The following is a 72,089-nucleotide window of genomic DNA, read 5'->3' as shown; positions in this document are numbered from 1 at the left end:
TATAAATTTATGAGAATGCATTAGTATTTTGACAATGATTTTGTGCCTTATTTCTGATTGTAATGTTAATTTGGATAGTGGTTTTAAGATTGGGTGGAGTTATATTTTTGGAATTCTTGTTGGGGCGAACTTGGGCATCAAAAGGTGGAAGCAAATCTCTGCTACAGATTGAATTTTAGATGACAATGAATTGCATTTGCCTTGTTAATTATTTTTATTGTTTGACTGGCACAATGGAGATGCTCGTTGGAAATTTTTGACGGTTGAGGCTTGCCTTTGTTGACTTTTGTGATTAGGCAATAAAATTACAATTGTAGTGATGCACAATCCTCACTTTAGGAATTTAAATTGTTCTTCATAATTATATAGCCTTTATTAGGTTTGTGTTCTATTTATAGCCTCCACTAGGCCTGAGTCTTGTTTGTTTAGTTGCATAGCACAGCTCATATTTGAAGTTAAGGGCAAGTTTTGTGTTGAACTCATATGTTCTTATGCTTTTGATTTATGGGTTATTTTTATTTTTGGTGTCTGTGGTCTCAGTTTGCTATGTTTTGGGCATTTTATGCAGGCAATGGGTAAGAAAAGTATCCCACTTTCTAAAAAAGCCAAGGTTACTAAGGTTGGTGAAAGTTCCAAGGGATCGGGATGGGATAAAACCCGATTTGCCATTGCTGCAATTCAAAATTATTTTAAGCAGAATTTGAAGGAGAGAAAAATAATCCAAGAAAGACCCTTCCCTTTAAGATGGTTTGAACAATTTTATAATGATTTACATGATGTCTATCATGCTACTAGCCTTATCCATGAACGAAGCCATACCTCTCAGTTGCTTGTTAAAGCTTACTATGCCTATGCTACTTATAAGGATACATTGTGATGCAAAATAAGGTGAACATAGGTAGAGATCAATAAGGACACATTTCAAAAGGGATACAACCTTTCTATAATAGAAGAGTGCCAATATACCATTTACAAGAATGACAGAAATCAATTGCCATTTAATGATGTAGTCCAAGTGTTATGCCTCCCCAACAAAAATATTTAGCAACTTGATACTCATGGCAATCCTAAGAGCATTCTGTGCTATAATCTAAATAGGACAACTCGTATATGATGGTACTTCTTGGTATCTAATGTCATCCTAGTAACGCATATGAGTGATGTGACCGTTGATCAAGCTGCCCTCTTGTATACTTTGATGATGAGGCAACCTATCAACTTTCCAAAGATCATGTTTGAGTACATGCAAAAGTTGCCTAGAAGCTAATATTGCAAGCAGGCATTTAGATCCCACACTTGATTACTCAAGTATGCTTAGAAAAGAAGGTTCCCACTTACCCAAAAGATCTTATGCTCCCTCCTTTGCCAAAGTTCAATTACAAAGAAATTCGATGTGCTGAGGGACCAAGAGATGTGCCAAAACAATCTGCGGATGGCATAAGGCATATTGATCCACCTCATGTTGAGCCTAAATTGAGCAACCTCATAGCACTCATCTAGAACATGCATGAGGGCCTTCAGAGCTAGCTGGATCAAATTAACTGCAGGCTCCACCACATTGAGTTATTCTTGCATCAAAGATTCCAGATTGACTTGCCAGAGGAAGATGAGGCCAATCACAATGTTGACCAAGACTCAGATGCTCACATTGACTAACCTCATCCTTCTTTATTTTACTGCCTTTTATTTCTATTTTTAATTCTAACTAGTTGTTAATGATCTCTTTTTGGATAAATATGGTTAGCCGTTATCTTCTAATGTCTTTTATGCAGGGCTAACTTTGATCTTTTTGTAGTTAATTTATGATACTTTGACTGATCTCTTGCAACTAATTATTCTATGATAACTTGTGTACATGCTAGCATAGTCATATTTTTGGGCTGCTTATAGATATATCTCAATTATATTGTCACAATTTTCTAATTTTTTGTACTTCTCATGCAACTTCTTTTTTGTTGTTATGTTGCATGAGAGAGGGCCCCCATTTTTTCTTTTTAACAGTGTAGACACTATTCAATTTAAGTTTAGTGGTGAGAGTATTATTTTAGTTGATTTGACATGAACTTCAATTTTGAAAATTAGCTATTTACTGTTCCTTTTTTCTAAAATTTGAGCTAGATTTGTTGAACTGAATGCGTGATCTAATGATAGAATGTTGCTTAAACTATATGTTTTATAGGAAGTTGTGATCAATATTTTGGCGTGCTTGATTTGTAGGTTTAAGGCTTGCTTTCTGGTAATTTCTGAAATCTTCTTTTACACTTTTAATCAAACAATGATTTGAATGCCTCTGTTATGAAATTGTGTGGCAAGTTGATGTGCATTTTCTTTCTCAATTGAGAAACTCTAGAACCTATCTCAGAATCTCTTAAGGCATTTTAATCACTTCGTATGATATTAAAATATAATTTGGGCATTCTTTCAAATGCGTTTGAGCCTTTCAAGCCTACCTATTTCATTATTCCCACTTGAAACCCTTTTGAGCCTTGAATTGAAAACCATATGAATTTTCTTTTTGAAACCCACACTAGATCCTAACCTCTACAACTTGAAAAAAAAATCATGAACCACCTTACTTACTCTTGAGATAGGTGATAAATTATTATTAGTGGTGAAGATTGGTTTAGTGGTTAAAGGAGGTATTGTTATTGTAAATTTAGGTGAGGAATGGAAATGAAGTTTGAAATTTTACTAATTGCGCTCATAAAAAAATATGTAGAAGTATACATGAAAAAAATGCAATGACATAAAAAAGAGAGTTTCAATGTCAATAAATTTGGAGTACAAGAAATGATTTTGTAGATAAGTTTAGGGGAAAGTATTTGGCTAATAAGGATGGAATGGTTGGTTTCTCATTGTCATTTATCTCAAGTTCTTTGAATTCCATTTATCCTTTCCTTTTAATTAGCCTAAAACCTTTAGCCATGCTACAAGCTTACAAAGTCTCATTGATTTTAGATTATGTGAAGTGATCTTTTAGTGGAGAGAGAAGAAGAGTTTATGCATATGAAGTCTTGATAGTAAGCTTGTTTCATGCATATTGAGTTGTTACATCTTGACTTTATAGTTGCAGGAAAATCATTCTCTGGTCTCACACACACATTTCTAAATTGTTGAAAAGCATGATCTTAATTTTTGAATCGAGCATTCCTTTATATTTCATTACTGTCCTCTTTATATATATATTTAGAGCAACTATTGAGGATATTTTCATGCATGCTTAGTAGATGAATAATTAGTCAATCTAGTTGTTTTATTGCTTGTTTTACTCGAGGACGAGTAAAAATCTAAGTTCGAAGGTGTGTTAACTCTAGAATTTCATATTATTTGATTACATTTTCCTTAAATTCTAATCCATTTTGGCTCAATAGTATATGTTTTTATTGCCTACATTAGGAAAATGTGGATTTTGCTTTGGGTTTGTATTCTTAGCTTTGATTTGATATTTTTAACCTAATTTCATATTATTTTGGTTAAAGTTTTGATTAAAAGCATTTGTGGATCTTTAAGGATGCTTTTGGAAGACTTTTTGATGAAGAAATCAAGCACAAAATGAATAATTTTTGTTAGCTGTAAAAACAGTGCAAAACTGCCAAAGTCATCCCAAGGTCGTGACTTTCGCTCGTGACTTTCTCTGCTGTTAGAAAAATGCTACATTGCATTTATTAAAAATTGGTTGGCTAGGACATATATATACTGAGAGCTCAACTCAGAACACATTCTACAAACTTGAAGACTGTAATGTCCACCTTGACATTACCAAAATTTACCACACAATCACAACAAACAATCATAATTAGGAGTAAAGATTTGCTCCTAATCCCACATTATTTATGTAAGGGTTAAAACTAATAATCTTTTAAAATAACTGAGAAATTTTTGGGATCCCATAAAAACTCTTTAAATTAATATTTTGAGCTCAAACTTAATGATTTATATAGGTATAGGAAGCATGGAAAAGTTTTGGGAAGAAACCACTTCAAAACAGGGCCAAAAATGTCATTTTTGAGTATCTTGATCCATGCGCTATGATAGAACACATTTGTTACCCACTTTTATTTGTCAATTAGGACCATTTTATTAATGATTTATCACCTTCAAGTGCACACATTGCATTATATTTGGAACTTTGCCTAAGTTTCTAGGTTCAGTGCACTAGGGGCATTTTGGTCCAAAAAATGAACTTTTGAGAAAATGTACAAGAAAAATTGACAAATTGAATTTTATGTCCAGTTGATGAATGGTAAATTATATTTTTAAAATTCATTTTAGTTTGGGAGTAATTAAATAAAAAAGTCAACACTTTCTTAAGTGTCTTAGTTTGTCCTAGTTTTTGGTTTGCCTTTGTGTGAAAATTTTTATATAATTTTGTACAGCCTGAAACTTAGTTAATTTAATAAATCCTCCCTTCTAATTATGAATTTAATTCTGGACATGAATTAGATTTTATTATATCATATGCTATTTAATTGAATTATGTGATTTATGTGACATAGGTGGCATGTGACTTGTGCATCAATTGGGCAATTGAGGTCAACACTCCTTGAGGTCAATGGCTGATGGTTTGCACGTGAATTATGATTATTTTGAGGGGTTAAATCAGCTAAAATGATGTGGATGACACATGGGAAATTAGGCACACATTGGAATCATCTACAAACCAATAGGAAGTTGCCACCTTGCAAGTGTGACAAGGCTCCCATTTACATTTTAATTTCTTTTTCCTTATTTTAATTAAGCTTCAGCTGATGGGAGACACCAAGGAGCACGCCATTTTAAGCCCAAATGGGATCCAACACATATCTCATTCATCTTCCACATTCTCTCTCTCTCTTGTTCATAGTGTTCTTCATTTTCTCTCTTTTGTTCTTCATTTTCCAGCACCCTAACCTCCATTTTCAGCCACCAAACCTCCACAAACTCATACCATTCTTCTCCTCTCTTCATTTTCGTTCCATCCCTTCCATTTTCACAAGAATTGAAGCTCATTTCCATCATTCAAGAGCTATGGAGTTTGGCCTTCACAAGCAATCACTAGGGTTCTTGAAGATGAAGATTGGCTAAGTTTCTTTGTGGAATCTTAGAGAGATGAAGATGGAGGATGAGTCTTGAGCTTCAAATTGGCTAAGTTCTTTTGTTTCCTATCCTCTTCTCTTTTTACTAGATGGTTAGATTCTTAATCTAGGGTTTAATCATCTTAGCTTATAAATTCTAATTTGAATTTGATGTTGATGTAAAGAGAGAGGATTGTTTCATTTAATTTCTTCCTTGGACAGCCATGACTGAATTTTGCCACTCTTTGTTTGGCACATAATCTTGTGTTTTTCAATTAGTGAATTTCTTGTGTTAATATTGCATAATCTTGTGGTGTTAATGCTTGTGTTGTTGAGTAGCTTGACATAATCTTGTGGTTGCTCAATTTATGTGTTTGACCATGGCTGTTGAGAGAGGATTTTGAGTGAATCACTTGGCTAATGTCTTCACCAATTGGTTAATTAACTAGGGACTTTAATCTAAGACCTAGGGAGGTTAGCTAATTAGGTTAATTGGCTTAGGATAATTTTCTTAAGTCATGACAGCTTTAGTCAAGAGGAAAGGGAAGCTAAACTTAGCCTAATCATGAGAAGATAATGAGTCCAAAATCAACTAATCTTAGGGTTCCATTATTGTGAAAAGGGAAGTTCATTTCACTCACTTTCACTAGCATTTTAATTACTTGCACATTAGGTAATTAGCTAGGTAACTAAATTCCTACAAACTTTGGTTGATTTATTTCACTAGATAACTTTCAATTAGACTTAAAACCATTCCTTGGGAGATGACCTAGGGTTGGCCCTATATTGCATTAGGGTTAGCTTTAGTGTAATTTTGAGGATAAGCGACTAATTTCCTATCAAAATTTTGGCGCCGTTGCCGGGGATTGGTTTAAGTTTAATTCTAAGGTTGTTTAGTACTTAATTTACATTTTTAGTGTTCCTGGAAAATTTTTTTTTTTGAAAAAATTATAAAAATTTGTGTTTTGTGTTTTTTTAGTGTTTTTTATGTGTTTTGAGTGTTTTTATTCTGTTTTGAAAAAGAAAAAAAAATTAGTGCAATTTTCGTTGGTTTGGTGTAGAGCTGAAAATACTCTGTTTCTAGTGTCTCTGTCTGAAATTGAAAAATTAACTGGGAATGAGTCTGAGGGAATTTGAACTTGAAATTTATTTATTGAAAGCTCTATATCTTAGCTTCACTTTAAAATTGGTTTGGTCAATTTTGGACGTGGGAAGTGTCCTGTGGAAATTTTACAATCTAACAAGGTCCAGGGAGCCATTACAGAGGATTCCCAAAACCCTGTTTCAACTTTGAGTTAGCATATCTTCCTCTTTGTGCGTCAAATTGATTGATTCGAGTTTCATTTTTCTATCACTGTCTTATCTTTGTTTCTTGTGTTTGGGATTTTCTTCAATTTTTCCATTTTCCTATTTGAAAGTTTGTTGGAAGCTCTGAAGGTCTTTGGACGAAATCCTGTTTCTCCAGACCTGAGGACCAACTTGTGAAAAATTCTGGGAACGATTGGGAAGGATTTTTAATCTGAAAGTTTTATATAATTTTTCTGTATATCTCTTGTGTTTCTCATAAAAGTTTCAGGGGAATTTATCATGTGGATTTGCTGATAGAAAATTCACAAGTTCACTGTCTCCAGAGAGCCTACTGTGCGAATTCCAGAATTGCCAAAGCTTCTTGATTGAGCATTTCTAACTCTCTTTCTACTTGTTTGGTGTTATTTTTTTTTCATTTTGTTGCTATTGAGTATATTAAAAAAAAGAAAAAAAATTATTTCTCTTGCTTTTGTGTGTTTTGAATTGTTTCGTGTTGATTTGCATTTTAGTTTAGCTTGTTCTTTGTTCTTAATTTTCTTGAGCTTGATTAGTGCATGACCCGAAGAAAACATACCTCTTTTATTGAATTAGATCCAGAAATTGAAAGGACTATTTCTAGATTGAGAAGATCACAACCTATTCTTGATTCTCATTTAGTTTGTAATTCAACAATGGAAGGTATCTTAGGACATGAGCATGTGCATAATGAGGGCCATGGGAATGGGAATGAGAATTTGCATGATGATGGCCATGTTAATAATGAATTTGAAGGCTTGCATAACCCTAAAGAGGAGAGGAGCATTAGGCAATTAACTCAACCTAATTGGCATGATAATCCTTATGACTTATATGTTCCTCCTACTAATGTTCAATTTGAAATTAAATCCTCTTTGATTAATGCATTGCCTAAATTTCATGGGTTACCGGGAGAGGATTGCCATAGGTTTTTGCATACTCTCCTATTGGTTTGTGATACTATGAAGCCTATGCATGTAAATGTTGATGATGTTCAAGCTAAGGCTTTTGTATTTTCTCTTGAAGGTTTAGCAAAGGAGTGGTATTTCAACTACCCTTCTTATGTGAAAGTGAGCATATGGGCCGAGCTAAGAAGACTCTTCTTAGATAAATTCTTTCCAAATTCCAAGGTCACCAATTTGAGGAAGCAAATCTATGGGGTCCAACAAGGAGAGGATGAGAGTCTCTATGAGTATTGAACTAGATTCTAAGGCCTTTTGGCTAAATGCCCACACCATCAAATTTCTAGTGAGAATTTAGTCCAATATTTTTATGAGGGCTTATTCCAAGAGACAAAGTTAACATTGATGCCGCTAGTGGTGGATGCTTGATTGACCTCACTTCCTTAAAGGCTTGGGAACTAATTGACAAGATGGCTTCAAGTGGTGCTCAATACTCTACAAGGGAAAAGAGAAATGTGAATATGGTAGGTTCTTCAATTCTTAATGATTCATATGTGGACTTGCTAGCTGCCAAGATTGGGAGAATGTTGGCTCCACAAATATCTCAAGTGAGCAATGTAAGTACTTCTCAAGCACTTGTCCCTTATTCTTGTACTTTTTGTGACTCACCTATGCATGTAGAAAGCAATTGTCCTATTAAGTTTGAACAAGTAAATGCTATCTACAATGGAAAACAATCCTATGGTGGGAGGCAAGGGCAAGGAGCTTATTCTAATACTTACAACCCTTCATGGAGAGACCATCCTAATTTCTCCTATTCAAATCCAAATGTGGCTTTACAAGACAATCAACAAAGAGGATCCTATCAAAACACCTTTGGCCGTGACCCTCCACCTCATTTGTCTCAAGGTAGCTCTTCTCAAAGCTACAATCCAAGTGGTAATTCTCTTGCACCTTCTTCTAATTCTTATAGTGATAGGAGGCTTGTTCCAATTGAGAGTTCTTCTAATTCGAACTCTTCTAATGATGTGAATGTGTTACGTAAGCAGTTGATTGAAATGAACTCCTTGTATAAAAACATGTATGATGGCTTAGGGAACAAGGTAGAGAGTATGGGTAACAAGTGTGAGAACATGAACTCTAAAATTGATGCCCTTACTTCTCAAATAATATGCTTGCTAACCAATTAAGTGCAGCTAATGCTCAAGCCTCTACATTACCATCCAACACCGTTGCTAATCCTAAAGCTAATCTTAATGCTATTACATTGAGGAGTGGCAAGGAGTTGGGAGAAAGAGTGCAAGAAGACAAAAGATAAGGGAAGGCCGAGAAGCCCTCTTTAAATTCTTCAATTGATGTTAATGTTTCTAGTTCTTCTTTTGCTCCTAATGATGCATCTTTTTGTAGAGATGATGAGGATGAAAACATTGAGGAGATCATATGTGAGCAACCACCATCTAAGGTGGAAAAGGGGACTATGGCCGAGTTGTTTAGCAAGAAAAAGAGGGAGAGGCCAAGCAAAGTGAAACAAGAAAGGAGAGTTCAAGGAAGGAAGAAGGAAAGCAAAGTCAAGAGATTATAAAGAAGCTTCCTTTTCCACAAGCACAAGTGGTCCCTAAGCAAGTAAAGGGACAATTTGATCAAGAGGTATATGATTTCTTCCATAAGATTCATGTTAATGTACCCTTGATGGATGTAGTTAAGAACTTTCCTAAGTATGCCAAATTTTTGAAAGATTGTTGTACAAATAAAAGAAAATTTAGGCCTAATGCAAGGGTACAATTACCCTCATCTGTGAGTGCTATCATGAAGCCTCAACTCCCTATAAAATGTGAGGACCCTGGTTCCTTCACAATTCCATGCAAGATTGGCAACACACATTTTTCTCATGCATTGATAGACTTAGGTGCAGCCATTAATGTTATGCCTCTTTCAATTTATCATGCCTTGAGTCTTGATTGCATGCATAAGACACCTATGATATGCCAATTAGCGGATAGAAGTGTTAGAAGACCACATGGAGTAGTAGAAGACTTGTTGGTTTGTGTTAAAGGTCTATTATTTCCTGTGGATTTCTATGTGCTTGATATGTCAAAAGAAGGGAATGGGGATGATATTTTGATTTTAGGAAGGCCATTTATGAGGACTGCCGTACATTGATTGACATGAAAAAAGGTAGTTTGATTTTGAAATGTGGAGAGGATCATGTTATTTTTAATATATATGAAGCAATGAAACATCCTTTTGAGGATTATTCTTTGTTAGGTGTAAGTTCCATTAGTTATTGCTTCATGATGCTTGTGAGTCTCACATGCTTGATTCTTTCTCACATGTTGATGATGATTTGTCTCTTGTTACTACTACATGCATTGATGGATGTAGTTGTCCTATTTGTTTAGAGATTGATGCATGCTTGAATGATGCAACTACTTCTTCTCATGATTTGTTTAAAATATCTCCTATGCTTGATCTTGAAATGCTTGAGAAGGGTATATCTTCTTGTGTTGTAGGTACTAAAGCCATTAAGGCCGAATCTATGAGTTTTTCTCCACTCGAGCTTGATGTTCTTAGGATTCCCAAGCTATTGGAGGAAAATTCTACACTTTCACATGTCGAGGCCGTGGCTCAAGTCCAAGCACTTGAGGACAAGTTGCAAGAAAAGGGGGAGGCTTATAAGAAAGAAGAGGAGAAATCAAAAACAAGTGAGAAGCCTAAAAGACAAGAGAGTACCATGGAATATTCCACCAAATTAGACTTAAGAAGCTCATTCCCTCTTGTGTAGAGACACCTACCTTGGAGTTGAAGCCTTTACCATCCAATCTCAAGTATGCATATCTCATTGAGAATGAGAAGCTTCCGGTAATAATTTCTAACTCTTTATCTCTCGAGGAAGAAAATGCATTGCTTGATGTGTTGAGAAAGAACATACATGCTATTGGTTGGACTTTGGCTGACATTCCTGGTATTGACCCTATTGTGTGCACACATAAAATTTTTCTTGAGGACAATGCTAAGCCCATTAGGCAACCACAAAGGAGACTTAACCCATTGATCTTAGATGTGGTAAAGAAAGAGGTTGTCAAGCTACTTAGTGCTGGGATCATCTATCCTATAGCTGACAGTGAGTGGGTGTCTCCAACCCAAGTTGTACCTAAGAAAGGGGGGATTACTGTGGTAAAAAATGAGAAAGGAGAGCTTGTTCCAACTAGAGTTCAAAATGCTTGGAGAGTGTGCATAGACTATAGGAAGCTCAATAATGTGACTAGGAAGGACCATTTTCCTTTGCCTTTTATTGATCAAATGCTTGAGAGATTGGCTTCCAAGTCCCATTATTGCTTCCTAGATGGGTTTAGTGGGTATTTTCAGATTCCTATAGCTCCTAGTGACCAAGATAAGACTACCTTTACATGCCCCTTTGGTACATTTGCCTATAGGAGGATGCCTTTTGGTCTTTGCAATGCACCTGGTACTTTTCAAAGATGCATGATGTCCATATTTTGTGATTTTATTGAACATTGCATGGAAGTCTTTATGGATGATTTTACTGTGTATGGTGAGTCCTTTGATTCATGCTTGCATTCTTTAGATAAAGTGCTTGGTAGGTGCATTGAAAAGAAGCTTGTGCTTAACTTTGAAAAATGCCATTTCATGGTAGATAAAGGAATTGTTTTAGGCCATTTGATTTCTTCCAATGGCATAGAGGTGGATAAGGCCAAAGTAGATGTGATTGCTTCTTTGCCATATCCTGTTTGTTTGAAAGATTTGAGATCATTTTTGGGACATGCAGGCTTTTATAGGAGATTTATAAAGGGTTTAGTGAAATTGCTTTGCCTATGTCTAAACTCTTACAAAAAGATGTTGATTTTGTTTTTGATGATGCTTGCAAAAGGAGTTTTGACACTTTGAAAAGCATGCTCATTTCCCCTCCCATTCTTAAAGCCCCAAATTGGTCTTTCCTTTTGAGTTGTCATGTGATGCTTCTAATTTTGCTGTAGGAGCTATGCTTGGTCAAAGAGAGGGCAAGTTATCATATGTGATTGCTTATGCATCTAGGACCCTAGATTCAGCTCAGGTTAATTACACCACAACTGAGAAAGAGTTGTTTGCTATTGTTTTTGCACTTGATAAGTTTAGATCATATCTTCTTAACTCTAAAGTTGTTGTGTACACTGACCATGCTGCTGTGAGGTACTTATTTAAGAAGACAGATTCTAAGCCTCGCTTGATTCGATGGGTGATCTTGATGCAAGAATTTGATATGGAGATAAGGGATAGGAGTGGTTCTACCAATCAAGTAGCGGATCATTTGTCTAGACTACCTCATTTAAAAGCTACTATGGTAAACTCTAACCCTACTATTCCTTGTGATTCATTTCCTGATGAGGCATTGTGTGCCATTTCATCTAAGCCTCCATGGTATGCCTCTTTTGCTAACTATATTGAGTGTGGAGTCTTGCCTCCTTGTGCTTCACGTTTTGCCATTGAAAAATTGAAAAGAGAGTCTAGATTTTACATTTGGGAACCACCTTTGATGTGGAAGATTTGTAGTGATAAAGTGATTAGGAGGTGTGTTGATGATGTTGATGTGCCTTCTATTCTTGAATTTTGTCACTCTCATGCATGTGGTGGTCATTTTAGCTCAAATAAGACAGCTAGGAAGGTTTTAGATTGTGGATTGTATTGGCCTAGCTTGTTTAAAGAATCTTATAAATTTTGTAAAGCATGCTTGAAATGTCAAAAGGTTAGTAGTTGGGGTAAGAGACATGAAATGCCTCAACAACCCATTTTATTTTGTGAGATTTTTTATGTTTGGGGCATTGACTTCATGGGTCCCTTTCCACCATCCTTTAGTTTTGAGTACATATTACTTGGTGTTGATTATGTTTCAAAGTGGATTGAAGCCATTCCTACTAGAACTTGTGATGCTAAGATTGTTTTGAAGTTTCTCAAATCTAATATTTTTTGTAGGTATGGAGTTCCTAAGGCCTTGGTAAGTGACCAAGGATCCCACTTTTGCAATAAGATGATGAAGGCTCTCTTGGCTAAATATGGGGTGCATCACAAAATCTCTACACTGTATCATCCCCAAACTAATGGCCAAGCCGAAGTATCAAATAGAGAAGTTAAGAAGATCTTAACCAAGGTGGTGAACACAAATAGGAAGGATTGGTCTTTACACTTAGAGGATGCTTTGTGGGCTTATCAGACCGCTTATAAGACTCCCATTGGCATGTCTCCTTTTCGATTGGTATATGGAAAGGCTTGTCACCTCCCTGTGGAGATAGAGCATAGGGCCTATTGGGCCATCAAGAAACTCAACTTGGATTTCCATCTTTCGGCTAAGGAGAGATTTCTTCAAATGCAAGAACTTGAGGAGCTTAGGTTGGATGCCTATGAGTCTTCTAGGATCTATAAGGAGAAAACAAGGATCCTTCATGACAAGCTAATCTTGAGGAAAAAGTTCCAAGAAGGAGATCAAGTCCTCTTGTTCCAAACAAGGTTTATTCATAAGCATGCCAAGTTGAAGTCTAAGTGGGAGGGACCATATCTAGTGACCAAGGTGTTTCCCTATGGGGTTTTGCAACTCTTGAATAAAGCCACGAGTTCCACCATGCAAATCAATGGTCACTTATGCAAGCTCTACAAAGATGCCAAATCACTTCAAAAGGAGGAGGACTTCTCTCAACATGTTTTTGAACCACCATGATAAGGTTGTATCTCTCCAATCTTGAGCTTTTACTTTCCTTTAGTTGATATATTTAATGATAGGTATAGTTCAAGTGTGGGGGAGATGAACCTAGTAGGAAAATTAGAGTCTATTTGCTTTATTTGACTTCTTTGTCTTGTGTTTTAGTTTGAAAAAAAAAAAATTTTGCAACACACTTTTGTTATGTATTCATTATTGATCTCACCTTATTTTATCACTAGTCTATACATACATTGAGGACAATGCATGATTTAAGTGTGGGGGAGAGAAATAAACATTTTGTTTTGTTTGTTTGGTTTTGCAAAAAAAAAATTAAAAAAAATTTTAAAAAAATTTGCTTTGTTTTGTTTTGTTTGAGGTTACTTAATTACCTAGCTCTTAAATGGATATTTTGATTCTTGAGATGTGGTAATTTTTAGGATTGAATAGGTGTGAAGTGAATATTCTTTTACCTTGAATTAATGGATTAGAGTGGCATATTACCCTTTCATGGAAAGGCTAAACACTCATGTGTGATTAATTCCTTAGTGATGTTACCCTCTAGAATTTGTTTCACTTTTTAATTAAGACCACATATCTCGCACTTGTTTGATAGGAGATGAGAGATGGCATTCATAAAAAATAGCAAAAGCCAAATAGGCAACCTATTATCATTTATTATCCTTTGTTAGCCACTTTGAGCCTTTGGTTTGATTCTTAAAATATATATATATATATATATATATATTCACCCTACTTTTCCCCAAGGAATGCATGTTACACTTTTATATGTCTTTTTAATATTCATTGCATGTCCTAGATCAAATGAGTGGATGCCTATTATTTTTCTATCCATTACTCTTTATCCTTTATTGCTACACCATTACATCCATTACTTCCATTGTTTTCAAAGAGTTAGGGGCAACCAAAAAAAAAAAACAAAGATAGATTTGAAAAAAAATATGTAGTCAAAAAGAAAAGAAATAAAGTTGCTAGAAAAAGAAACAAAAAGAAGAAGAGATAGAAAAAAAAAGAAAGAAAGAAAGAAAAAAAATTGCCTAGTTCATCCATTCCATTTGTTTTATTATTTCTTATCATTTCTTTCCATCCTCATTGTGTTAAGGTATTCACTCAATTGAGTTAGGTTATGCTTTGCATATTAAGGGGATATATCTTGATTTAGCATTATTTTGATGCTAACCCTATTTTTTTTATATACATGCATTTCTTAGACATCCTTTCATTACCTATATCACAACCGAATAAAGTCCACTTGATTCTTGATTGCAAGTGCTATTTAGTGATGGAGATGTAGAAGGGTTACAAATTCATAGTAGGGTTTATTCTAAGAAATTTTGAGTGAAATTTAATACCTTATACACTTTGAGTGATGAGAGCAAACACTTAACTAGAGAGGCTTACTCTTTGACATTGATTCTTGGTAAGGGTTTGTTTGTGATGTGCATAATTATTTCCTAATTATTGCCACATTGATTAATAATTTGTAGAAGTTCATGAGCTAGTATTTTAGTGACTTTGAACATTTTTTTTCTCTTATTTTTTTGTCTTATAGTTTCTTTTGGGACCTTTTTCACTTGATTTTGCCGGGAGTGCAAAAGCTAAGTGTGGGGAAATTGATAGAACACATTTGTTACCCACTTTTATTTGTCAATTAGGACCATTTTATTAATGATTTATCATCTTCAAGTGCACACATTGCATTATATTTGGAACTTTGCCTAAGTTTCTAGGTTCAGTGCACTAGAGGGTTTTGGTCCAAAAAATAAACTTTTGAGAAAATGTACAAGAAAAATTGACAAATTGAATTTTATGTCCAGTTGATGAATGGTAAAATTATATTTTTAAAATTCATTTTAGTTTGGGAGTAATTAAATAAAAAAGTCAACACTAAGTGTCTTAGTTTGTCCTAGTTTTTGGTTTGCCTTTGTGTGAAAATTTTTATATAATTTTGTGCAGCCTGAAACTTAGTTAATTTAATAAATTCTCCCTTCTAATTATGAATTTAATTCTGGATATGAATTAGATTTTATTATATCATATGCTATTTAATTGAATTATGTGATTTATGTGACATAGGTGGCATGTGACTTGTGCATCAATTGGGCAATTGAGGTCAACACTCCTTGAGGTCAATGGCTGATGGTTTGCACGTGAATTATGATTATTTTGAGGGGTTAAATCAGCTAAAATGATGTGGATGACACATGGGAAATTAGGCACACATTGGAATCATCTACAAACCAATAGGAAGTTGCCACCTTGCAAGTGTGACAAGGCTCCCATTTACATTTTAATTTCTTTTTCCTTATTTTAATTAAGCTTCAGCTGATGGGAGACACCAAGGAGCACGCCATTTTAAGCCCAAATGGGATCCAACACATATCTCATTCATCTTCCACATTCTCTCTCTCTCTTGTTCATAGTGTTCTTCATTTTCTCTCTTTTGTTCTTCATTTTCCAGCACCCTAACCTCCATTTTCAGCCACCAAACCTCCACAAGACTCATACCATTCTTCTCCTCTCTTTATTTTCGTTCCATCCCTTCCATTTTCACAAGGATTGAAGCTCATTTCCATCTTTCAAGAGCTATGGAGTTTGGCCTTCACAAGCAATCACTAGGGTTCTTGAAAATGAAGATTGGCTAAGTTTCTTTGTGGAATCCTAGAGAGATGAAGATGGAGGATGAGTCTTGAGCTTCAAATTGGTTAAGTTCTTTTGTTTCCTATCCTCTTCTCTTTTTACTAGATGGTTAGATTCTTTAATCTAGGGTTTAATCATCTTAGCTTATAAATTCTAATTTGAATTTAATGTTGATGTAAAGAGAGAGGATTGTTTCATTTAATTTCTTCCTTGGACAGCCATGACTGAATTTTGCCACTCTTTGTTTGGCACATAATCTTGTGTTTTTCAATTAGTGAATTTCTTGTGTTAATATTGCATAATCTTGTGGTGTTAATGCTTGTGTTGTTGAGTAGCTTGACATAATCTTATGGTTGCTCAATTTATGTGTTTGACCATGGCTGTTGAGAGAGGATTTTAAGTGAATCACTTGGCTAATGTCTTCACCAATTGGTTAATTAAACTAGGGACTTTAATCTAAGACCTAGGGAGGTTAGCTAATTAGGTTAATTGGCTTAGGATAATTTTCTTAAGTCATGATAGCTTTAGTCAAGAGGAAAGGGAAGCTAAACTTAGCCTAATCATGAGAAGATAATGAGTCCAAAATCAACTAATTTCTAGGGTTCCATTATTGTGAAAAGGGAAGTTCATTTCACTCACTTTCACTAGCATTTTAATTACTTACACATTAGGTAATTAGCTAGGTAACTAAATTCTTACAAACTTTGGTTGATTTATTTCACTAGATAACTTTCAATTAGACTTAAAACCATTCCTTGAGAGATGACCTAGGGTTGGCCCTATATGTATTAGGGTTAGCTTTAGTGTAATTTTGAGGATAAGCGACTAATTTCCTATATGCTACTGCTCGTGGTCCATGCGCCACGGCATGTGACACAGAAGGCCATGTTTTCTCACTGTACCGTGTGTTGTGGCTTGCGCGAAATGCGCCGTAGTGCACCTGTCCATGACAGCAATGCTGTTATGATAGCTTGTCTAGACAAACTTCGAATGCGTGCCATTTTCACATCCAATGTCTAATTGGAGTGATTCAAGCGTCCACGCGAACCTTATTCAATAAGCTAACTAATGGTATAAGTTTCATTACAATCCAACATTATATGAGAATTTTAGATACTCAGATACAAAAGTTAGTTTTTTAAAGAAATTTTCAACCATCCAAGTACCCAAAACTCATAACTTATACCATTAACCCATTGTGAGGCTTGAACCAAGTCTAATAGACCAAAATACACTTGAGTGACCAATCAAATACATAAAAAAAATACCAAACACAAAATTTAGCCACTCAATGGCCATTTTGCCTAATATGGCCAAAATACCAAATCAACATCATATATGCTATTTGGCCTCTATTGCCACATAATACACTACAAATACATTGTTACCACTTAGATAAAACATTCCTTGTACTTGTATTAATATTTTAGCCCATCACCATAAAAATTCCCACATATTCACATCACATACCATATTGGGCTAAAATACAAAACAACATAGTATGAAACAAGTGCAACTAATCAAAATGATATGCATTCCTAGTTGGCAACATATAATATCATATAATAAATTTATGTACACTACTTAAACTAAAATCAAGCTTTACAAAGAGTGTAGCAAATATGCTAGCCCCTGCCTGATTCCCTCCCTAGCTCAGTCTCACTGGTAGCACCTATAAAATGTTAACCACGAGGTGAGATAAAAATCTTAGTAACTAAGATAATCTATATTATTGATTAACAAGCCAAGTTATAAACAAGCATTTAAAATAAGTAACATAATCACATTATATAATATCACCGTAAATTTACATGCATGATCCCTAACCATCCAGTCCTCCAATACTCCCGATCGAACCAGTAGGCTATTTCACAAAACCAAACCACAGTAGGACTAGCTGGCCAAGGTGTCCTAAACCACTTTCGGACTACTAACTCCCCCTATTACAAGTAATTGGGGTGTTGTTACTCCAACACCGCATCCTACGAATGCTAAGGAGCATAGTCTCCAACTCCGCACCCTTTTGGGTACTAAGGAGAATAAGTCTCCAACACTGCACCCATTTTCAAGCACTAAGGAGAGTAAGTGCTGCACCTGGCGTCTCGAGGTGCCAGCAATGCCATATGGACTTAATCTTCACTATGTCTATTAGGGTGACCTCCCACCCTCTAATATGCCACATTTCACTACATATCTCCACTTGAACATGCATAAACAACTTTCTAAACAAATATAACAAAACCTTACCATTTACTTCAAAAATATAGAATTTCACAAAGCAATATTCCACTCATTTTCTAAAATAGTTAACCTTTAAGGAATTTATATATATATACTCAACAATTCATAGAAAAGCAAATTGAGAATAACTTATACAAGGTAATAAACAATGAAAATTATCTAGTTACCTCAACCCTTTTGTTACTAAAAGGGTTACCCGTGGTACTAAATTTCTTCTTGTGTCAATGTAAGTCTTCCCACACTACAATCTACATCAATAAGTACTATATGTTAATTTTTAATTAACACAAGTACTATTAACTAACAATAACCTCCCAATTCTCCCACTTCTCACTCATATTCTTAACAGATAGACTTGTCAAGATTAAAATTTGTTCACATCATCCCTTCAAGTCACTTTCTAACTCTATCACAACATAAGACTTAATATCTCAACTTATCACACTTCAACACCCTATGATCAAGTGAGGGCTTGATCCGAAATTCACCAAACAAGAAAGTAGCTTCCTATTACCATGTATCCAAGATCAATAAACCTAAATTAAACCTTTAGAGTTAATAGAAATTTAAAACATTGACTCATGGCTTAATTCCATCAAACTAAATTCTCACTCTTCCAAATTCCACGGAAAATGAGATGAAAAGGTAGAGGAGAAGGGTAGTAAAATTACCTAAGAGTTTAGAGACTCAAATTATCTTCAAAATCCTTCTAAATTGATGCCCTAGTAGTGCCTAAAGTTTTTCCCTTCGTGCTCTAGGTTTTCCAACCCAAAAATTGTCCATTTTTTATGATTCCTGAAATTTTAAGTTGCCTGTTGTGCCGTGCACTGCAGCACATGCCACGCAAGCCACGACTCACGATGCAGTGAGCAACAACTTGATTTTCCTCCCCCCGATGCTTCCTGACTTGATCCGACTTTCATCCTATCTTAATTTAGAGATAAATATGACCCAAAAATCTAATTAGCCACCCAAAAACATAATTAAATAAATTAATCATATTTTTAATTAAGTTATCCCTTAATTAATCCACTTTTCCATATTTGAAGTTTTAGGATGTTACAAAGACACTTTGGGAGCTTTGTTGTACTAGGGTTTGAGATTTGGATGAGTTGGATCCAAGAGTTTAAGCTTTGAAGAGATTTAAAGTTCTATTTCTTTGGTTCCTTTACTTTTTCTCCATTCTCTTCTTGTAATCGTGTATTAGCTATGAATATCTTGTGTGTTTATAGCTTTCTAATGTTTAGGAGTAGCTAAACTCTTTGCTTTAAGATTATTTTAAAGCCTTGTATGAATTAATATTATGTTCCTCCTCTCTTTTTATTATTAATGATATATATACGTTTATTTTACTCTTTCCTTAATGCTTCTCAGTGATTGGCCATTATTTAGATGTTGGGTTCATTTAATTGATGCTTGAGAGGGCTAGGTTGAGTGTAGAACATGAGTAAAATTATGCAAGAACTTGATATTTGCATGTTGAATGGATGGTTTTGCTAGTAAGATAGAGATATACTTGCTAGCCTTGCATAGTCACATTAAGGTGGTGTTTAAAATTGAGTTTTATTAATTGTAACAAGAGATTGGGAAATTAATTTAACCAAACACTTGTTCATGACTTGAGAAAGCTTATCCAAGTATTTTTAGAACCCTAGATTAGCACTTATTTTCATTAAAAGCATGTATGAGAGGAGGTAATTTTAGTGTTATGAAATCTAAGGGGGATAAATAATCCATTGTCCTGATTTGTGTTTGAAGTGTGTGAATCAATTACTTTTCTTTATTTACTAGATCAAACTTTTCCTAATTGTGTTTAGCTCAACTTGATTGAATTTACTTAGTCTTTTGCTTAGTCATTATTTTTGAACAAATTCTTGAGAGAATGATACTTTACTCATTTTATATTATTTGCTACAACCTGTGTACTTGCGGTGAGCAACAATAGGTGAGAGGAGTGTGTTTCAGGTTAAAGCAAGTGCATGTTGTGAGATTAAATCTCACTGTGCCATATGCTACAGCTTGTGCTACATGCGTGCGGCGCATGAACTAAAAAATCACTTCTTAAGTCATGAAATATGGTGATTTTCAGAAGTGAAAATTTTAGAAACACACAAAAGAGGAGAGGTAAAGAGCTAAGAACATGAGTCAAGTCATTTCAAGTCATTGGAAGGTGATTCAGATTGATAGCTTGTCAAGTAAGCTACATATCACTCTTACCTTCCATTCTACACAAATATCTCTAAAAATTAATTATAGGTAAATTGAACTAGTAAAATTTAAGGGGTTTGATTCTTGTCCAATAGTAATAAAAAGGTTCGTGAAAGTTAAATTAGATCTTTGTGACTAGTTTAAAGTTAAACGGTAGAGCTTTAAACCTGTAAGTTCAATTTAACCTTAAAGAGAGGGAGAGTTTTAGGGCAAAAATGTGAATTGAGTAAAATAATATTGGTTGAGGTGATGTAAAGTAGTAATTAGGTAGTAATAGACCTAGAATGGATTAATGAAAAAAAATTTACAAATGAATATAGCTCTAAATAGTAAAAATGAGTTTTTGGTCAAAATGAACCAAATGACTAAAATGTGCCAAATGTGTTCAAATTGGCATATTGGATGTGTGAGTAGAGGAAGGAAGCTTGAGATAGGCCATAGAGGTTATTGAAATCCATGGATAACCTTTCCATTAATAGAAAAGTTAAGGTAACTGAATAACTTTCTTTGTTTGACTATTTATTGTAACTATATATTAGTATTCTATGTAGAGGATAAAATGGTTTTAAATTGAGCATGTTTTATAACATTGTGTGATTGTTGTCTGAAATGAATTTTAATTGAAATAAAGCATTGAAATGTTTGATTTCAAATGGAATGTAGTGTGTGTGTGTGTGTGTTATGTTTGAGAAATGAGTAAAATGATAAATGAGAACCTTAAATGGTTCGAAAAAGCATGATCATAGCGATGGAAGTTCACATAAGTGGAGGAGATGATAAAGACTATATGGCAAAGTTTCCTTAGTACCCAATAGGGTGCGGTGTTGGAAATAATTTTTCTTAGTACCTATTGAGATGCAGTATTGGAGATGAGGACTCCTTAGTGTCTTTGTAATATGATGCTAGAGTTAATGATGCCTTATTATGTATATTAGGGGAAACCATAGTCCGTATTATGTGTTAAAACATCTTTGGCTAGGTGATTCTACTACTGCAGGTGATCTCAAGGCCAATGAGAGTGTATATTGGTCTAAAGTAAGCCTATGATTTGGTGTTGGAGTGATTTGGAGGTTCGGTCAGTAGTGATCATGCTAGTATGCTATGTGATATGTTAAGAATGTTATGAGACGGCACGAGATCCTATGTGATTGATGAACAGTTGTGAATGAAATAAGATATGTGGTATAAATGTTATTTTAATAAAATTTGAATTATATAATATGCTTTACTTCCATATTGTTGCATGTGATAGTTAATAGGAGTGAGTTACTCTGTTACTGAGATTTTTAATCTCATCCTGTAGTTACATGTTTACAGGATTGAGAAGTGATCAGGGCAAGGAAAGAGAGTCTGAACTAACTTGAGTTGTAAAGTCGTGTACTTTGAGTTTGTGTAATAAACTGAACCAAGATTCTATGTGTATATATGTGGTTGAGTATGTTTGAGTTAAAATGGTTGTTTGTATTGGTGAATCTTAAGGCTAAGAGACAAATCATGATGAAATGAGTAATTTATGACTAAGATTGTATTATGAACATGAATGTATATGAATGTGATTGGACAAGGCCAAGTGGGCTTAAGTTATGCCAAAAAATGGCAAAGTGTGTAAAATTGTGAAATTGTGAAAATTGACCATAAAAGGGTCAAATTTTGGTATATAAGTATGATTGTGTTAAATTGTGGTCAATTAGGTGTATTATGTTCTTTTAGACTTGGTTCAAGACCTAGTGCAATCTAATGAGAGAAAGGGATCGATTTGTGCTTGGGTATGTAAATTTTTTTTGAAAAAGTAACTGTTTGCACCTAAGTGTCCAAATTTAGATTGGACTATTAGATCATATCCAAACCTATCTCATTAATTAGCTTATGAGTTAAGCTACATGTGGGCGCTTGAATCATTCTGATCGGATGTCGTATGTGAAAATGGCACACGCTAAAAATTCATCATTTTTGCTGTCAAAATAATAGTAGAAAATCGGACAGTGCTCTATGGTGCATAGAGACACATGCCACGACACATGGCACAAAAAGGTTAGACATGGCTCTGTGCCACATGTCGTGGCGCACATACTACAAGTCACGGCACATAGACCCATTTTTAACCTAATTTTTATAGTTTTAAGGCATGCAATATTAGAGGTGAATGCATGTATTTATTTTCACTGCGTATTCTCTGATGTGTTGTATTATTTGATAATTTTTGAAACAAGTTTTTGGCCGAAGCTTTTCAAATAAAACATTTGGTTACTGATGATTGTGAATGGTGTGGTAACACCGTAATCTTCTCTTATATTGAGTGGATATAAGAGAAGGCTATACTCTCCTCTTACTCTCTACCTCTTAGGATCGTGCCATGATCTCGAACAGTTTTCCTTATATCTACCACCATATCTTTGAGCTCCTCAAGTAGCTCATCATGTCTATCACTTCGTGGCTAAACCGGTTGAACTTCTAGCTCCGGCTCCTGCTCAACAACCCATCTAGATATAGCACTTCTAACATGAGTACCTCTCCTCATACTGTACTATTTTTCTCCCCTCCTAAGGATGACAATAAGAAACATAAAGGACATCAAGGAAAGAGTTATGTAATGAACAATTATAAGTTGCCATATCTCTAAATGAATGCATCAATCACAATCAGATCCTAAAACTTAAGAAACTGATACCAAAATTGTAACCTCTACCCATATCCTCCAGATACAGGAGAAGATTGACAAAATCACCATGCCAAACAAGCCAATCTAAAATCATATATTTAGTTTAAAAAAAACTTGGGCCCAAGAATCATTTGCAAAATCATCAAAAATCATAATTAATTAGAGTGATACATAGCAAAAATAATTCGTATGCCTTAATCTCAATCATTGCATGCATTAAAACCAAGAAAATCAGGTTGGAACTGCAATGTGCAGTACACACACCGTGGTATATGGCACAGAGCTACATGGCCAAAATTTCTATGTCATGCACCGTGGCGTGAGATGCCATACGCCGCAATGCGCTAGTCTGAAATTTCTACTCTCATTTTGACAACAAAATGATGAACTTTTGGAGTGTGCCATTTGCACATACAACGTCCAATTAAAGTGATTCACGCACTTACATGAAGCTCATGTCATAAGCTAGCTAATGAGATAGGTTTAAACACAATCTAATGGTCCGATTGAAATTTAGATGCCCAGTAGTAAAAAGTCACTTTTTTAAAAAAATTTACGCATCCAAGCACTTAAATCAATCCTGTTATCTCATTAAATCACACAAGGCCTTGAACTAAGTCTAAAAGGACCTATTACACCTGATTGACCAAAACATAACACTTATATATACTTATATCGAAATTTGACCCCCTAATGATTAATTTTCACGTTTCTCAACTTTTCACAATTTAACACATTTTAGCACAACTTGACCCACTTGGCCTTTTTTTTTTTTTTGTCACATATCCACACATATCATATTTACTACTTAATCATAGCTCCAAATTACTCATTTCATCATAATTTCACACATGGGTTAAGATTCATCGAAAATCTCTACACTTTCAACCAAAAACCCATTTCAAAACATGTATGCAAACTCTTATGGCAACTCATATACACATACACAAGTTTTTAGTTCATTATACAACTTTGGTTGTAGCCAAAGATCAAAATTTAATATTCCAAATACTGTTCATCTAATTGGGCCCAAATGTGACCTAATACTACCTAGGGTCCAATTCTAAGCCCTAATTAGGGTCTAATAGGCCTATTAGCCATCCGCACATTATCTATTAATCTGAGTTAACTCTGAATTGTCTAATTTATCCTTAATTACCTAATTAACCTTAAGTTAAATTTTTCATGATGTTACAATGTGGCCTGTGATGACATGACTTAACACAAACATGGTAGGTGATATGGTACAAGGTAACTTGTAACATGCCACAAGTCAACACACACATGGTAGGTGATGTGGTATAATGTGACCATTTTATTTTGGCCAACATAAATATCTAAAGTTGGGAAGAGAAAATTAAAAAAAAATATAAAGGAAAAGGTAAGTAATTCAATTTAAAGCTTTTAAGCTGCACGTTGTATCAAATTCTTGTTATAAATTCAATTGATGGCTATTAAAAATGCCAAAAATAAGTTGGAAGCCCATGAATTATCAATTGTGAATAAAATTTAACTCTAACACTATCAATTTTATAGTAAATGTTGCATTTTGAACAATTTAATTTTTTTAAATGTCAATCAATGACCAAATTTTTTAAATGGAATCTCAATTATTTGTGGTCCTAAAATGTAATGATTTTCCTATTTTGAATATCCCTTTATTCCTTTTTTATAAGACAAAATTATTTAAATTACATGTGCTAATGAAATAAATTTAACTAATTTGTCTTAATTTTTTAAAAAATTTTAGTTTTTCCCTTAGTGGCATCTGGATTGGTGAATCTAGGTTTCAATTTTAGATTTTAAATCTCATATTTAAAATAACACATTTAATTATATTTAAAATTTTTGAAGCCTTATCTTTATTTTTCAATCAATTATAGACAGAAACAAGAGATGAGAGAAGCTAAAATGTGAAAAGAATGGGAGGGTTGGTGTGACTGAAGTTCTAAATGACTAGAATATAAAGGAAGATTGAAATTATAAAGAAATTATAGTAAAAAATGTATTTGCATTTGAATCCATGTATTTATATATATCCAAAAATAGGATTTGATTTGAATTTAAATTCAAATCCTCATTAATCAAAATATATCATTAATTTATACTTATTCCTTCTCTGGTATAGGACATTAATAACATACATTAATAACAATATATACTTCATGGTTCTTAAAAAAAAGAGTTAATTGTAATCTTAATCTTTTACGAAATTGCACAGCTTTTCTCACCACAAGTAGTTTCATTTACGCCTGTTGTGTGCTTTTCTAAGCTACCATTATTAATTATTGTGACTAACTTTTTCCCCTAGTCAACTATGACCAAGTCCAAGTATCCAACCGTCCCATTTAAGGCAGTCAAGTTCTGTCAAAATCGAACAGCTATGAGTGATTTCCGTCCTTACCTTTTTGCAATTTAGAGACCACTAAAGACTCCTAATGTTTATCATCGCATTCTTTTGAATTACAATTCAATTTCAAAACATAATTTCGGTCTTGTGGACAAGCTAATGCGTTTTGAAAAGTAAGAAAAGCATGAGCGTCCTTGTAGGAGCAGGAAGACTGTGAGGCAGGCTACATGCCCTAGGATCGAGGAAATAGATGAGGATAGATAAGGACGCAGATGTGGACATAATGTTGGATATGTATCAAAGTTCAAGATGTTATAATCTAGAGACAGTTAATAACAGGATCATCTTAAAATCTAACTATATAGATTATTTCCCATAATTATATTTACAGTGATTGTAATATATGTAGTATATATTTCTTGCAAACTCATAATATCTACGAGAATGTTAAATTGCAAAAAAAGGAAAGAATCTCAAGCCAATCACCAATCAGCCTCTCTCTCTCTCTCTCTCCCTCTCTCTCTCTCTGTTTTTTATTTTATTTTTGGTGCATTGAAAAGTTTAAATAAGTCGAGTTTTAGAGACTTATTAAAGTCAAAATATATCTTTAAATTTAAAAAGTGCTTACAAGCCAATCAAGCTTCTCTATCATACAAGCAGAGAGAACTGGTTAGCAAAGAAGCTTACGTTGTACAGGTAAATAAAAAATGGAAGCTAATTAACATTGTGTTTCATCGTATGGACTAGAAAGCCCATACTTCTCATTATAAAAGGACCTCTTACGTACTCACCATTGAGACTCATTAATTCATGCTCTTTGATCCAACTCAGTGTTAAAAAGGCAGAAAAAACCCTGATGGTCAAGTTTTCCACTCTTCCTCTTCTAATGGTCTGGCAATATATTCTCTCCATGTTCTTCTCCTGTGCCTATTTAATGTTCTCTACATCCCTTGCTAGTGATGATGAAACAAATGCTCTTTTAAAGTGGAAAGCTAGCCTTGATAACTAAAGCCAAGCTTCCTTGTCTTCTTGGACTAATGGCTCTAATCCTTGCAACCATTAGGTAGGAATTACCTATGATGAATCCATGTCCATCTCCATCATGAATCTCTAAGGTTTTGGTCTAAAAGGTACTCTTCACAATCTCAACTTCTCATCTTTCCACAAACTCAAAGTTTTAGATATCAATTACAACTAGTTTTATGGAAATGTTCCCGCCAAAATCGGTGACTTGTCTATTATTCTTTCATTAAATATTAGTTATAATTTCTTGAGTGGTTCATCCCTCAAGAAATAGGAGCATTGAAGACTTTAAATCTTCTTGAGATGAGTGTGTGTAATCTCTCTGGGCTAATTCCTAGAGAAATTGGGAACTTGAGGAAATTGACTTTGTTATGACTTTGTGATAACTATCTTTCTTGTTCTATTCCTCGAGAAATTGGAATGCTGAGTAATCTCATAGCACTTGATTTGTCCAAAAATACTTTTTTCAGTGGTAGTATCCCTTCTATAATAGGAAATTTGACCAAATTGCAAATTCTAAATTTCAAACACAATAGACTCTCAAGTCTCATTCCTTCTAAATTTGAGAAACTCCATTCCCTCACCTACTTTTTATTAGCACATAGTTACTTGTTATATAGACCTATCCATACTTTCTTTGGAAACCATACAAATCTCACCTCGTTGGTTTTATGGGCTAATAGACTTCGTGAATCAATTTCTTCTTCTTTGGGAAATCTAATCAACCTAGAAGCCCTTTTCCTTGGAAATAATAGTCTTTTTGGTCCTATTCCTACTTCCTTTGGAAACTTGACAAAACGCAAATCCCTAGGATTGGGTATGAACAAACTCAATTCCTATGGAGATGAATAAAGTTACCACCAACTTGAGTATGTTGCTCTTATTTGAGAATAATTTCGTTGGCCATTTGCCACAAAATGTTTTCCTTGGTCGATCATTAGAAACTTGTGTTGCCTTTGCAAACAAATTCACTGGTCTGATCCGAAGAACCTTGAAAAATTGCTCAAGTCTTCTTAGACTAAGACTTGAAGATAACCAACTGGTTGGAAACATAAGTAATTTTGATGAACACCCAAATTTGAAATTCATTGATCTAAGTGGTAATTAGTTATATGGTCAATTTCTCCCAACTAGGGCAAGTGCTATAATCTCACGACCCTAAAGATTTCCAACAACAAACTCTCAAGTGCTATGCCTTCAGAGCTAGGAGATGCAGTCGGTCTTAGTGAAATTATGCTCTCATCAAATCACTTGGCTAGAGAAATTCTAAAAGAATTGGGGAAGTTAAACTCATTGAATAGACTCTTTCTAAGTCATAACAGACTGTCAAGTAATGTTCCTACAGAAATAGAATTACTAAATGAGCTTGAGGAATTAAATATGGATGCAACTGATTTCATTGGCTCCATCCTAAAGGAGCTTGATGGAGGATTGTACAAGCTATAGCTCTTGAATTTAAGCAAAAATAAGCCTTAGGGAAGCATTCCATCAAAGTTTGGTTAGTTACAAGCTCTACAAGAGCTTGACCTAAGTGAGAATATGTTGGGAGGAATAATACCAGCAACACTTAGAACATTAAAGATGTTGGAAACTTTGAACCTCTCGCATAATATTGTCTCTAACACCATTTGCTATAGTTTTAAAGGAATAACAAGCTTGTCATCCATTGACATATCATACAACTATCTAAAGGGCTCACTTCCAAACATTCCAGTCTTTTGAAACATTACATTTGAAGCGGTGAGGAACAACACAAGTTTATGTGGTAACGCCACAGATTTGCAATTTAGTGAAGGCCTACATTGTCATAAGATTTAAAGACCCCAATTATTGATGCCATTGCTACTTTGTTTGTTTGCTCTAGTGCTAGTAGCTGTTGGAATTTCATGTATCATGATTCAAACCTAAAAGAAAACAATAGAGGATTTTCAAAGGAGACAATAGAGGATTTTCATGAAAAATATCTCATTGGAGAGAGAGGGCTAGGAAGTGTTTATAAGACTAAGTTATTTGTTGGTCAATTTTTTGCTATCACAAAACTTCATCCAAATGTTTCCAATTTTAAAACATTTTCAAGTGAAATTCAAGCTTTGATAGAACTCAAACATCGTAACATAATGAAGTTACTTGGTTTTTTTAAAATTCACAACTCTCCTTCTTGGTATGAGTTCTTGGAAGGTGGTAGCTTGGATAAGATTTTGAAAAATGATAAGCATGCAACTGTACTTGATTGGAATAAGAGGGTGAGTATTGTTAGAAGTGTGGTTGATGCATTATTCCATATGCATCATAGTCTCTCACTCCCAATAATCCATCATGACATATCAAGCAAGAATCACTACTACAAAAAGCTTCTATAAGAGTACCTATTTTAAAGTGCTTATATAAAAAAATGCTTCAAAAAATAAAAGCAAAACATATTAGAATGCTTTTATTTTTGGAATAGGAAACATATGGGAGCTTTTTTTTGAAAGTGCTTTGATAGAATAAAATGAAAAGACTAATTTTTTATAAAATAACCTACAAAAGTACTTTTTGAGAAAGCGCTTCTATACTGAAGTGCTTTTGTGAAAGTGCTCTGATATCATTGCTTTTAAAAAGTTTTAAAAAGTACAAGCCTATCGCAGCACTTTTATGGTAGCGCTTCGATGTATTTAATTAAAAAATTTTAAAAGATACCGGATGGAGCGCTCCAGTAGGACTTCTATAAGGGAGCGCTCCGAATGGCTGGAAATATTAGTTAGTCGAGCCTCACTCTAAACTTTAGTTTCCTCTTCTCCCTCTCTTCACACACCTTCGAGCTTCACTCTTCACCGTCACTGCTGTGCGTCATCCACTAGCCTCAGTCGCTTTAGATCCGTCTGTGTTGCTTCAAAGCTTCCGCCTTCTTCCATCGCTTTAGATCCGTCCGTGTTGCTTCAGATCTGCTTCGTCGCAACTCGATCTGTGCAGATTTGAGTTTCTGTAGCACCGCCGATACCCCCTCCACTGCAAGCCATCACCGCTGTTCCAATTCTCTATCGTTAAGCCACCATTTCGTGAGTCTTAACGTCATCGTTCTCACTAACGAAGGACACATTCAGAGTATCTATTGGCTCCTTGTAATATTTTTATGCATGCATGTTATTATTCTTGAACTTTTGACCTCCAATTCTCACTATTTCTTTGCTATAAACCATATAGATCTTGTTTTTCCTAAGTTGAAGTTTGCATACGTGAGGAAAAAAATATTACCAGGTACTAGTTTTTTTTAAGTAGGAAGCGATGGTCATGTTAAAGACAAAATAGCTTCAAAGCTCTTTAAAATGACATTAAACATATCATATCTTTTCAAATGTATATTTGGTTTCACGGAGGTAGATGCAGTTTCTACAAAGTAGACTATGTCTGGCTCTACATAAAATATTGCTTCCATTCCTATAATTATCAATGAGCTATGACTTTAATATTATTTATTTATTTGCAGTTTGACTGAGTATGCTGTTGAAAAGAGAAAGTTTGTGGTCAAAAGGGCCAAACTTACAGCAGTGGTGGTTCCCCAATTGCAGGTAGTCATGTTGGTCAATCATTTATTTGTTACATATTATTTGTCCTTGTCTGTATGTAATTCCCAAGTTCATGAAAATTATCTACCCAGGAAACAAAGCTTGAGAGTTTTATAACATTTATTATTAAATTTTGAAGATTAGGGAAAATATATGCATAAGATATTAAAGAAAAGAACCTTTTTTGATATGGAGGATATGATAGAATCTAAGGTTTTATTTATGTGAATTGAAATCTATTGGAACTCGCCTCTGTACTGTTCAAAAATAAATAGCACAAACTTGTATGCTTCATGAATGAATAGGATTCTCCAAACTACTTTAGAATATGAACTTTGTCAAGAAATTATGGATTTGTGCATTGATGTCATTAGAAATTTAGAATATGAAGATAACAATGTGTAATGACTCATTCCCTTTTACATATTTCCTTATGAAGAATGATTTGACTTATTTAGGCAAAAACTGACCACCACAGTTGAGTTTATTTCTTTGTTATGAAAATGACTAGAATCAAGTAGGATTTTCTCCTTCACTTGAAAGTAATCAGTGTACTGAGATGCAGGGCACCTCCTTTTGTGAACAAACATCAAACCTGTAAATGTTTGGGTGCTTGGAGGTAACTAGTTTTCACATCTGGATGGTGTCTTATTTTTTTGACAGGAACGCCTTTGATGGTTTGATTGTTTCCACCAGGTGACAAGCGGAAGTAATAGTAAATAGTGAGTTTAAACAAGTGGAATTAAATAATGAATGAGAGAGTAGTGATGATTGAACAAGTCTTTTATGTAAGTTTTTTGTTCTCCTTCTTGTTCAAATGGACTCTAAAATAGGGTCATGTTTTTGGCATTTTATTACATCTCTTGCTACTCTATTGTTAGGAAGATCTTTATCGAAAATTGAGGACTTGTTGCTGTCAGCTACTATCACAAAATAAAAGCATGTAGGTTTTTTAAAAAGTTTCAATGTTATACGTTGATTTCAAATTATTATATATTAAAAGCCCCTTGAACATGGTTTTCTGTTTATTTTCATCAAACTTGGGCAGTTATCATCAACAAGGTCAGATCTATTTCCCTGTGAATTTGTGGATAAGCTTGCAAAGTTGCAATTGTAGATATTCCTGTTTAATATCTCATCCTTTTTTTTCTATTCTGATTTTTCGAAAAAAAATTGAGACTTTCTGAATATGATGTAATTTTTATTTTTAATCTTCTTCGGTAATGAATGAGGATCATCTAAATCACTGTCCTATTGCTTTTTCTCATTAGTTCCTGTTGAGTTTAATTTTGCACTTGTAAATAAGCTTGCAGCCTAATTCTATAGTTTCAACATGTTGGCTCTTATCCAACAATATATAGTTATCACTAATCTAAACTAAATTGTTCTGTGAGAACTTTAGAAGCTTTCGTGTCTTTGAAGCTTGGCCCATCTGAATCAGCTGGTATGCCTCCATTACTCTAAATCTCCTGTGTCTAAAGCTAAACAGCTACTTTCATTGCTAACTTACATCAAAAGGAAAACTTAATCTAAGTCATTCCCATGTTGCTTCCACATTCCAATCCATTATGAACAAGTCTGAATCCTAATTCTTATGAAAACTCAGGTTGATCAATGACGGCCAATTATTTGTTTTATTTTGAGTAATGCTGCTAATTTGGTATTAAGGCATTTGAGATCCAATCTGTGTAGTTCTTCATATTATTAGAAATTGTGCCCTAGGGCTAATTATTATACTATGCACATTGTTATTTAATGAATTTCTCTTTTGTTATCATAACAATTGCATGTTCAATGTGATAACTGTATCCCTGGACAAACTATAGTGATTGTCCTAAATGTCCTTGATCGGTCATCTTTGAGGTTTCATAGATAAAACAAGACTAGTATGACTTTGATTAATTACAGAGATACAAATTAAAGTCATAAGCACTTGAAAAAGTATGAGGTGTTGGACCGACCCGCTATGAAAAAGCTGCATGGTACAAGTTATAAGCTTATATCATATGTAACTATATTACTAAGTCCTTTGACCTGAGATCATCATAGATTCTTACATGATAACCACTGAACTTTGACCTAGTCAAAAGTCACCTTTGACCGAGAGATCATAAAGGCTATAATTGAATTTAGTAATATTCATGCAGAAAAATATGAGTGGTCAAGATAAAATTTGTTCCTCACATTAAGTGAGAGATATTACTGGGCCCCTTAATGAGTAAGACTGAGAAAATATATGGTTATACTACAATAAAAAGGTTTTTTCCATTGCTATTATCAGTCTACTCAAAAATTGAGAAAGTGACGGTCAAGTAAAGGAGAATGATAATTTCATGTCTCGTACTTGACTGAAATATCACATGACAAAAGGGATGTGATATGATTACATGATAGGTTACATTAGATCATCGATCCCTATGTGAATTGGATAGTTGTAATGTCTTGTTAGAAGCCACTTATGACTTGTGGGCTAATAGTGTAATTAGCCTACTACCAATTTTATATGGACTTACAGGGTTGCACACAAGAATGACCAAACTCGAGCTATAATGTCCAAGTTTATTGAATCTGGAATATGTCTAGATTCAATGAATGTAATATAGGGTGAATGAAATATATATATATATATATATATTTGAATATTTATTTGATAAATATATATATATTTATATGAAATATAAAATTCAAAATATAATTATATATATATGTATATGTATATTTTCAATATATATATATTCATATATATATATATATATATATATATGTATATATATATTATATAATATATATATATATATGTATATATATTTGATATATATGTATATATATATATATATATATATATATATATATATATTATATTATATATTATATATTTAAATCTAATTTTATATGATAGATTAAATTTAATAACTAATATAATAAGAGAGAACATCATGTCAGTTTTATAATTTAAATTTATAAGATAAATTTAAATTAGATATGATATTATGGATTAAATTTATAAAATAAATTTAATTAAATTTTCACAAGCTTTTAAGTGAAAAACGAAAACCCTTATTTATAGTAATATATAGATAGGGACGTCTTTATGAAGGTAGAGAGAGTTAGAAAAGTTCTGACAATAAAAACACTCTAAGAGCCACGAAACACCCTATAGAAAAAAAATTAACATTAAAAAAGAACGAATGCTGAAAGCACTAGCACGCTGTTCGAGTTAGAGAGCTATTCGTGTGGATACCAATAGAGGGAGCAAATCTATGTTGTCAGCTCCTGAGATCCAAATGTGTGCCAACTTCAAAGAATTAAAAGATAACTCTTCTATCCACCTTGATTCAAAAGAATACGTTCGGTCCATATCAGGATAGGGACTTTAAAATTTTAATTTTTCACTGCGCCTCCTTATCCAACACATATTTCCCAGAGACAAGACTATTCGTTCCCATTATCATTATCACATAGGTTATGACTAACTATTCTTTCAGTCAAATTCTTGATATTGATAGTGGATTTGTTATTGATATAAAAAGGTTAGAAAGAGGAAAAAACTTAGATTTTTATGAAAATTAAGGTAAACTTTAAACTAGATTAGCATGAAAATCATGAGGGGAAAAGCCATGTGAGCAAATGCGTATTGGAGCTAGGTCATTGTTTTTGAAGAAGCAAATGTTTATTTATACATGTAATTATAAAATGCCCTTAAATAATTTTAATGTTTCAAAACATAACCTTCATTAAATGCAAATGTCTCTTTTAACTAGGAATGAAGCAAATTAATGGAGATCAAATAATTTTTTATTTTCTAGTGGTACTTTTTGAGTTCTGTCTATATAATATTGTTCAGGGTTTTAATGGATCTTACTTTATAAGTAATTTTATTCTCTAGTTCTTAATACATGAGCATCAAATCTTATTGTTCATATATTGCAAAATGGTTTTATTTTCTCTAGTGTTAGGGGAGAAATTAATCTTTCATATTTATAACATTATATGGTGAACCAAGGTTATTTCAATCGACTAGTAAGTTTTCTCATTTATTCTTCTACAGAGTTATGTTCTTTATAGAATTATATTATTTTTGTTGTTCCCTGCCTTTTTTGGGTTAATGTTATATTAACTTTTGTTTTGTATACTTTTTGCAAGTTGACATTATTGTAGAAGACAATTTTTTTTATTTTAGATTGTATTTTTATTCTTATAGTGTAATATTTAGAGAGGATTAGATTAGATTAAAAATCTTTGCACTAATTTTGTGGTTAGCAATTGATTGAGGTTGTAGCTACCAAACTTATAAAAATATTGTTTATTTTAAATCTTATGGTGACAATTTTAGAATATTCTACATAAATTTATGTAGCACATAGCATTGTAAAAAAGTTATTTAAAAAAAATTGACACTCCTAGAGAGCTTTTACCTAAAAGCACTCTCATAGGTCAATGTAAGCGCTCCTGTAAGCCTTATTAAAGTGTTCTCTACAAGATGCCTATAGGAGCGTTTCAAATGAAGCGCGCTCCTATAGACAGCCTTTTAAGAGTGCTTTTGAAAAAGCTTTCATATATATGAGAGTGCTAGCAATAGCTGTGCTTTAAAAGTGATCCTTTGGGCAAAAAAAAGCACTACTAAATGTGTTTTTTGTAGTAGTGAATATTTTAACGAATTCAAAATATCAGGAAGCTCACATCAGCAATTTTGGAATAGCTAAGTTCTTAAATCTTGACTCAAACATGACTTCATTTGTTGTCACCTTTGGCCATGTTGCTCTAGATTAAGACCCTTTCTTTGTATTCAACTCACTAGTGTTATTATTGTTTACATTGTATTATAACTATTCTCATATTGTAAATGCATTATCCAGAGATTGCTTACACTATGCAAGCAAATAAGAAATGTGATATCTATAGCATTGGAGTTCTTGCATGAGAAATCTTATTGGGAAGGCATTTAAGTGATCTTGTTTGTTCTTTGATAGAGATTCCTATATCTTATGAGTTGCCATTGAAGGATGTTGTAGACAGGCGTCTTCCACCACCCACAAAGTTGCCGATGAAGTGATATCAACTGCAAAATGAGCACTTGCTTGCATGAATGAAAACCCACGTTCTCGTCCAACTATGGAACATGTATCTATGAATCTTATGAAGAGAAAGCCTTATTTAGTAGACCAGTTTGACATCATCACACTAGGAAAACTTATGATTGTATATTGAACTTCTTAAGTGAATTGTGCGACTCATGGATGTCTTGTGCTTTTTTGGCATTCAAATCCTATAAATTGTTGATTTCTTGAAGTCTTTGCAGTAGGCGGATCTTAGTCATTCAATCATAGGAATGGACCAGATGATGACACGTGGCATAATGAATACATTTGAAATTGAAGAGACGTGACATTTTTTGTATGTTGACTACATGTATTCTATATAAATGTTGATCATGTCTCAGGATTTTGAATTCTATGTTTTCGTGCATGTAATATAGTTTACCTATTCCCACAGCAATCTTCCATCATATTATGAAACTTACAACATCAATCCTAGTGCAGAACTCCAAACAATTTCAACACAAACTAAATTGGTTATACTTCCTCTAGTCTTTACTATAAAGATGTCATTACTACAAAAAAAAATAATAATAATAAAAGGCTCTTGTACTGTAGGGTTTTTTCGGTTTTTAATTACAAGCTTCAGTGCTATTTAAAACTAGAGGTAGTCTTTTGATCATGAGGGAAGCACTACGAGATGACGGGTTAAGCAAGAAGGCGCTACATCTTGTTTAAAAAAAAAAAAAAAAAAAAAAAGAGGGAGGAAAGGTTGCGCTTCTTCCTCCCTTTTCTTTTCAATAAAATAATGGACAGGTAATGCTTCTTTGAAGAAATAGAGTGGATGGTGTGTGATGCTTTGAATGAGGTGGGCGAATGGAAATTGGATTCGCAGAGTGGTTTGATTCCTATTGAAGCAAGCCTCTGGTAAAACCTCCAGTTGGGAAGAGGATGGATCGATTCTGTTGGAAAGGAGTTCATAATAAGGTGATTTTTCTGTTAAAAGTACCTATAAGCTACTGATGAATCAGTTGTGCGGGATTAAAGACAGAGTTTGGCAGTTGGTTTGAAAATGGTGTACTTAGCTAGTATTGAGAGGATTCAAATGTTTTTGTGGCTATTGGTTAACGGTCAAGGAGAGGCTTCACAATGCAGAATTGAGGAGCTGCTTCTAACTGCAAAGCTTGTAGTCAAACTGAATCGGTGGTTCATGTGATGAGTGATTGCTGCAAAGCAAGGAAGTATGGTTGTCTCTGTAATGTCGAGTTACTTATGGCAGCAAGTTTTTGAATTGCAATTTTGGGAGTGGGTAAAAGCGAATTTGCAGGAGAATAAGAAGAGGAATGTGGTTTTGAATGGAGAATGATTCTTGGTGTGACCTACTCGGTGTTATGGAAGGAGACGAATATGAGATTTTTCTTTTTAATTAAAGAAGGTGCTAATAGCCTGAAATTACAAGTGAGATCAAACCTACCACCTCCCACTTACTTGGAGAGCTTACATGCTGATGGTTTTGTGAAAAGGACAAGACATATACTTGACATATTTATATCTAATCAATTCAAGACTTTGATGTGTTAATACTATTAATAATAATAATTTATTATAGAATAAATAATCTATAGAATACACATATATTTTGATTTAATTAGAAACAAACACTTTAAACATATAAGACTAAAAATATAATTCTTCTCCTTGTGAGAGAAAAAAAAAACAGAGAAAGAGTGGAGCGAGCTGAGGATATGTAATTACTTTGTCTATTGTTTTTACCATTGCATCTTTATTCTTGTATAGAGTGAAGTGGTCTTTGCGATTTGTAGTAGGTAAGTTTTGGCTCAATCAAGAATAAAGTAGGGTACTTATTATCTATTTATCTCCTCTTTAAAACAAGAATTAAAAAAAGTGTATCAGTAGACGTGCTAGATTGTATACGCTATAACGTGCTATCTAAACGCTAACAAATTTGATCGTTAAGTTTATTTTTTAAAATAAAAAACTAGTTAGTATCAATAATTAGGTAGCCTTAAATTTATTACAGATGATAGCCTACACCAGTACTTAATTAATATTGCCCCCTTTTTTCTGAGTTCAATGGTGATAAGGTCATGGTATCTGTCTAGCTTTTGGACGAGGAGGAACTTCCACAATGACGTGACATTAGAAACCTAAAATTAAACGAGCTTGAAAAAGTAGGCAATCCTCTATTATTGTCCTTTTGGTTAATCAATTAAGTTGTTCTCTATATATTATATAAACTTCTAACAAGTCATATGATTCACGAATAATGCATAAAAATCACATTAGTTTCACAAAATTTAAAAAATACTGATGACGCTAAGAGTGACTAAACAGGAATTAAGAGCTATAGAATTTCTACGTATTGATTTACTGTTTTTTCTTCGATGGAAGTATTCATGCTGGCAAAAAAAAAACAAAACAGGAATTAAGAGCTATAGAAATTTTCCCCTAATGTCCCCCTCTAAAATCATGGTTATAATTCTCAAAATCAAGTTTGCCCCGAGTTAAGACTTAAGGGCCAAATTCACGACAGCTTTTTTTGATTAATAAATTATTGAAAAGTGGAATATAAAAGATGTTAGATACGCGACTTTACAGTTTGCTAAGGGGAAATATATCTTGCCGTGGATTAGAATTTTAAAATTATATTGAAAAAAAGAATTGAAGACTTGATTGTAACATTAGTTTTGGAGTAATAAATGGGTTTTGAAAAGTAAACAAAGCTATAGCAAGGTAAACTTCACGGCCTCAACTTCTCTTCTTTCCATAAACTCCAGATGGGTCATAATTTCTTGAGTGGTTTCATCGCTCTAAAATAAGACTTTGACTACTCTCTAACATCAGTTGACATATCTTACAACCATTTAGAGGGACCTCTTCCAAACATTCCAGCCTTTCGAAACATTACATTTAAGGCAGTAAGAAATAACACTGGTTTATGTGGTAATGTTACTGGCTTAGAGCTTTGCAAGAAACATAGCAAGGATCCATAAGGTTATATGAACAAAACAATGAAGCTATTAGTGTTGATGCTTGTTTGTTTTGTGACTCTAATGCTAATAACTAGTGGAATTTCATATATTCTAGTTCAAAAATCAAAGAGAAGAAAAGGTCACGATGGAGAGGCAATAACTCTCAATATTTTCTCCATTTTGGGTTTTGATGGGGAAATTTTATGTGAAAAGGTTGTGGAGGCTACGGAGGATTTTGATGAGAAATATCTCATTGGAGTTGGAGCACAAGGAGGTGTTTATAAAGTTGAGATACTTGATAGTCAAATTTATGATGTGAAGAAACTCCATCCAAATTATTGTAATGCAGATTTTTCTAATCCTCAAGCATTTTCAAGGGAAATTCAAGCATTAACAGAGATCAAACATCATAATGTCATGAAGTTGCATGGGTTTTATTTAAATTCATGCCTATCATTCCTTGTTTATGAGTTCCTAGAAGGTGGTAGCTTGGATAAGATTATAAAAAATGACATGCAAGCATCTAAACTTGAGTGGGATAAGAGGGTGATTGTTGTTAGAGGTGTGGTTGATGCATTATTCCACATGCACCATGGTCTTTCATGCCCTATAGTTCATCGTGACACATCAAGCAAGAACATCCTATTAGATCAAAAATATCAAGAAGCTCATATCAATGACTTTGGAATAGCAAAGTTTTTAAAGCTAGACTTGAACAACATGACCTCATTTGCTGGCACCTATGGCTATGCAGCTCCAGGTGAGGTCTCCTTTCTTTGCAGCCAAAAATCATTGCTATTATTCTATGCAATGCAATATAATTATTCTCATAATAACTTATCATGTTTGATGCAGAGATTGCTTTTACAATGCAAGCAAATGAAAAATGTAATGTATATAGTTTTGGAGTTCTCACATTAGAAATCTTAATGGGAAGGCATCCAGTGGAGTTTATTTGTTCTTTGAGAGAGATTTCAACATCAAATGATCTCCCACTTAAAGATGTGTTGGATCAATGACTTCCTCCACCTTCAAACCAACTTGTCAAGTATTGATGGCAAGGATAGCATTTGCTTGCTTGAATGACAATCCACAGTGCCGTCCAACCATGGAACAACTATCTTTGGAACTTGTGAGGCCTAAACCTTATTCAATGAACCAATTCAACAACATCACACCTGGGTAACTCATGAAAGGTTAAAGTTCCTTGATAATTACTTTGTTAGCCTATTGTACATTCACCATTGCATCTGTGTTTGAATAAAGTGGAGTGGTCTTTGCCATTTGTGTAATGAAAGTGTTGTTGGCTCGATCGAGAATAAACTAGGGTACTTACCAACTATTGGTCTTCTACTTAAAATAAATAAATGATGATAATAATAATAATAAAGTGTAACAGTAAATGTGGTACGTACCCTAACGTTAACGAATTTGATCGTTAATTTTTTTTAATTAAAAAAAAAACTAGTTAGTACAATGGATAAGGTCATTAGTGCCTGTTTTGCTTTTGGAATTTGGACGAGGAGGAACTTCCACAACGGCGTGACATTAGAAACATAAAACGATGTTGAAAAAGGATCTTGAAAAAGGCAGGCAATCCTCTGCATAATTGTCCTTTTGGTTAATAAATTATGTTGGTGTCTATATATTACAATTATATATAACATAATATTGCTTAAGTTTAATATTATAAGGTAGTTTTTCAAAGTATTATATTAAAAAATATAAAGTATTTTGGGTCTTTCAATATGTAAAAGTTTTTCTTAAAATACTCTTAATTAAAAAGTGTAATTAATAATTATAATTGAGAAACACTACTAAATAAGAATAAACATGAAAAGAGCATGTAATTTTAAATATAATTAATTAACTTATTGGAATGTAACTCGTTTAAAAGAACGAATGAGTATAAACTTCTAATAAGTCATCATTCACGTATAATACATTTAAATCACAATAGTTGCACAAAAGTTAAAGAATACAGAAAGTACTTAGTGATAAAGCAGGAATCAGGAGCTAGACGTTAACGATGCACAGGTGAAAAACGTAAACTTGATGAGAAGAGCTTTTTGCAAAGAGTTGGAATTGTTTATCGGATTATTGGGTAAAAATATCCAAAAACTTCTTTCAGCATGAGCATCTAATATTCTTAAATCAACAATAATATATGGATACTCATAAACTCTTTCTTATAAGGACATCCTTCTCCATCTCGCTAAATTTGTCTGATATCCATTAATGTTGATTATTAAAAAAAGAAAGCAAACATATATAAGATGCAAAAATATTCAAAAAATTTTTATCCAACAACTTTTATTATCCTTAAGTTAACAATAGTATATAAGAATCCATTAATTTTATAAAATCAATCAATCTTCTCCAATGCATTAAGTTTTATTCTTAAAACTTAACGGTTAACATTAAGTTATTTTAATGGATTGAAGAAGGTTAGACTGATAATTTGGTTCTAATTCAATGGGCCAGCCTGAATATTCAAATTTTTTATCATTAATAAAATAAAATTAAAATTACTAACAAAAGTTGATCCAGCTGTAAAAATTTGGCTCATAACCTGCAAAATAATGAAATCAAATCTCGTTATTAATGTGAGGACCTTTTTAGTAAGTGATTTATAAGTACGAATGCACCATTGCCTTTCAAGATTGAGTTTGCTCTGGGTTTGAAATTAAGGACCAAATTTACTAGATAAATTATTGCTAATGGGGGAAAATATCTTGCATGTGAATTAACATTTGAAGGTTTGAGCGTATATTTGGAAAATAGAAAAATGGAAGACTCGACTGTAACATTAGTTTAGGAGTAATAAATGTGTTTTGAAAAGTAAACAAAGCTGCGGCGTGCTTTTAGGGTCAAGGAAACACAGACGAATTTAATTACTCAGAAAAAACGAAAGATGGGGAAAGAAAGAAATAAAAATAATTGAGTTTAAATTTCAAATCTTTTAAAATATTTTCAGAAAAAAATGTGGCGTTTGGAAAATTAACATGGGATGATTTTAAAGTCTAAAGTAACAACACTATCATCAACAGTTCAACACAGGTAGATATTCAGCGGTTTTGAAGTCTAAAGTCTTACATTTAGAGTGAGACAATTATGACATATACAAGTAAAAGGATCAAATGACTCAGTATAAAAGTTATTTCTTTTATTTACAATTGTTCCTTCTTTTATCTCAACTTTTAAAACAATCTGATAGACAATAAATGGGAATTCGATCGGAATTTGAAAAGTATATATAACTGTTATAAGGACGTCAACATGAATGGACTTTGATATTCAATTACTGCACGTGACACAATTTAAAATATTTAAAATACAATTGCTTTCAAATTTGCCTTATCCTTTAATGATTCGGATTGGATTTATGTAAGAAAAGTCAATACTTATTGATAAGTGATAACGTTCATTGACTTATGAAGCAACCTAATGAGAATATTTTTACACCACAAATACTCTATAGATGCAAAATATCGACATGAGATTTTGGTTTTATTTTGAAGAATGGCAGTTAAGTCTCAAAATTAGTAATCACAATGAAATTTGTATAGGAATTACAACTTGGTGCAACTAAGAAGGTAATATTGAGAGAAAAAATTAACTACTATGTATTTTCTTATATTTAGTATCAAATAAAGTTTTAAGACTTACCCTATGACTAGAATATGAAAATATAATATTGTCTCGTTCTCTTTATGTTAATTTTTTTTAAAAAAAAAGCAATTATATGCAATCAATCGATTATTTCGGTTTTTGAGAGTTGTGCCACCACTTTCAAAAGAGACATACAACATAGACTCTGGTTCCTGTTTATCCAACCAACTTAAAACACTCCGAATCATGACTCGTATGGTTGTTACTACTCATCCGTCGGGCTTGAACAATAGGTCTTATGGGATATAAAAGAAGGTTATTTATAACTAGGTATGGAAGATGATTCACTTATGTGGTTCATACTATGTCCATGTGTACTTGCTGTTTTAGTATCACTGCTTTGTTCTAGCAAGGCTGTTATTGCTCCTTCTTCTAATTCTTTGAAGCTGTTCACTAATACATCATTGGCAAGATATAACCCATTGGAACGCCGAAGAAAATGCTCATACAAATTTGTCGTGTTTGATGTAGAGATTGCTTTTACAATGCAAGCAAATGAGAAATGTGATGTTCATAATTTTGGGGTCTTCCCACATTGGAAATCTTAATGGGAAGACACCCCACAGAGTTTGTTTGTTCTTTGACAGAGATTCCAACATCCTTCAAACTCCCCCATGAGAATGTCTTGGATCAACGACTTCCTCCACCTGCAAACCAAGCTGTCAAGGAAGTAATGCTGATTGCAAAAAATAGCATTTGCACGTTTGAATGACAATCTATGGCGTCGTCCAACCATAGAACGAGTATCTTTGAAACTTGTGAGTCCAAAACCTTATTCAGCGAACCAGTTCGACAACATCACACTTGGATAACTCATGGAAGGTTACAGTTCCTCCATATTTGACTACTTTGTTTTTCTAATGTATTTACCATTGCATCTATATTCTTGTATAAAGTGCAGTGATCTTCGCGATTTGTATTATGTAAGTATTTTTGGGTACTTATCAACTATTTGTCTTCTCTTTAAAATAATAATTAAAAAAAAAAGTGTACCAGTAAACATGCTATGCGTACTATATTTGCATTAGAAACATAAAACGATATTGAAAAAGTAGGTAATCCTCTATTATTGCCCTTTTGGTTAATAAATTAAGTTGCCCTAATTTATTATAAATCTATATATAATATTATAAACTTATAACAAGTCATATGATTCGCGTATAACGCAAAAAGATCACCTGACATTCACAAATTTAAACAATACTGATGGCGTTAAGAGTGATTAAACAGGAATTAAGAGCTAGAATTTTTCCACTATGTCCCCCTCAAAAATCATGATTAATTTTCAAAATCCATCCAGTTTGCTCCGAGATAGAAATTAAGGACCAAAATTACTAAAGAGCTTTTTTTAAAATAATAAATTATTGAAACATGGAATATAAAAGATGTTAGATATGGGACTTGACAGTTTGCTGAAGGGAAAAATATTTTGCGTGAGTTAGAATTTGAAAGTGTGAAAATATTTGAAATAAATTTGAAGACTAGATTGTAACATTAGTTATGGAATAATTTATTAATTTATATTAGAATAATTAAATAATATTACATAATCATACAAATATTAATTAAATTAATTAAAAAATTATATATATTAATTAATATATAAAATTTTTGAATAATTAAACCATTGAATTTATTTATTAATTATTATTATAAAAGAAAATAATTATTTGTATAAATTATATATAATGTATTTAATTAGTTACTAATTTAAATATATAATTATTTAATTTTTGGGATATGAGAGGTGGCCTTTCCATTTTGCAGAAACGCCACCTCTTTGTTTTTAATTATTAACTCGACAATAATTAATTAATGAATCAAAGAGGTAGCGTTTCTAATAAGGAAAAATGCCACCTATCTGATTTTAAATTATTAAATAATTTTCTGTACTGATTATTTATATTAATTATATAATTATGATAAAATAATGATATAATCTTACAAAACAAAATACTTAATTTATAACAAGGTAGAGAGGTGGCATTTAATTATTGAAATGCCACATAATTATTGATCAAGATAATGCTGTGACATTTCATTTGAAAAGCACTACCTCTATGTATTTACTAAAATTTAAAATAAAAATAATAATTTGTGAGCTGTGGCACTTGATATAAGAAATGCCACCTCTCTACCTTTGCTTTTATATTTAGTGGCATTTCATTTTTTATTGTCACAAAATGCATGCTATTAAATCTTATTTTTATAATAGTGAAAAGACTAGCATCATTAATCAAGAAATAATATCTGTAGGCATCAAGGCCTTTTTCTATCATAAGAGGCACTTCTTCATACAATATATATATATATATATATATATGAAGGCAAATAAATTCTCAATGCTCTCTATCAATGCAATGAAAAAGAAGAGATCTACAAGTAGAACAAACAATATAAAAAAATTTAAAATAACACTATATAATAGAGAAAGGCTAGAGGAGATCATTGCACATACGCATGACTTCATTAAGAAATTTTAATATGTCCTTCACAAGTTGATAGTGTATGAATTATATCCCTAACAAGCGCTCACAATAATATAACAAATCTCATACATTAGATTACCTTCTAGTGGGGTCGCCAAAGGTTGTATTGTGAAGAAGCCAATGGGTAGGTGTAATAACCCCTTTATGTTCATACAATTGCCTTCATCCAATTGCTATCACAAAATAATATTTGCCTTGACATTATCAAAATTTACCACACAATCATAACAAATAATCATAATTAGGAATTATAGATTACTCCTAAGTTCACAGTAAAATATAGAAGATGTAAAGCTAATAATCTTAAGAAATAATTTGAAATATTTAGGATCCCAAAAAAACATTTCAAACAGGTAGTTTGAACTCAAACTTAATGATTTATAAAGATATAGGAAGTATGGAAAAGTTTTGAGAAGCAAAATACTTAAAAATAGGGCCAAAAATATCATTTTGAGTATTTTAATACATTCACCATAGCTCGTGGTCCATGCACTGTGGCATGTGGCATAAAGAGGCCATTTTGGCTGCTACACCATGTGCCGCAGTGCATGTGTCCTTGTTATGATAGCAAAATGCTGTCATGATAGCTTTTGGGGCAAACTTTAAATGCACGCTATTTTCACATCTAATATCCAATTAGAATGATTCAAGAACCCACACAAAGCCTATTCAATAAGCTAACTAATGGTATAAGTTTCATTACAATCTAATATTGTATGAGAATTTTATGCACTCAGATATAAAAATCAGTTTTTAAAATGATTTTCAAGCATCCACGTATCCATAACTCAAAACTTATATTATTAACCCATTTTGAGGCTTGAACTAAGTCCAATGGATTAAAATACACCTAATTGAGCATTTAAACAAACAAAAACATACCAAACACAAAATTTGGGCACTTAATGATGGTTTCACCTAATATGGCAAAAAACACAAAATCACTACCACATATACTATTTGGCCTTTATTGCACATAATACACCACATACATTATCACCACATATATACAATATTCCTTACACTTGTATTAGTATTTTAGCTCATCACCACAAAAATCACTACATATCTACATCATATAAAATATTAGGTTAAAATACAAAATATCATAGTATAATGCAAGTGCAACCAATCAAAATGATATACATTTCTAATTGGCAACATATAATATCATATGACTAAGTATATGTACACCACTCAAACAAAATCAAGCATTACTATTTGTAATGTAGTATATATACTAATCCTTGCCCGATTCCTTCCCCTGCTTAAACTCAGCAATAGAACCTATAAAAATAATAACCATAAGGCGAGATAAAAATCTCTGTAACTAAGATAATGTACAATATTGATTAATATATGCTAAGTTATAAACAAGTTTTAAAATATGCATGATAAACACACCATATACAATTCACCATAATAAAATGCATGATCATTAATCATCCAATCCTCTAATACTCCTAATTGAACCGGTAAGCTATTTCATAGAACTAAATCACATGATGGTCCCCAAGCTCACTTTCCATGGTAGGACTATCTAGCTAAGACATCCTAAACCATTTATGGACTATAGTTTCCCCCTATTATGAGTAATTGTGGTATCATTACTCCAACATCACATCCTACAAATGCTAAGGAGCATAGTCTCTAACTCTAAACCCTTTTAGGTACTAAAAGAGTAAGTCTCGAATATCACACCCTTTTTTGAGCATTAAGGAGAAATTTGAGCTGCACCTAGTGTCCCAAGGTGCCAACAATGCCATATGAACTTAATCTCCACTAACTCTACTAAGGTAACCTCCCACCCTCTAAAATGTAATATTTCACTACATATCTCTACTTAATCATGCATAAACCATTTTCTAAGTAAAATAACAAATCTTACCACTTACTTCAAAAAACATGAAATTTCACAAATTATTACTCCACTTATTTTCTAAAATAGTTAACTTTTACAAAATTTATACATGTATACATAACAAATCATAGAAAAATAACTTGAGAATAACTTGTACAAGGTAATAAATAATACAAATTATCTAGTTAGCTCAACCCTTTGTTACTAAAAGGGGTTACCCATGGTATTAAATCTCCTCGTGTGTTGAAGAAAGTTTTCTCACACCACATTCTACAACAACAAGTACTATATGTTAATTTTTAATTAACACAAGCACTATTAGCTATCAATATCATCCTAATTCTCCCACTCCTCACTCATATTCTCAATAAAGAGGCCTATCAAGATTACAATTTGTTCACACCATCCCCTTAAGCCTCCCTCTAACTCTATCACAACATAACACTTAATATCTCAACTTATCACACTTCAAAACCCTACAATTAGCTAAGGCTTGGTCCAACTTACACCAAACAATAACTAAGATTCATATTACCACTTATCTAAAGTTAAAAAACTTAAATCAAACCTCTAAAGTCAATAGAAACCTCTAAAACATAGACCCATAGCTTAATCCATTCAGAGCAAATTCTCCCACTTCTAAATTCTATGAAAAATGAGATGAAAAGGTAGAGGAGAAGGGTGAGAAACTTACTCAAGAGTTCGAAGGCCCAATTTAGCTTCAAAATCCTTCCAAATTAAAGCCCTAGCAGTGCCTAAATCCTTTCTCCTTGTGTTCTAGGTTTTCCCTCACAAAAACTGCCTTTTTTGATGATTTTCAAAGCTTAACTTGTCTAGTTGTGCCATGCACTGTAGCGCATGACACACAAAACATGGCACATGATGTAACGAGCAAAAAGTATTTTTGCTTCCCCTAATGCCACCCGATTCGATCCAACTTCCATCCTAACTCAATTTAAAGCCAAATATGACTCAAGAAGCTAATTAGCTTCCCAAAAATTTAATTAAATTAATTAATCATCTTTTTAACTAATTTATCCCTTAATTACTCAATTTATTCTAGATTTAAAGTTTTTGGATGTTACACACAATGCCTTCTATTTTCCTTGGCAAGGATGAAGCAAAGTGAAGTGGAGGCTTCTGTTGGGAGGAAAATTATCATGACAATTTAGGGAGGTATTAAGGGGATACATCTTGGAAATTGAGGGATCATGGGTTAGGGAAGTTAAAATAATGTGTGGAGGTTAACATGAGAAGCCATGCGCATAAATATGGACATAAAAATTAGGGAAATTTAAATTAAGCAGTATTTATTGGAAAAAAATTGATTATACTAATTAATTAATTTAATTTAAAAATAAATAATTTTAAAATATAATACATCACTAATTTTGAAATATAAAAATAAAGAGAATATGATATTAAATAATAGAGGTAATGGGATATGGAAGTTATTGCTAATTCAAAATATTTGCATTTAAATTAATAAGAATTAAGGGGTAGTTATTAGAATGAGGAAATATATTATACTAACTAAATAAATTGTTTTAAACGTAAATAATTTTATAAGATGATACATCACAAATTTTGAAATTAAAAAATAAAGGGGTTATGATTTTAGAAAAAAGAGATCCTAGAATACGGAAGTCATTCATGATTCAAAATTTTACATTTAAATCTGAATTCTATAAATTTAAAATTTAAAATATTTAAACTAATAGGGATTAAGGGGTAGTTGTTAGAATGGTAAAATTTATCATAGTAGTTAGTTAAATTGAGAACGTTATGATACTTGAAATTTTTTATGATTTTTAATTTTTTTAAATATTTTAAAATTAAATTTACAAATTGTGAATTGTAACATCTCTTAGATTTTCACTTCTCTAAACGTCAAGTACTCTTAAGGATCATTTATTAAGCCTTGATGATGATCAAGTACTAAAGATCAACAAGAGAAAAATGCCAAATTGATTTTTGAGCGCATGTGCATTTTAACCAGAATCTAACATCAAATTGCAAAATTCATAACTAATTCTATAAAAATCATAATGAGGTGATTTAAATCTCTAAATCAAGCTTAGAAAGTCCTCTTCAAGGAAAAATAATCCTTGACTTTGAACATCCATAAATATTTATTTATTGTGGAGTGTATCGGTTGTTCTTGATCTCGTCTCAATTCTGCTTGTTTTTCTTCCTTTAGGACTATCTCATCCTCAACCTCTCTCTTGTCTCAATATATTTGCTAGAATATTACCAACTGTGTTTCTTCTTTTCACCATTCTCCCCTCCTAAAGATGGAAGTCATCCCACAAAAGTAAAGGGTTAGTACTAGCTCAAGAGAGGAAAACAATGTATGTATAATGATAATTGCTGACTCTATATGCAAATGCACAAAGAACAATCACAACTCAACAAAATTCCACATACCAGTTTTCATAACCAGATAAACTGATACCAAGTTTGTAATATCCTTCCTTCTAAATCATGATTAACTCCTTTGCAAAAAAAAAAATCATGATTAACTCCAAATCTCCATAATTAAAGAGATTGGCTCAAGGTCAAAGACATATTTACCAAGTTTGCAAGTAAGTGGTAAAGTTAGAATCTCTAGTTTTCAAAACTAAAACCATTTTCAAAGATTTTGAAATGGACAAATCAAAGTTTACAACTATGCAGAGGCAAGGGATTTTCAAGAATTAGTGTATTTGCTAAGGAATCAAAAAACAAAGAGATTCTACAAAATTTGGGTTATGTATTGTGGCTCATTAAGCAAACACTGTGGCTTATTCGCCTCTGTGCCATGCACCACAGCTCGTTGCACAATGTGCCACAGTGCATTACACTTTCCATGATAATATGACGTATTGCACTTTCCATGATAGTAGATTTTTACTGTCAAATTAACAACTTCTAGGGCAACTTCTGATGTGCCTCATTCCTCCGTTCGACGTCCAATTGATGCAAATTAGGTGTCTATAGAAAGCTCTTTACAACTTTAACTAATGGCTTGGGCTATACACTCAAATTATTACTCATTTAAAATTTGGACACTCTTTTTAAAACTTACACTTTTACAACATTTTTCACAAAATAATGTGTCCAAAACACATTCCATAAGCCAAAAGCTAAAAATACCATTTCAACCACATCCTATAGACTAAGATCGAACTGTGCAATACACTACCTCACACATAACAATTATAAATTGTAACATCCTTAAATTTTAAATCAGATTAAATAAGCTTGATTAGGTTACTTAAGTGTGTTAGTGAGGTGTGCAGCCAGAGAGGCCTAACGGGCATCTTTGGTTTCAATTTCAACCTTAAGCACAAGTCTGAAAGGAAATTAGATCACTTGGGAATAAAAGAGGAAAAAATTCTAAGAAGGGAGATTCTGTGCTATGTACCGTGGCTTGTGGATAAGCTACTACAACGCATATGTGACAATATGCTTGGGGAGAGGCTCTTTATGCCATATGTCGTGGTGTATGGTCACTTTTCTGCTATAATAAGTCGTGAATCTAATGCAACAAAGAAGGAAAGAAATGAAGAACAAGAGAGAGCAGTGAAAGGACTGTGCTAAGGCTTGAGAAATCTAAATATTGGGAGTATTTTAGAGCTTCTAAACATCAAAGGTAAGTTCCTTTAGTTAAATCTTTCTCTTTTCTTTCATTTTTTTGATGGTAGAAGTTAAGGTTTGATTAGTAATGGTGTTTTTTGGTCCATAGAGGCTATGAGTCTAAACCCATTGATTTAAATAGAGCTAATGGGAGTAAATTGAGCTAAGCAAATTTGGTATTTATGATTATATGATGATCGGTGGTTATGTCCAAAATTCTCATAAATATAGTGGTTGGGAACAATATGGTTTCATTAATGATCATTAAAGAGATCAATATTATTAATGAGGGTTGAAAAAAGCTAAAAAACCTTATGAGTACTTTTACATAGGTCAAGAATGAATCTTGAGTATTAAGAAGTATCGAGTTATTAGTAAAATTTAGCACAAATATGGATATTGATGATTTGCATGGTAAATGCTTGTAGAGTGACTACCATTGGCATCATTCAAGTTTCTTGAAAGCTTTAGGAGTGAGTATTTAAGGGATGAAACCTTTGACCTCTTAAAAATTTGAGGTAACTAGGGGAATTCTATCTAATGCTTTTATGTGTTAATTAGTTTATTGATTGAGATTGATAATTGAAGTGTGTGATATTGATTATGATGCAAGTATGGCATGAATTACTTGAGAATTCACTATGTTGACTCTGTGAGTCCAATGACTTGTTATGCAAAAATTCTTCAAAAACAATATTAGTGGATTTTCGTATTTTGTTTAATTGAGAGTTCATTGATTTTATGGTTAGTAAAGTAGAATAAATGCTTGTTAATGAAGTTCTATAAGTATACGTATTTATGAGAAGTTGGGACAATAATTGTGAAAATATAGTTTTCCATAAATTAGTTTAATTGAAGTTCAACGATGTGAGTTATGATAGGGTACAATGATGATGTATTTAAAGAGTTTAATGACATATGTGTTGTGGAGTTCCACGATAAGTGTTAAATGTGAATTATTGCATGAATATGCATTCCATGATCATGAGAGGTGGGCGTTCACCTAGAAAGAGGAGTAGAAAATCAAATCCATATAGTAGGGCTCCTATCTGAGTAATGTTTTGCTCAGATTGATTATATTCATAATGTCTCACTTGTTTAATGAGAAACTGTCTCACTGATTTAATAAGGGACTTGAACCTAGCTAGTAATCCACCAGTTTAATAAGGATGCTAGTTTAGGAAAGTATGACACCCCATAGTATGAGAAATAGGAAAACTATCTCCCATAAGTGAATTGGGTATGCCTTGGTTAGGTAATGCTCCTCATAAGTGTTTAGGCTAGGAAAGTTATAGATTATAGACTATTCCATTATGTTATAGCCTATGGTTTCACGTCAGAGAAATAAGGAAGATATAAAGGAGATGTGATCATGCATTTAATAAAAATGACACATAGTTCCTATTTTATGATCATTTTGAAATAAACCCATGAAAGCCTTCTACTTTAAGAAAAGCCAATAATTTGAATTGCATGCTAAGAGCATGTATTATTTTTTGATTAAAAAATGTGGATTGACTCTTTGAAAGTATGCTTTATAATCTAATAATGACCACTATCTTGTGTGTCTATTTTTATTAGAAAGGAAAAGACTAAACTGTAATTATTTACTTTTCACTTGCATTTAAACTAATTGACATGCATTAGTAGGGGTTAGATGAACCTTGGTTACTGAATGGTTGTACTCACCCCACTATCTTCGATATTACAGGGAATAGTTCAAGAGGATTAGAAAGAGGAAAGCTCCTAGAGGCTTAGGACTGCGATCCTATTTAGTATGCCTCTTTATTTTTGAGTCATTATGTGTATTTGGCAATTTAAATTGCCAACTAGGTTTTATCCATTTTAGTGTTTATGAGTTGTAAGTGTATTTTGGGCTCTAGGGAGTGAGTTAATATTATGTGATATATGTGATAGGACAAAAATACTAATGCAAGTAAGAGTAATGTTACGTGATATTTTTGGTATGCCTTTTATTTACACTAGTATTTTGGCCCTCTTATAGATGACATAAAACATATACACATACTGTAAGGCCTAAAATACACTGACAACTTATAAAACACATAATGCAAGTAAGGGGTAAAATAGATAATTCCTAGTTGGCAATTTCAATTATCATTTACACATAAATACTCAAAAAAATAGCCCTACTAATATGATTGCAGTCCTATGTTTTTCTCTTTTCAATCCTCTTAAGCTATTCTCTGTAATATTGAAAATAATGGGGTGAGTACAACTACTTAGTAACCAAGGTTCAACTAATTCATACTAATACACGTCAATTAATTTAAATGCAAGTGGCAAGTACAATCGATTTACAAACCATGTAACACGTTCAAGAGCATAAATCCACATTTTCAGGCATAATAGCACATACTCATGAAATAATGCTTTTTAATAGCTTTCATATAGGAAGAGAATTTGTCACATAATCAATTGGCATATACTCACAAGGAATTAAAGCTAAATTCATGATTTTCATCATTAGGGTCACAATACAGACAACCATATGCCCTTTGGACTATATGTATGATCACACCTCCCTTATATCCTTCTTATTCCTCTGACACAAAATCATACACTAAAACATATTGGGATAGTTTATGATCAAAGACTTCCCTAGCCTAAACATGTGTGAGGGACTACTTGGCTAAGGATTTTTCCAACTCACTTGTGGAACATGGTTTCCCTATTTCTCTCACTATGGAGTGTCATTCTCCCTAAACTAGCTTCTCCATTTAACAAGTAGATAGCTAGTTAGGTTCAAGTCTCTAATTGAACCAATAGGACAATTCCTCATTGAACGAGTGGGACAATATGCATATAAACAATCCAAGTAAGCCATTAACTCATATGGGAGCCCTACCATGTGGATTTAAATTTCTACTCCTTTAACTAGGCAAACTCCAACCTCTCAAGATCATGCAATACGCAGATATGCACAATTCAAGCATGCATTTATGCAACCATCAAGCATGCATCAAAATATCGTTGTACCCAATCATATACATGATAATCACACATTACAGGCAATCAATTCATTGAACTCCACTTATCTATTTCATTGAACTTCTCATTCACAAATTTATTGAACTCCTCAACCTCACATTTCATTGAACTTTATGATTTTGATTTCATTGTACCATTCATATATCATGTCAATTTACTCCACTTAACATATAGTCATTGAACTCCTAAGAAATCATAACACAAAAATTCACTAATAAGGTTTTAAAGAATTAGATTTAATATGTCATTGCATTTTTGTGCTAGAATCATCATAGTGGCTTTTCAAGCAATTCATGCCACACTTACATTTTATTTAATTCACACATTTCAATTATGAAATAATAGATTAATTAACACACAAAAGCATGAGGTAGAATTCTCTCAGTTACCTCAAACCTTTGAAAGGTCAAAGGTTTCACCCCTTAAATACTCACTGTTGAAGCTTCTAAGATGCTTGAATGGTGCCAATAAGCTTACTCTACAAACATTTAAAATGTGATTCATCAATATCCATATTTGAGCTAACTTTCACTATTAACTTAACACTTTTTCACTTTCAAGATTCATTATTTACTCTTATGAAAATACCCATAGGGTCTCTTAGCTTTCTTTAACCCTCAATAACATCATTAAGCTCTTTAATGGCCATTAATGGAGTCATATTGCCTTAACCATTATATTTATGGTGGATTTTTGCATATTAAATGCCCCCAACCACCAATCATCATAAATCCATAAATATCAAGTTTTATTAGCTTAATCTACTCTTATTAACTCTATTTAAGATAATGGGTTTAGACCCACAGCCTATATGGATCAAAAATCATCATTATCAACCAAACCTTAACTCCTAACACTAAGAAAATGAGAGAAGGAAGGAAGATTTAGGTGTGGGAAGCTTACCTTTAATTTTATAAGCTCTATAATACTCTATATATTCATATTCCTCAAGTCCTAGCAGAGCATTTTTGTCCTTTCTTCGTATATCTTTATTTCTTTCTTCTGCATCATCTGTTTGCACAATCTTATTTTACATAAAAGTGGCCATACGTCATAGTGGACGCACAATGTGCTGTGGCATGTGGAATAGAGAGGGCTCCTAGGCATGTTAATGCTCATGCATTGTAGCAACCTAGTCCACAAGCCGCGGTGCATAACACAGAGCCTTCCCCTTTAAACTTTCTCCCTCTTTTCATTCCCAAGTGATCTGACTTCCTTTCAAGCCACATTTAGGGTTGAAAATATAATCAAACACACCTATTATACCTCTTTGGCCACACACCTATCTAACAACTTAATTAATCTAATACAAGCTTAATTAATTCAATTTAAAATCGATGATGTTACAATTCTCCCCTCCTTTTAAGAATTTTGTCCCTAAAATTCACATAATTACTTAAAACATACCTCATTGAAGTAGTTAAGGGTAGAGTTACTTCATTTTCTCCTCAATCTCCCATGTAGCATATCCGAGAGTCATTCCTTTCCATATCATCTTAACTAAGCGAATGGCCATATTTCTTAGATGTTTGTCTTTCACATCAACTATTCTCTCAATCTCTGTTCAATATGTTAGATTCTCCCATAGCTCAACATCCTCAGGTTCAATAATGTGAGATAGGTTAGGCTGGTACTTCTTAAGTTTAGAGACATGAAATATGTCATGCACGTCCACAAGATGAGATAAAAATGCAATCTGGTAGGCAAGTATCCCAATCCTCTCTAGGATCTCAAAAGGACTAATAAAATGTGGAGTCAACTTCTTAGCTTGAATTGATCTCCCAATACTTATCATCGACATGAATTTTGTAACACTTTCCCTGAGTGTTAACTAAAGCACACCTCAACCAAATAAGCTAAGCGTGGTTAAGGAGTTGATTTTATAACCAACTTAAGAAACAAACTATTTAAATTACCAAAAAATCTATATAATAGCAAAACAAACATTTAAAATCTCTTAGAAAAGTTTGAAGGATTACTATATAGTACACGAAAGTAAATTGGGCAAATAGGGGCAATTAATTGCTGTCATGACAACATTAATATGCTACCATGATAGCCCTCCAAGGCAAATTTTTGAGAGGCACCAATTTACCATCTGACCTCCAATTGAAGTGATTTTAAAGCTCACATGTCATTTTTAATGAGTACTAGTAGTGTTTCAAATTTCAAAAAGATCCAACAGTCGGATTAAAATTTGGATACGTTACAAGTTTGGCATTTTTACTATTATGATAGCACCTTTAAACCAACTTCTAGAGTGCACCATTTTGTCATCTAACAACCAATCGGAGTGATTTTAGAACCCACATGTCACATTCAAAGAGTAATACTAGTATACCAAATTTTGAAAATATCTAACAAATGAATTAAAATTCGTGCATGTCGCAACCTCAGTGACTGTTGCTATCATGACAGCATTAAATAGCTATCATGACATCACCTCTGGACCAACTTTCAGAGTGCACCATGTCTCTGTTTGATATCCAATCGAGGTAATTTCAAATCCCATAAGAATATTATAAAATTTTTTACATGTGATCCAAATTTTAGGAAAATCCAATGATTGGATTGAAATTTAGACATATGGATGCAAAAATGCATCTTTTTGGTAAAAACCATTTTCAAAATTGTCCAAATCTCATCTTAAAGGTCACAAACTTATGGGAACACTTTGGACACATCAAATAGGACTAGGAGTACCTAATAAAACATTCAAATGATAGAAAAATCTCTTACATCAAAATTTGACCACTTGGGTGCCATTTTTTAAAATGGACCCTAAACCCCTAAAATGCACAAATCACACAAGAGTGGTCAAAAACCAATCTAACCACCATATACTTATATAAATATACATGATAAATATCTTCACTTGACTTAAAGATCCCCGTGAGGCCTACACACCCACTTTGTCTATCCAAGATGTATGTTTGCTCATAGCATACAATTCGTAATGCAACCACTTTGCATTTGCTTGTAAAATCACATATATTTATATACATATCAAAATAAACATTTTCTTGTAGTGAAAACTTAGTTTACCATATGAATTCATCAAAACTACACAGCATAATCAAGTTTCATACCAAATGAATCCATTAAAACTACACACTATAATTAAGTTTCTGAGCTGCAAGTCTACAAGCAGCAAAAATTCATACACAAGCACATAATCCATACATATTCACACACATATATATAATCACATCCTATTGGCACCCTAGTCCTAAATATAGTACAATAAATTTGCTCGAAAGAAAAGGGTCATAGTTCTTTACAATCCACAAACAACCCCTAGCTCTGCTCCTTTCCCATCCACCATTGGATCCTTCGCTTAAACCTAAAAATATTGAAAAGAAAGAGGTAAGACAACCACAGTCTTAATAACAGAGAAATCTACATTTATTATCACAAAGTAAGACATAGTTGAATAAATGAATAATAGATTAATCATACTATATAATTTATTCATTTAAAATGCATGAATGCATAACATAAGCCAATATAACCTCTCTTGACCGACAGAATGCCCCCTAACACTCTTTAGCTCACAAATAAACTTTATTCCTTCTTATACCTGCACAAGCACAAAAATAATCTAAGACATGATAAAATCTACCTCATGTGCTCCTTTGATGTGAATCTTGAGAAGTCGAGGCTAATTCCCTCCTAGAGCCAGCCCGACTTACTCTCCATGTGAGTGCTACCTTAGTGTAATGTCCACCTTGACATTACCAAAATTAACCACATAATCACAACAAATAATTATAATTAGGAGCAAAGATTTTGCTCCTAATCTCACATTATATATAAAAGGGTTAAAACTAATAATCTTTTAAAAATAATTGAGGAATATTTGGGATCCCATAAAAACCCTTTAAATTGATAATTTGAGCTCAAACTTAATGATTTATATAGGTATTGGAAGTATGGAAAAGTTTTGGGAATCAAACCACTTCAAAACAGTTCCAAAAATATCATTTTTGAGTGTTTTAGTCCATGCACCGCGGCTCGTAGTCCATGCACCACGGCTTGTGGCACAGAATGACAAGTTTCCTCACTGTACCATGCACCACGGCTTGCGCGAAATGTGCCGCGGCGTACTTGTCCATGACAGCAATGCTGTCATGATAGCTTTTCTGAACGAACTTTAAACGTGCACCATTTTCACATATGATGTCTGATCGGAGTGATTCAAGCGCCCATGCGAAGCTTATTCAATAAACTAACTAATGGTACAAGTCTCGTTACAATTTGACACCGTATGAGAATTTTAGACACTCAGATGCAAAAGTTAATTTTTTTAAAGAAATTTTCAACCATCCAATTACCCAAAACTCATAACTCATACCATTAACCCATTATAAGGCTTGAACCAAGTCCAATAGACCAAAATACACTTGAGTGACCAATCAAACACACAAAAACATACCAAACACAAAATTTAGCCACTCAATGGCCATTTTATCCAATATGGCCAAAATGCACAATTAGCACTACAAGCACTATTTGACCATTATTGCCACATAATACACTACCAATACATTATCACCACTTAGATAAAACATTCCTTGCACTTGTATTAGTATTTTAGCCCATCACCATAAAAATTCCCACATATTCACCTCATATATAATATTAGGCTAAAATACACAACAACATAGTATGAAACAAGTGCAACTAATTAAAATGATATGCTTTCTTTGTTGGCAACATATAATATCATATAACAAGTTTATGTACGCTACTCAAACCAAAATCGGGCTTTACAAAGAGTGTAGCAGATATGCTAGCCCCTGCCCGATTCTCTCCCTGGCTCAGTCTTACTAGTAGCACTTGTAAAATGATAATCCATGAGGTGAGATAAAAATTTCAGTAACTAAGATAATCTATATTATTGATTAACAAGCCAAGTTATAAACAAGTATTAAAATGAGTAACATAATCACATCATATAATATCACCACAAATTTACATGCATGATCCCTAACCATCCGGTCCTCCAATACTCCTGATCGAACCAATAGGCTATTTCATAGAACCAAACCACATGTATGTTTTCCAAACTCACCATTCATGATAGGACTACCCGGCCAAGGTGTCCTAAACTACTTCCGAACTACTAATTCCCCCTATTACAAGTAATTGGGGTGTCATTACTCCAACACCACATCTTACAGATGCTAAGGAGCATAGTTTCCAACTCCGCACCCTTTTGGGTACTAAGGAGAGTAAGCCTCCAACACCACACCCATTTTCGGGCACTAAGGAGAGTAAATGTTACACCTGGCATCCCGAGGTGTTAGCAATGCCATATGGACTTAAATCTTCACTATCTCCACTAGGGTGACCTCTTACCCTCTAATATGCCACATTTCACTACATATCTCTACTTGACCATGCATAATCAACTTTCCAAACAAATATAACAAAATCTTACCATTTACTTCAAAAATATAGAATTTTACAAACCAATACTCCACTTTTTCTAAAATAGTTAACCTTTAAAGAATTTATACATATATACTCAACAAGTCATAGAAAAGCAACTTGAGAATAACTTATACAAGATAATAAACAATGCAAATTATCTAGTTATCTCAACCCTTTTGTTACTAAAAGGGTTACCCGTGGTACTAAATTTCTTCTTGTGTCAAGGTAAGTCTTCCCACACCACAATCTACATCAACAAGTACTATATGTTAATTTTCAATTAACACAAGCACCATTAGCTAATAATAACCTCCCAATTCTCCCACTTCTCACTCAAATTCTCAATAAATAGACTTGTCAAGATTAGTTTATTCATTTCATCCCTTCAACTCACTTTCTAACTCTATCACAACATAAAAATTCAATATCTCAACTTATCATACTTCAACACCCTATAATCAAGTGAAGGCTTGAACCAACCACTAAATAAGAAAGTAGCTTCCTATTACCACATATCCAAGATCAATAAACCTAAATTAAACCTTTAGAGTTAATAGAAACCTTTAAAACATTGACTCATGGCTTAATCCAATCAGACCAAATTCTCACTCTTCCAAATCCCATGGAAAATGAGATGAAAAGATAGAGGAAAAGGGTAGGAAACTTACCCAAGAGTTTAAAGGCTCAAATCATCTTTAAAACCCTCCCAAATTAATGCCCTAGCAGTGCCCAAAGTTGTCCCCTTCGTACCCTAGGTTTTCTACCCCAAAAACTATCCATTTCTGATGATTCCCAAAAATTTAAGTTTCCTATTGTGCCGTGCACTGCAGCATACACCACACAAGCTGTGACTCACGGTACAGCGAGCAACAACTTGATTTTGCTCCCCCCGATGCCTCACGACTTGATCCAACTTTCATCCTATCTTAATTTAGAGCCAAATATGACCCAAAAATCCAATTAGCCACCCAAAAATATAATTAAATAAATTAATCATATTTTTAACTAATTTATCCCTTAATTAATCCATTTTTCCAGATTTGAAGTTTTAGGATGTTACACGTAGCCTAGGCACTTAACCTCACACTTCATATGTCGGATTTCATCCCCTACTGAGAGGTGTTGAATACTAAATTCACTAACCACTTTAGTGTATTAAACCCACAATACAAAAGGAAACACTGAGTACTGGTAGTATGCCATAGAATATCACAAGTCCATACCTCTCCAATGGTGAACTCCCACTAAGATCATACCTTTCACTATTGTCTACCTTTCCTGAGTATTGACCACTTCAGTACTCTATGGTAGTATAACATATATCACTCCTCTTTTAAGTGATTTCTTAGCCTATCTAAGGTACCTAACCCAGTTATACTTCCTTAAGTGCAACTTCCATTCTCTATAATTACAATGCATGCAAACAACCTCATTTCCATAAAGACATTATTGTTAAACAAATAGAAAATATATATGCACTATTATCCAAGTAATACCCCATAAGTCCTTATAAAACATAATTAATTGAATTTAATCATTTAAAACATGTAATACATGATAACTAGTAATATCTATTTAAAAATAGCTAAAAAAAGCAATAAGAAATATAAATTTCCCTGTTTCATCAACCCCTTTATACTACAAGGGTTTCCATTTGTACAAAAATATGACTTAACTTGTCCTTTAACTTTCGAACAAATTCCACCAACAATCCCTACATCATATAAGTGATCCACATCACTTATCATGACAAATGGCATAAAAGAAGACTACAACTCATACCATATAACTTAGGTCAATGAGATATAATCCATCCCAATGGTCTATATATTAAACCAATCATTCACAAAATACCACTTAACCACCAAAACCATTTATTAGCAACATTAAGCCAATTTTCAAACCATACAATTTTTAATCAACTAAAAACCTTCACTTAGTATTATCAACTTTCATAATTAGCCCTTATAATAAAAATCAAAGCTTAATTTAAATCTTATTGGATTCAAATAGCACAATTATAACTCAATTAATAGACTTAAACTATTAAAGAACAAAACCCAATCCCTTAAGGTTTAATTTTTGCCCTAAATCTTCCTTTTTCATCTAATTGCCCACTCAAAACACTAGAGCACCATATAGAAACTTAAATTAACCTCCCCAGGGCCGAAGAAAACCAAAGCTTATAAGAACAAAGCCTCTAGGATCGAAATCCAAAATTTACCTCATTTAAAAACTCAAGAAAATCATGAGCAAAGGAAGAGGATTAAAATAGGGAGTTTACCTATCATGTAGCCCAACTCTAGCTTCCCTCTCTTCCTTCCTCTTCTCCACTATCACTCTCCTCTTCCTTTTTGTTCTTGTGTTTTTTTTCTTTTGTTTCCTCATTTCTTTTCTACATGCTCTTCTTAAAAAAAACTGAACTTGATACTTTGGAAAAAATTACAGGAGCCCAAATCTTTTTGTTATAATATAAAAGCCTGAGGTAATTTAGTAATTTTTCCTATAATTAAAATAAAATAAAATCAAACTTTTATTTAGTAGAATTCAAACTCTAGATCCTTGTCAAATTATTCTAAAATTTAATTTAATTATAGATATTTTATTTTAAATTAAATATGGGTTTTGAAAATCTCGGGATGTTACAACCTTCAAGAAAACATGGTTGCCCACCTCAAATTCTAATTGTTTCCTTTATTTGTCAACATAGCTTTTCTGCCGACTCTGAGCAGTCAATAGCTTCTAATGAATCATCTCTATCTTCTAAGTAGTTTGATCTATTAAACTAGGACTTAAAATGCTTCGCTCACTTAATTCGGTCCAACAGAGTAATGATCTACATTTTCTACCATATAAAGCATCATAGGGAGCCATCTAAATGCTCGATGAAAACTATTGTTGTAAACAAACTTTGCTAATGGTAGGTGCTTATCCCAGCAACCTATCCACTTGATAGCACATGTTTTGAGCATATCTTCTAGTGTCTGATTCATTCTCTTAGTTTGACCGTCCATCTGGGGATAGTAAGTAGTACTAAATTTCAATTTTATCCCTATAGCCTGATTCAAAGCCTTCTAAGAAATCAATATGAACCTTGGATCATGGTCCAACACTATGTCCTTCAAAACTCCATGTACACGTTGCCAAGTTTCTCTATAAGATAATATGCTCTAATGGCTAGAAAATGAGCTGACTTTATCAGTCTATCCACAGTAACCCATATAGTACGATAACCCACTTGAGTACAAGGCAAACCCATGATGAAATCCATTGAAATCCTATCACATTTCCACTTTAGAATTTTTAACGATTGCAGCATACTTGATGGTTTTTTATGTTTAATTTTGACTTTCTGACAAGTTAGGCACTTGGACACATACTCGGTCACATCACGCTTTATCCCATGCCACCACCAATACTTCCTCATGTCTTGGTACATTTTATTAGCACTAGGGTGAATTGTGAACTTGCTCCGATGAGCTTCTAAAAGAATGGTGTCCTTGATCTCCTTAACATCTAGAACACAAACTCGATCATGGTACACCATGAAACTGTCATCATTGAAACTAAAATTTGAAGCCCATTTTTCCTCAACGTTCTTTTGGACTTCTAACAAATATAAATCTTCTAATTGTGCTTCCTACAACTCCTTCCAGAACTCATTAATAATCACTATGGTATTCAAATTGAACATGTCAAAGTCTGGTACATTTTAAGGTATGCTAGAGAAATTCTCTAATAGCTTTTGTTCATGTCTCATCATGCAAGCCACATGTACCGTCTTCGTGCTCAATGCATTAGCCACCACATTAGCCTTCCCTAGATGGTATTTCAACTTGAAGTTATAATCTTTTAAGAATCCTATTCATCTTCTCTGCTTCATATTTAATTCTTTTTGGTCAATCAAATACTTGAGACTCTTATGATCACTGAATATTTTAAACTATGAATCATAAAGATAATGCCTCTAGATTTTTAAAGCAAACACTATAGCCACTAACTCAAGGTCATAAGTAGGGCAATTCTCCTCATGTGGCCTCAATTGTCTAGACACATAGGCAACCACCCTATCATCTTACATCAATATACATCCTAGACCCTTAAGTGAAGCATCAGTATACATGATATATGGCCACTTAAGAATTGTCAACACTGTGCTATAGTCAATTTCTCCTTCAGCATCTAAAATGCTGATTTGCACCTCTCAGTCTATACAAATGGCTAATCCTTCTTTGTCAACTTAGTCAAAGTAGAGGCTATTTGAGAAAACCCCATTTATCTATTTCATTGAACTTCTCATTCACAAATTCATTAAACTCCTCAACCTCACGTTTCGTTGAACTTTATGATTTTGATTTCATTATACCATTCACATATCTGGTTTACTCCACTAACATATAGTCATTGAACTCCCAAGAATAATAACATAAAAATCCACTAATAAGGTTTTAAAGAATTACATTTAACATGTCATTGCATTTTTGTGCTAGAATCATCATAGTGGATTTTCAAGCAATTCATGCCACACTTACATTTTATTTAATTCACACATTTCAATTATGAAATAATTAATTAATTAACACATAAAAGCATGAGGCAGAGTTCCCCCAGTTACCTTAAACCTTTGAAAGGTCAAAGGTTTCACTGCTCAAATACTCACTGTTGAAGCTTTCAAGAAGCTTGAGTGGTGCCAATAAGCTTACTCTATAAACATTTAAAATGTGATTCATCAATATCCATATTTGAGCTAATTTTCACTATTAACTTAACACTTCTTCACTCTCAAGATTCATTATTTACTCTTATGAAAATATCCATAGGGTCTATTAGCTTCTTCTAACCCTCAATAGCATCATTAAGTTCTTTAATGGCCATTAATAGAGTCATATTGCCCCAAGCATCATATTTATGGTGGATTTTCGCATATTAAATGCTCCCCAACCACCAATCATCATAAATCCCTAAATATCAAGTTTCATTAGCTCAATCTACTCTTATTAACTCTATTTAAGTTAATGGGTTCTGATCCATAACCTATATGGATCGAAAATCATCATTATCAACCAAATCCCTAACTCCAAACACCAGGAAAATGGGAAAAGAAAGTAAGATTTAGGTGTAGGAAGCTTGCCTTTGATGTTTATGACCTCTAAAATACTCTAAATGTTTGGATTCCTTAAGCCATAACAAAGCATTTTTGTCCCACCTTCGTATATATTTATTTGTTTCTTCTGCATCATTTGTTTTCACGATCTTATTCTACAAAAAAGTGGCCATACGTCGTAGCATGGCATAGAGAGGGCCTCCTTAAGTATGTCAATGCTCATGCATCATAACGGCTTGGTCCACAAGCCGTGGCATGTGACACATAGCCTTTCCCTTCAAATTTTCTCCCTCATTTCATTCCCGAGTGATATGACTTCCTTCAAACCCATGTTTAAGGCTAAAAATACAACTAAACACACCCGTTAGGCCTTTTTGGCCACACAACTCTCTAAAAACTTAATTAATCCAATTCAAGCTTAATTAATCTGGTTTAAAATCGAAGATGTTACAGTATTAGTCTATTTCAAGCTTCAAGCAATAATGGTCCACTTATATAAATAAGCTTAGACCATGAATTATGAAATTTAGCATATATAGACATACAATGGCTTGAGTGTCATACTAGTAATAAAACATCTCATTAACTCATAAATTTTATATAATTCATGGTGATAAAAATTCTATAACATTAAATCAACTAATACTGCTATCACAAGAATTAGAGAAATACTACCTTAGATCAAAACCCTTCCTTGTCCCAACTTTTCTTGATAATAAACCTTTTTTTGGCTTCTCAAAAATATCAAAATCCAGAAGAATTATTCAATCACAACTATATAATTTTTCACAATCCAAAATAAATAAATTCATAATTTAATTATAACATCTTATATTACTCTTACTATTATTATTAAGAGAAATTGCCTCCTAAGATTTACATGCACCGTCACTCCCAATAAAACCCTCTATTTCCTATTATATATTACTACTACCTTATAATAGTCTGAAACAACACAACATGATCTCTACTCAGCAAAATTTTGGACTAAAATCAAGAAATAAATTACACTTCAACCTCTTAGATTAGCCACAGAAACCAAACTCTCCACCCTCAGAAAAAAATACATACTCTTTCTTCTCTCTAATCTTCAATAAATCATTATTCGCTTTAGCCATACACATAACAATTGACACTCCCCTATTCAACAAAAATAATCAAAATAATAGGGCAAAACTTATTATTAATTTTCTTAATCCTATCTTAAGTGGGTATTTACATAGTACCTTCCAATCATTTTTCCTACCTCAAAATACCTATAAGTAAGCTATAAAAAAATAAACATCTGACTAACTTTTCAATCCCATATTTTAACTTTTGAAACTCATTAGTCCATCTAAAAACTCATAAATTTATGCTTACCTTACTCCAAGCATTCCATAGCTTTGAGTTTCTAGACTTTATCTCCCTAAGCTCCTTCTAAAATTTAGGAATCTCCATGAACCACTAGGTTCAAATGAAAGCTTGCGTTGAATAGGTCCAGATTTTGGTTTTACATGTGGATTTTGAGCTAAAAAGGAGGGTATTTGGCTAAGTTACAGTCTCTCTCTCTCTTTAAATTCTCTCAAACTCCATGAAAGCTAAACTCTCTCTCTCTCCCACTCAAGCTGCTGTATCCAAAAATGGGGAACGTAAAGAGTGAAAATTTGCTTATTAACTTATTAACTTTCATTCAAAAGATAAGCCCCACACTAATATGGTGAAGAAAAAAATCAATTTCGTCTATGGCCTCACAATGGGCTTTTGGTAATCATGATACATATAAAAGTAAGGTTAAAGACTACGAGAAAATGCCACGCGTTCATTTTTAAATTTGTTACAATTCTATGCTTCAGGATGCCCTTCCTGTGATTTTGTGCTCCAAAGTCAAGTTTGGGGAAAAGTTCAGAATAATTTATTATTTTTAAATGTATATAAAATATATTATTTAAGTTTGGAGTTAGGTGTGGGATGAATTATTAATTTTTATATGTATACAAAATTATTTTTTATCAATTTAAAATTCAAATATAATTATATTTAAATTCAAATTAATATCTATCTATTTAAAGTTTCCATCCACCCTGAAGATATGCCAAAAAATCATTATTTTATATTTTTTCATGCAATTCTAAAATTATATTTTATTAAAAGTCATTTGCCATGTGTATGGACTGTGGAGGACATTTTCTAAAAATATCTATCTATTTGAATTCAAATATATATATATATATATATGGAAAAAGGAATCTGATTTTAAATTTTTTTTTATCTATCCTAATAATTTCCTAAAACTAAGCTTCAAATTTGCATATTATTTTTGAAATCTTCCTTAAATCTATTTGACATTTATTTTTCTTTAGAAAGAACTATCCGTTTCAATTGCAAATATGTTAAAAAGATATAGAATAAAAAAATATTAAAGATGATCATATTATATATTCAATTAAATTACTCCTGTTAGATAAAATTATTTAATTTTAAAAATTTGTTTAGAAAAATTAATATCTATTTTATAATAAATTATAATTTTTTCCGTCAGAATTAAAGATTTTGGGGGTCTTTATTTGAAATGCAGATCAACATTTTTATATATTTAATATCAAACATTTTAATCAAAAATTAAGGTGGAAAAAAAATAAAATGAATGAATTTTAAGAATGGTCTATTAGCTCTAGATATGTTTTCCTTGGAATTTTTTTTTTTTTTGTGTAATGTCCATTTTTAGTTCTTTGAATTTTTTTTCTCTATGTTTTTGCTGTAGTAAAAAAAATTATTTTCATATTAAATGTTTTGATAGAAAATTAAGGTGTAAAAAAAATTAAGATGACTAAATTTTAAAAACGACCTATTGGCTCTTGATATGTTTTTCTTCTATTATTTTTTGGTAATAACATATTTTTTGAATTATATAATCTAAAAAAATAGTTTTATCATATTATTCTATCATTATATAATTAGATAATAAGAAATCTACTTATTTAAAAAGTGAACTATTATAAAATATATTCTAATTTAAATTTAAATTTAAATTATATTGAGATTATAAATTGATGGCTTGAATTTCAATTTTAATTTAAATATGTTAATATTAATGATCATCCTTGCTTCAATTGATAATCGGTTATTTTATTTGGATTTAATTTAATTTGAATTTTATTTTATTGAAAGTTTAAATTCAAAATTCCCTTTAATATCATCCTTGATACTAGATACATGTTCATTCATAGATTTTGGTTTTTATTGCTGTATTCCATTTATGTTTAAGGCTATTGTATATTCAAATGCCTTATCATTATTTTTTGTCCCTTTAATAATTTATATGAGAATTAATTATTTTCTATTTTGTTAGTTTGGGTTATTCATTTCACTAATTGATGTTTGATTTTTGTTGCAGGAATAATTTATATATTCCTACAAGATATGACTAGCATATCATGGTTTGAGTAATTCATCTTTGAATTATGGCTAAGTGAACCTTATCAAACAATTCAACTTCCAAAGAATTTTTTAATATTTGTATAGGATTCATCACCACACCTACTCTTCTTCTAAAATTCTTGTGTTTTTTCATTAGTAGGCCTCTTTATTTTCTTCAAATTCTTTGATATATCTAATTCCATTCTATAGTGATGATCAAGTAGAGCAACTGGTAAGCAACGCTAATTTTGTTTCCCTTTCCTACTTTTGCTATTGAATTTCACTTTTAGTGAGATGAATTTATAATTTTTTTATTTTAGATTATTGTATTTAAATTTAATAAATTATTCACTTTTTATTTTTAAAAAGAAAAATAATATATTTTCATTAAATTATATGGTTTTAAACTATAATAAAATGAAAATATATTTTTAATAAATAATTTCAATTATAAATTATTTTGGAGAAATTAATTTTAATACAATTTTTTTCTTTCAATTTATTTTTATAAAGAAAATTATATGAAATATAATATATTTAAATTATGTGCTTCAGGAGTTAGGCTTGGTTGTTGATTTGTAGGTAAATTCTGAACTATTTTTTTAATTATTTAGTTATGTAAACTAAAAAAGAATGGTTAATGATATAATTTGAATATGTGAGATTCAAATTCACTCACTTGAATATTATTATGAGCTCCTAATCAAACATCACACATGCTATCAAATTATTTTTATATAATTATGAAATATTGTGATTTGAATTTCAAGTATCTAAATTTGGATGAAGTTTGATAAGATTCTATATACTTAATTATCTGTACTAAATATAATCAAATTTTAATATTTATGTGAGCTATTTCCAAATTTAAAATTGGTAGCTTAGTAAATACAAAACTGTACAATCAAAAAATTACTTAGAATAATTTTTTAATCAATCACATAATCTCCAAACCAATTTAAAATTGATTAAATTTTTTATACTTTATTCTTTTTATTTCACTTATTTAAATATTTTAATGTTCTTCCATTTTTATTTTTTACTTTATATTTGACAAATGTTAGCTTGACATTTTCAATAAAAAATTTGTGAGCCTTGCCTAATTATTTACAAATTTTTTATTTGGCATACATGGATCGAGATATCTAATTTGTTTCAAAAGAGTAGTAGAAAATTCGATTGGTGAAAGAAAGTAGCATGAGTTTCCATCTATTAGTAATTATACTTTTCTATTTTTTTCAAAAAAGGACATTTCTTTATTCACTATATAAAATTTGAAAAGTAACTTAGTAAATTACCTATGACATTAATGGTCTAGACTATTATATTTTTTTTACATATATTTCATATCTTCTTTTTGCTCATTGATAATCTCCTATTAGGAGCAATCCTGTTCAAGGTATAATGGACACCATTGAGCAATTCTATTTAAACACTAATTTATTTTATAATGTCAAGTTATTTTATAAGTGTAATTATGAAATATTGTGACTTGAATTTCAATTGTTTAGATTTGAATGGATTTCTGTAAAATACAATATTTCATAATTGTTTGCCATCAAAGCATTACCGTAAGCGTACGGGTTGTCACAAGTGTAGAATATATCGTTTCCATGAGAATTTAGACAAATGAGGGTTAAAATTCACTATTAAGCTTTAAAATAGATTGAGCAAAATCAAGAGTATGTTTGTATGAAAGTAATGAAAATTTGATTAAAATTGTTTTAAAGCAATTAAAACTTGTTAAAACATTGACTTTTAGAGGTGAGGATATACGATTATCTCTCCCCTTTATATTTCATAAAACTTAAATTAACTCCTCTTAAATAAATTTTTAATGAAAATAAATGTTAGTCTAAGATTTCAATTCACTTGAAAAAGCTTTTTCCAGTCAAAATTAAGTATTTTTGCAAACATTAAAATTTTACAATCTCTTAAAAATAATTAGTGAAAATAATTTTTTAAGCTCCAATCTTAATGTGACTATGAAGAGTTAATAAAATATCTCTATTTTACCAACAAAACCATCCATTTATCTTTGTAAATTTTAAGTCCCACACTATTTTATTCAAGTTGTACACCTAAATTAGCTCTCTCAAGCACAACTCAAGTGAACAAAACAATATAAATGGTGATCAAGTACTTAAAAGCATTAAGCATAGGATAAAATAAATACATATATATAATTAACTACCAAAAGAGAGGAATATTGAAGTCTTAATTTATGCAAAGGTTCAAAATAATCTTAAAATAAGAGAACTAGTTACTCATGTTTAGAAAAGAGCCATAAATGTCACAATATACAACATCCATATCAAAAACAAAGAGAGAAAAGGGAAGAGAAGAAGAAAAATCGAAGGAAATCTATTCGAATCTCTTCAAATCTTCAATCCTTGGCCAAATCTCCTTTTAAAACCCTAAACCCTAGTAGAGAAAGCCTCCAATAACTTTTAAAAGTCACAGCTCTCTCTTCAAAGTGTAAGAAATTCACATATATAACCTTAGCTTCAAGTATGATTCAAAAACACACAGCTTTAGTAAAAAGCTTTTGGCTACGGCCAAAACCTCTCGGTTAGGACCTCTTGACTGTAGCCAATTCTTCCTCAACTGTAGCCCAAACCTCTCGATCAAGACTCCGGCTGTAGCCAATTCTTCTTTAGCTACAGACAAAATGTGTCAGTAGTATTTTATCTCTAGCTTTCAACTGAGGCTAAGGGTTTGTTGATTAAGCTCAAAAGTGCTTGGGCTAGGGCTTAATTATTCATCTTTGTCTTGACTTTTTCTTGATATAATAACTTCATAACTCCTTCTTTACTCCACTACTAGAAAAATTTAAATTAGTGAGGAAATTTAGTGAGGGATCATTTATTCCTCTTTAAAATGCCAAATTAGCGAGGGATATTGATTTCGTAGCTTGACTTAAAAATAGCGAAGAAAATAGCAAGGGACTATCAATTTCTCCCTAAAATAAGAGAATTAGCAAGGAAAATAGTGAGAGACTGTCAATCCCTCTCAAAAATGATAAAATTAGTGAAGAAAATAGCGATAGACTATCAATCTCTCTCTAAAATAAGAAAGCTAGCGAGAATAATAGCGAGGGACTATCAATCCCTCTCTAAAATAAGACAATTAACGAGAAAAATAGTGAGATACTGTCAATCCCTCTCTAAAATAAGATAATTAGTGAGGGACTGCTAATTCCTATCTAACATAAGATAGTTAGCGAGAGATTATATCTCTAGCTAATTATTGCAAAAAAAACTTTTGGCAATAATTTTTAGTTTTATATTTAATTATTTTCATTTAAAAATAAAAATAAATTTAAAATTTAACTAAAATATTCATAATAAAATTATTTAATGTTTAATATTTTCTCTATTTGAAGTTATTTTCATTAATAAAATAATATTTTATTAAAAATATAGTATAAAGAATAATTTAAATAAAATATAAATATTTTTAACATATTAAAAATTGAAAATAAAATTTAATATGTAAATATGTCTGTGTATGTTTATAATATATTATTTGATATATTTATGTAGTTAAATAATATATATTTGATTTCTCATATAATGACTGCAAGTGTCTTTCAGTTCAATTGGTAAAGAAGAAGAACATAAAGTTTGGAAGGTATTGAGATCAAGAGTTCAAGTTTTGGCTTTGGCATAAATATAATGAATATATGATATAATAAGGAGCAAGTGATATGGCGCAAAATAGATAATGACATGCCATAAGTTATCTCACATGTGACGGGTCATGGGGCGCAAGATGGTAGGTGACATGGCGGTTAATGAGGTATGAGATTGTTGGTGACATGTCACAAGTTGATGCACACATGACAGGTAATGTGGCATCACTATTTTTAAATATAGGCATATTTAACGAGAGATTTAGCGAGGGATTAATTCCTCGATAAAGTTATCAAATTTTGAATAATATTAGCGAGAGATTAAAAAGGGATTCAGTTTCTTGCTAATTTTAGCAAGAGACTGAATTCCTCGCTAATTAGTGAGGGAAATATAATCCCTCGCTAAATTTAGTGAGCCTTTTTTTAGCTATGAATTTAGCGAGAGACAAAATCCCTCGCTAAACACAATTTAACTAGGGAAAATGACATTTAGCGAGAGATTTGTCCCTCGTTAAATTTCATTTTTCTAGTAGTGCTCCTCAATAATGCTCCAACAACCTAAGAAGACAAGAAATTTTGTGAATCCAAAATTAATTATACCAAGATAAAGAATTATGCACAATTTACACCAAGATTTTGTCATTTAAACCAAAGTGTGAGATATGCACATTTTCCTATTATATATATCAAAAGTATGTACAATTTCATCAAAAAGCATATGAAATTGTAGGAAAATGCAATGAGATGACATACATTTTTATAGGTTATCAATAATTAAAAGGAAGTATATTGATTATTGTGAATGTAGCAAAACAGGAGTTTGAGAAAAAATGATTAAGACAAAGTGAGATTGGACTTTGAAAATTTAAGTTACATGAAATTAAAATAATAATTAAGTTTGTATATAAGTGACTTCAATTAGGAATTTGGTTTGAATTTGCTACTCGAATTACAAAAATCTTGATTAATTGGTTGTTTCTAATATATTAATTCAAAAAAGATAAAAAGTGATATATCAATTCAATAAATATCAATATAATATTGACTATTTAAAATCTAAATTGTGCAATAAATCAGTGGGTGGTGATTTTGAACTTTTATTCCAATGCCTAAGGAATAAAACAATAAAAAAGGAATTATGTTATCATTCAAGGAAAAGTCTTTAAGTTTAAATTTCAAGAATATCTAATAATTAAATTAGATTGACAATCTAAATTTACAATTTTCTCCAATGTTGGCTGTCACTTCATTTCGCGATTCTTGCTTTAATTAACTCAATCATTCATGAGTCTATTGTGTATATAGGTTTATCATAATTATCTTTTAGTCCTGTCATGTATCACTATTGTCTATTTAGTCTTTCATTTATTCACACCAAGTCTACCTCAATGTTTCTTCTTCTATCAATTTTTATTTTGCAAAGAAAAATGAGAGATTCATTATCAAATAATAATTATATAAGATTGCCTTCAACAATTATAAAAAAAATTATCAAATAATAATCATAGTTGTGTGATATTTTAAACTCCTACTAGGAGTGGTGCCCACATTTAGTGGACAAATATGCCTCAAATATGATTGCTTGCAATAAAAGGATATCTATGAATAGGAATTAATACTTAAGTAGACTGGGTACACATGTCATTTGTGATCGGTCCAATAAAAATATGACATTTAAATGACATTAAATATAAATTAATTGTTGATATTAATGATAGAGAGAGAAAAGGCAAGAAATCAAATGTGTATTCTAATATAGAAATAAAATCAATTAAAAAATTATCACACAAGATTTTATTGAGGTTACATAGAGTATTTTAATTAGATAGACCACAAATAATATGGTACATCAGGTCTACCTAAGTATTTCTCATCTATTAACAATAAAAAAATATTTAATAACATTTAATATATTTATCATACCCATTATGTAGTGGTTTATTTGAGACATTAATAATTAAATGAAAAACATTTGTTGATGAGTATTTTTGTTATTCTTACCAATAAAAAAATCATCCATCTAATTAAATGTTGAAATTATGGCCAATTAATTCAAACCATATTTAATTTAATAATATTAAATATTTATTGAGAGAGTTTTTCCTCCAATGTGATCATACCCGGCTTGACTCGTGAATAATGAGTAATTATATCAAAAAATAATTAAATGAAGAAAAGTTGTT

At 32.2% G+C, this 72,089-nt stretch overlaps 1 protein-coding gene and 1 long non-coding RNA gene across 2 annotated transcripts; both read left to right on the top strand.

Annotated features, from left to right (window-relative positions):
• Window positions 1-25,912: 25,912 nt before the first annotated feature.
• Window positions 25,913-34,941, top strand: LOC129321917 (uncharacterized). Its single transcript, XR_008596150.1, has 4 exons — window positions 25,913-26,214; window positions 29,574-29,655; window positions 30,316-30,440; window positions 34,623-34,941. It is a non-coding gene; the product is annotated as an uncharacterized LOC129321917 (long non-coding RNA).
• A 2,821-nt stretch (window positions 34,942-37,762) lies between these two features.
• Window positions 37,763-41,901, top strand: LOC129322495 (MDIS1-interacting receptor like kinase 2-like). The gene is made up of 2 exons (XM_054968806.1): window positions 37,763-38,441; window positions 41,684-41,901. The coding sequence occupies exons 1-2, from the start codon at window positions 37,763-37,765 to the stop codon at window positions 41,899-41,901; spliced, it is 897 nt and encodes a 298-aa protein (XP_054824781.1).
• Window positions 41,902-72,089: the final 30,188 nt, after the last annotated feature.

Source organism: Prosopis cineraria, unplaced genomic scaffold (assembly GCF_029017545.1).
Source record: "Prosopis cineraria cultivar Desert tree isolate PC_DT_omini unplaced genomic scaffold, ASM2901754v1 PC10, whole genome shotgun sequence".
NCBI classification, from domain to species: Eukaryota; Viridiplantae; Streptophyta; class Magnoliopsida; order Fabales; family Fabaceae; genus Prosopis; species Prosopis cineraria.
This window is presented reverse-complemented; position numbering and strand designations above follow the sequence as displayed.

Excerpts from the sequence above, each read along its gene's own strand:
- LOC129322495 (XM_054968806.1), top strand. The coding sequence starts at position 37,763 with ATGCTAATAACTAGTGGAATTTCATATATTCTAGTTCAAAAATCAAAG. Across the intron at positions 38,442-41,683 it reads CTATGGCTATGCAGCTCCAG|TATCACTGCTTTGTTCTAGC; the intron begins GTGAGGTCTCCT and ends TTGCTGTTTTAG.